The 56,762-nt window shown below is 42.3% G+C and overlaps 2 protein-coding genes across 2 annotated transcripts; both read right to left on the bottom strand.

The window, feature by feature from the left end:
* Positions 1-14,421: 14,421 nt before the first annotated feature.
* Positions 14,422-32,651, bottom strand: LOC106568356 (fructose-1,6-bisphosphatase 1). Its single transcript, XM_014138636.3, has 7 exons — positions 32,348-32,651; positions 30,599-30,761; positions 30,424-30,516; positions 16,274-16,414; positions 15,732-15,869; positions 15,435-15,554; positions 14,422-15,217 (listed from the first exon to the last, which is right to left on the bottom strand). The coding sequence occupies exons 1-7, from the start codon at positions 32,515-32,517 to the stop codon at positions 15,029-15,031; spliced, it is 1,014 nt and encodes a 337-aa protein (XP_013994111.1). The 5' UTR covers positions 32,518-32,651; the 3' UTR covers positions 14,422-15,028.
* A 1,874-nt stretch (positions 32,652-34,525) lies between these two features.
* Positions 34,526-51,254, bottom strand: LOC106568354 (thrombospondin-4-B). Its single transcript, XM_082960517.1, has 22 exons — positions 50,896-51,254; positions 44,969-45,166; positions 44,292-44,539; positions 43,667-43,766; positions 43,292-43,374; positions 43,137-43,188; positions 42,747-42,898; positions 42,497-42,634; positions 41,883-41,960; positions 41,287-41,439; positions 41,014-41,118; positions 40,745-40,852; positions 40,063-40,222; positions 38,768-38,886; positions 38,559-38,611; positions 38,014-38,207; positions 37,129-37,307; positions 36,978-37,026; positions 36,659-36,864; positions 35,841-36,004; positions 35,585-35,724; positions 34,526-35,373 (listed from the first exon to the last, which is right to left on the bottom strand). Exons 1-22 carry the CDS (start codon positions 50,972-50,974, stop codon positions 35,312-35,314), a joined length of 2,820 nt encoding a protein of 939 aa, XP_082816643.1. The 5' UTR covers positions 50,975-51,254; the 3' UTR covers positions 34,526-35,311.
* Positions 51,255-56,762: the final 5,508 nt, after the last annotated feature.

Raw genomic sequence — 56,762 nt, 5'->3', positions numbered from 1 at the left:
AAAGGGTCTGAATACTTATGTAAATGTGATGTTTCAGTTATTTGTTAATAAATGTGCAAAAATGTCAAACAACGGTTTTTGCTTTGTCATTATGGGGTATTGTGTGTAGATTGATGAGAATACACTGTATTTTCTCAGCACATACAATGCATATGCTCTTAACTGAGGTCCATTTCAGGATCTTGATATGTTAAATAAGGTCAATTTCTGATGCTTATTTGAGTTTTGAGGACATGCTCAATAATTTGACAAATATTATATCTAGCAATCACATATTTTCTGCTGTGGAGTTCCAACTGTCATTTCTGAATTTGGGCGTCATAAATGAGTGTAAATGGTGTGTGGTGGAACTGACAAAAGGAGAAACAAAGAATTGAGAAGCTGTTCAGCAAATACCTCAAAGAAGTTGACTCTAAAGCGAGTAGTTAATTTGAGATGTTTTATTTATCTTACTAACTAGAATCAAGAACATTTGCTAATTTGACCTGCAGCAAGTAGGGCTTGCTAGCTAGATAGGCTTGATGTTGGGGTATAAGCTAGCTTGTAGACTTCGCTAGCTAACAAATAACAAAATTCCCTTCCTTTCAGGTTTTTTTTTGTACCCCCTATCAAGCCTCAAGGTGACAGTTAACGTTGGGTCTGGACTGTGAGGAACCGCTGCTGACAACCAAATCTGCATCCATCGTCCATAACAAACAGGGCAGGCAGGGGTGTTGAGGGTGTGCAACTTTTATTTTCTGTTAAATAAATAAAATAATATTTTAGCAAAGAATGGTCTATGTTGCATCTTTACAAAAAATGTGTTGTGACTGGATTTGCTATACTGCAGAAATAGCAAAGATGTGCTTTGGAAATAGCAACTTCGATTAAATAAAATGATGTTTGCCTTTCCACACCTTGTATAGCCTGTGGTGCAAATGTATGCTTAGATACGTCACCTTCATGTGAAGAAGGATAATTTTCTGAGCTTGAAAAGGTAGAATAATTTGGTCCCCGGACAATTCATGAGTAGGATTTAGCCCATTTTTAGACTACATATCATGTAAGGATATCGATTGAAATTATGCATAAAAAAGGATACATAAATTATCAGGTAATGACTACAGACATGTGACACATTTCTGAAAATATGTGGATTCGTTCAAGACTTAGATATGTCATACCTTTTCCGGAGATAGAATATCCTACAACTATGTAAGCGGGTGCACGCGCATCAGGTGTGTGTCCTGAACATTTCTCCCCCCAGATGATCCTGTGTGGCTCAATTGGTAAAGCATGGCACTTGCAAGGCTAGGGTTGTGGGTTCGATTTACATGGGGGTCCAGTATGAAAATAAAGTATGAAAATGCATGCACTCACTGCTGTAAGTCACTATGGATAAGAACGTCTGCTAAAATGTAAAATATCTCCCTGGACTCATATTGTGTCAGGAAGATTTCTGAGGTCTGGATTGGATGCATGTAGAAACTGTCCCATTATGGAGAAGCTCGTAGCTCCTTATATGAAATTAAGGATATGGGGGTGTGTGCATAGTTCCCTCCTGTTCACCCATGACTCCAACATCATCTTTAAGTTTCCCTACGAAACGACGGTGGTAGGCCTGACCGACGACGACGAGACAGCCTATTGGGAGAAGGTCAGAGACCTGGCAGTCTGGTGCCTGGACAACAACCTCTCCCTCAAAGTCAGCAGGTCAAAGGAGCTGTCACGCTCTAACCTAGGAGAGCTGTGTTTTCTCTGTTTAGTTAGGTCAGGGTGTGATAGGTGGGTGGGCATTCTATGTTTTGTTTTCTATGTTTTGGCCGGGTATGGTTTCCAATCAGAGGCAGCTGTCTATAGTTGTCTCTGATTGGAAGCCATACTTAGGCAGCCTGTTTTTCCCTTTGTTTTTGTGGGTAGTTGCTTTCTGTTTAGTTTGTAAACCTGACGGAACTGTTGGCTGTCATTTTGTTATTTTGTCTAGTGTTCGTTTCCATTAAAATATATAACGATGAACACTCTACACGCTGCGCCTTGGTCTTCTCTATACGACGCCCGTAACAGGAGCTGATTGTGGACTACAGGAAACGGAGGGCTGGACACACCCCCATTCACATCGACAAGGGTGTAGTGGAGCGGGTCATTAGCTTATATTTCCTCGGTGTCCACATCACTTCTTCCCCCTCAGGAGGCTAAAAAGATTTGTCATGGGCCCTCAGATCCTCAAAAAGTTATACAACTGCACCATTGAGAGTATCTTGACTGGCTGTATAGCTGCTTGGTATGGCAACTGCTCTGCGTCCGACCGTAAGGTGCTACAGAGGGTAGTACGTACGGCCCAGTACATCACTAGGGTCGAGCTCCCTGCCATATAGAAGCTCTATACCAGACGGTGTCGGAAAAATTGTCAAAGACTTCAGCCACCCAAGTCACAGTCTGTTCTCTCTGCTCCCGCATGGCAAGCAGTACTGGAGAGCCAAGTCTGGGACCAGAATGCTCCTGAACAGCCATAAGACTTCTGATCAGTTAGTTAAACGGCTATCCGGACTTTCTGCTTTTCACCCTCTTAACTGCTACATTCAATCAATCACCTAACCAAACCTACATGCACATGTTACCCCAATCAATTATCCCAACTACCTCGTAACCCAGTACACTAACTCGGTACTGGTACACCTTGTATATAGCCTGTATATAGCCGCGTTATTGTATGGTGTTACAATTTTATTTTTATGTATTTGTAAATGTTCTTACTTTTTAACTCGTAAACTTCTTAAAGCACTGGATAAGAGCGTCTGCTAAATGACGTAAATGTAAATGTAAATGTTAACTGCGTTTTTGGGAAAGGGCTCGTAAGTAAGCATTTCAATTTTTATTTTAATAATAATTGTTGTGCAACAGTGATTGGCAATTAAATGCAAGCCTCACAAAAAAATGCAATGTTAACAATTGCATTTTTTTTGTCAAGCTTGCATTTAATTGCCATTTAATAGCCTGTCAATCTCCGGGTAATAGGTTGTTATGCTCGACCTGCTTCTTTTTCTACCAGAAAACACCAGAAAATTACCAAAATGAGTAGAACCAGTTCACCCGTTTTTACACTATGATTTGACTATTGAGTTAGATGTTCAATAATTTCTTTTGAAATAAATATTTTAAAAGGAATAGTTTCACCATATTAAAATGAGAATTCAGTTCACATAACAGGGTTGACCTTAAAATGAGTGACAGACATTAATGAATCACTAATCATATTGAAATAATTAATAATCTTCAGAAATGACTTTATCAATAACTAGGGCTTTACAATGATGGTGAAACAGGCTTCTAAAATTCAATATTGGTTCACAATTTCTACTTAAATTAAAATATAAACGGGACGCAAAAGGCACCCATTCCGTGGAAGACCCAGCATGACTTGCTATGAAACACGGGCACTCAGGCAGACACAGACATACACTCCAAAAGACAGTGAGAAAGTTGTGAAAACAAAACGACAACTAACTTGCTGAGTTCCATTATAGTTGACAACAGCAAACAGATAAATCAGTTATATAACAGATACTGTATCCTCATAACTGTTTAACTCAGACAGATACTGTATGTGGTTTGTTTTGTATTTATCACATGGTAACTGATAGGATACTGTAACTCTCTGTATAGCTAAAGATACTCTCTGATATAGCTGTTGCTACGTGGGATAAATGCGGTATAAACCAGTGCTTTAAGAAGTTTACTAGAATAAGGTGTATCTGTTCTGATTCATTTTGATAGGTTTGCTATTGTCAGCTGTCGCATTGTTTCAAGTAATGTCAATAGTATTTCCCTAACTGCTTACAAATTATGTTTGCAATGTCAATAGTATAGCTATCTATACAGAACAAAAATATAAACCAAACATGTCATGTTTCATGAGCTGAAATAAAATATCCCAGAAATGTTCCGTATGCACGAAAAGCGTATTTATCCTTTGCCAAGATAATCCATCCACCTGACAGATGTGGCATATCAAGAAGCTGATCAAACAGCATGATCATTACACAGGTCCACCATGTGCTGGGGACAATAAAAGGCTACTCTAAAATGTGCAGTTTTGTCACACAACAAAATGCGACAAATGTCTCAAGTTTTGGGTGAGCGTGCAATTGGCATGCCGACTGCAGGAATGTCCACCAGAGCTGTTGCCAGAGAGTTGAATGTTAATTTCTCTACCATAAGCCGCCTCCAACGTTGTTTTAGAGAATTTGGCAGTACGTCCAATCAGCCTCACAACCACAGACCACGTGTAACTACGCCAGCCCAGGAGCTCTACATCCGGCTTCTTCACCTGTGGGATCGTCTGAGACCAGCCACCCGGACAGCTGATGAAACTGTGGGTTTGCACAATCAAAGAATTTCTGCACAAACGGTCAGAAACCGTCTTAGGGAAACTCATCTGCGTGCTCCTCGTCCTGACCAGGGTCTTGACATGACTGCAGTTCAGTGTCATGCCCTACTTCAGTGTGCAAATGCTCACCTTTGATGGCCCCTGGCACACTAGAGTGTGCTCTTCACGGATGGATCCCGGTTTCAACTGTAAAGGGCAGATGGCAGACAGCGTGTATGGCCTTGTGTGGGCGAGTGGTTTGCTGATGTCAACATTGTGAACAGAGTGCCCCATCGTGGCAGTGGGGTTATGGTATAGGCAGGTATAAGCTATGGAAAACAAACACAATTGCATTTTATTGATGGCAATTTGAATGCACAGAGATACCATGATGAGATCCTGAGACCCATTGTCATGCCATCAACTCGTGTTTCAGCATGATAATGCACGACCCCATGTCGCAAGGATCTGTACACAATTCCTGTAAGCTGAAAATGTCCCAGTTCTTCCATGGCCTGTATACTCACCAGACATGTCACCCAGTGAGCATGTTTGGGATGCTCTGGATCAGCGTGTACGACAGCGTGTTCCAGTTCCCGCCAATATTCAGCAATTTCGCACAGCCATTGAAGAGGAGTGGGACAACATTCACAGGTCACAATCAACAACCTGATAAAGTCTATGCGAAGAAGATGTGTCGTGCTGCATGAGGCAAATGGTGGTCACACCAGATACTGACCGGTTTCTGATCCACGCCCCTATTTTTTTTAAAGGTATCTGTGACCAACAGATGCATATCTGTATTCCCAATCATGTGAAATCCATAGAGTAGGGCAGGGATCATCAACTAGATTCAGCAGTGGGCTGATTTGTTCTTGAGCGGATGGTCGAGAGGCTGAAACATAAGTACAAATCATTTGTAGACTGCAAATTAACCACAAGATGCCAAAACAGATCATTTCAAACCTTGCTTACATTTATATACGATCACGTGTCTCTATTATACGTGGGAATACTTGGGAACAGATTTCTTAAATTAAAATCACTTGGAGCTGATTTCCTGGTGTTTTTACAGTCTTTTATGTCCAACAATGAAAATACAAATAATAAAAAAAGTTGTTTTGTTTTATTGCTCAGAAAACTCTGCAGTGGTTGCTGGCACTGCCAAACTAGCCCACCGGCACTGCTGCAGAAAACCTTTGCTATATGGAACTCCCTAATGTGCGTTTGTGTGCAATATTATACACTATTATTGATTTAATGTGAAATCGATGTCATTATAAACTGAGTGGCCTATTAAATGTATACTTTTTCCACAGATTACCAGAAGGTGCAACAAGTTCCCCCGACGTCCCCAATTACTTGATTAATATTTGTTTAGAAATAATATGCCTCAAGTCATTTTCTCAAGACAAAGGTGATGGCTGGGTATGATTGTGCACATACAGTACGTAAATAAATATGTATGTTATTTTTGTTGTTGTCATTAACCGAACAGAGCTATTTTTGGATCTAGTGTTTTCCATGATGCAGTATAACATTCAGAAATGTCTTGAGACTATGTCTTGAGACATTTTATGTGTGTCTTCAAGACATGTCTCAAGACACTAATGCCATGTCTTAAATACATGCAAAATAATGTGACATTAAGGCTGTCAGACATGCTGTTTAATTATTTATTTAATTTACTGAAATAATTGAAAGTAAATATGCAGTAAAGTGTGTTTAATGTAATGTCTGTGATTCTACATGCAATCACAGAAAGGTCACTTTCTCTAATCAGCTGTCTTTGAATCACATAGGCTCGTTCTATTTTCAGACTGGACATACAATAAAGCTGGGGTCCTACCTGGTGTCAAACGTTTAGTCCTCACGGACGATAGGGCTTTCTGCTTCAGGTGAGCTATTCATAAGTACAAGAAAATAGCATGGTAAATGTGATATTGTTATTGCTGTATTTATGATAGGATACCTAATGGCATTTTATTTCCGAAAAGATTAAGGAGGAGCAGCTCTGAGATCCCCAAACAAGCGATTACTATCTGGCTGTAAAGACTCAAAGATGGGCGTTGTTTGGAGCTCTATACCACCTTTACCACAAGTTATTTTGTTGCATCATTCTAAAATTGTTATTTGGTCAATAAATCTTGATTACTTTGATTTGGTGTGGAGTACAATTTGTGCATGAGAGTTCTAGAGTGAATAAGTAGTATTAATAACTAATAATACAACAATACATTATAAAATGTCTTAAGACAGATGACTCAAGACATTGGTGTGTCTAAGACATGTCTTAAGAGGTCTCAAGACATGATAATGGCTGGGTTATGACATATATATACAAATATACAGTTGATTTGTATATGGTGTCTGTTTAGCCAACATTCCACTACTTGAACTCTGTGTCATTGCAAAACATAATTGAAACATGACACAGAGTACAAGTAGTGGAATGTTAGCTTAACAGACTGGTAGCCAGGCTAGGTGTATGAATGTTTTTGGGGGAAACATATCTCCCCGTGCCCCCTTGGCTGTTGCTGATACTTTAGCATTGGCTCAGTTGTTCTCTTCTGGTGTTACTAGCAGAGATGGAAAAGGAAGTGACACATACAAATGTTTTCTGTTTCAATGGAGGTCAAATGAGCTAAGTAGACCAGACCCAGCTGCTATCGCATTGGTGTCTATGGGAGAGACACCACCTTCAGTAGACCAGAACTGACCACTGACATACTGGCAGCTTATGTAGCGGGAGAAGGCTGCACGGTACGTTGACCAGAGTTTGTTGACCAGAGTGTATACCAGAGGCTGAGGAGAGGTAGCCACAAAGACGCTCAGCATCACTTGTGTGCATCAAACACGCTCAGAATTTGTGTGCATCACTTCTCAATTAATAATCTTGGTCATAAACAGATGTTTAAAGATGGAACAATTAGTCAGTGCATTGGAAACTTACATACGCCATCTCTTCCGGTGACTATGGTGCAAGAACCTATAGAGCCCAGAGTCTTCACTTTCACCCTAGATTGCTGAAGGAGGACACAAATCCAGCGATGGCTTCCTCCTTGTCAGGTCTCTCGTACTGGGCACACAGGGGTTCTGGGATGGCGAACTCACACACCTCCTCCACATACAGATCGGGGGTGACCGCATTGAAGATGAGATCCAGCAGTCTATCTAGCCTGTAATGTTTGTGAAAAAGAAGATTGTAGATTAGCTGGTAGTGAATTGTATTTGCTTTACTGTTCTGAGTTATGATGTTAAAGTATTCTATAGTGTCTTTTCTGGAGATGTTGTGTAGTCTACAGGAAATAGGCATATAAAAAAATCTCTGTTTATTTTTGGAACGTTTGTGTATCTGAATGATGATCAAACACTATAAAATATGACAATTACAGTACTTCCTTGCATCATGCTGCTTCCACCATATTACCTAACATTTATAAACGATTTTCCATCCAAATCATAAAAATACCACAACACATCTCTAGTATCATATAGCTAACATTACCATTTATATGACTCAAAGGAAAATACGTTTTACAGTCTGATTTAGATTGTTTATGCACCGAAAGAGATGCATAGAAATCCAATTGTAAAACGTCTTCTCTTTTGAGTCATAGATTTGACTAAAAGCTAGCTAGCTAAGTTGGCTAACTAGCTCAGTGAAAGCAAGGGTATGGAGGTTCATGTCGGAAATATAACGTTAGTTTATTGACAAATGTATTAGCTAGCTAGCTAATAATCTCTACTATTCTATGTTAGCTACATACATTGTGATTCACGCTTGTTGTTGGGACTATCAGTGGCCACTCAAGTATTGGGAATGCAACGGGCTTCAGTATGAGAAGCTTGACATACCCAATTTTTTTTTGCAGCAGGTTCTCAAAGCACTCTCCTGCAAAATATGCTCTGCAAATGGCACTCCTTGTCATGGCTGTTCAAAGAATCGGACCAAAATGCAGCGTGTTTTCGTAGTTCCACATATTTATTTTGTGAAACTAAATGCAATACACTAAATACTTGAAACACAAAACACAACAAACCGTGACGCAGCGAGGAAAACACACTACTCAAAAGATAATCACCCACAAACACAGGTGGGACAAACAACATAAATATGACCTCCAATTAGAGGTAACGAGGATCAGCTGCCTCCAATTGGAGATCAATCCAAACAACACCAACATAGAAATACAAAACTAGAAACTGAACATAGAAATACAAAAACAGACAAACACCCCCTGTCACGCCCTGACCTATTCTCCCATAGAAAATAACAACTTACTATGGTCAGGATGTGACACTCCTTGTGATCAACTTGGGTGCATCCTGAGTTTGGGAAACGTATGTAACCCACAAGACTTCTTTTTTGGGGAAGATAAATAACTGTAAATTACTTTTACAGACTAAGACACAGTAAAGATGAGCCATTCTCTTGCTTACCAGTATGTAGAGTCTTGCATCAGGTCAGATACCCACGGTTCACTACAGGTGAGCCACAAAAGAACCAGCTGGCGGGTGGAATGAAAACATTCTTTCAACCCGTGGGTCGACTTGTGGTTCAGAACAATTACATTGCGGCTCAGAAACATTTTTAATAAAGATACACTTTTTAAAAAGCCCAGGGGCTTGTTGTGTTGCATTGTGTTGTGTATTCTATTCTGTGAGCGGTGAGGCAGACATAAGGCTACCAGCCACGCACGCATTGAGTCCATTATTTGTGTGGTGCTAAAACGTTCTATTTGTCTATGCGCAGAGTTTATGTTCCCTCTCCCCACATAAAAATACGACACATTGCCAAGTTTATTTTCCCTGCCACGTGAGAATACGACACACTTTCCCTGGATAGCCAAGCTCAAACGAAAATTGCTAACGTAGGCCTAACCGGAGAAATAGATGACGTTGTACCCATAGTAACTATACGGATGTATCCCAACCAAAAACCATAGATTACAGGCAATATCCGTGCTGGGCTAAAGGCTAGAGCTTCCGCTTACAGGGAACAGGACACGGACATGGACACAAACAAGAAAGCCCACTACGACCTCCAATGAGACATCAAACATGCAGACGATAATGGATTACAAAGGGAAACCCGGCTGTGAGATGGGTAGCGACGCATAACTCAAAAACAAGCTAAATGCCTTTTCAACACAAACACATCATAAAGTTTGCTGATGACACGACGTTGGTAGGCCTGATCACCAACTGCGATGAGACAGCCTACAGGGAGGAGGTCAGAGACTTGGGAGTGTTGTGGGACAACAACCTCTCCCTCAACATCGGTAAGATGAAGGAACTGATTTTGGATAAAGAAGGGAGAGCATGCCCACATCTACATTGACAGGGCTGTAGTGGAGCTATACTGTACACTACACTGACACTCACACAAAAAACCCACACACATAAGACACATGCATACCGACACAGCACACACACACACACACACACACACACACACACACACACACACACACACACACACACACACACACACACACACACACACACACACACACACACACACACACACACACACACACACACACACACACACACACACACATCATATGCTGCTGCTACTCTGTTCTTTATTTTTACTCATATTATTATCTATCTTGTTGCCTAGCGACTTTACCCTGCCTTTATGTACATATCTACCTCAAATACCTCATATCCCTGCACATTCATCTGGTGCTGATACTCCCTGTATATACTTTAATGCTTGTGTATCTTATTCCTTGTGTTATTACTTGTATTTTGTATTATGTTTTAACTATCCATCGTTGGGAAGAGCTCATGAGCAAGCATTTTACGGTAAAGTTTACACCTATTGTATTTGGCGAAATAATATATAAATGTTATGATAAGGGCATAGGTTACAGTACCATCGTGGAAACGTGCTGTGCGAGTGAAATCCCCAGTTTGTAACAACAACCATGCTGTAGATGTTTACACAGCCTGCACAAAGTGCAAGCAGGTAGGCCTATTTATTTTAGATAATTCTTATCGGTAAATTATTACCTTAATTCAGGAATTCGTTCATTAGACCATACGCAGGCCATATAAAGTGTAAACTGGTGCGGCTTGTAAAAGTTTGAGTAGCCTACTAAATAAATGTGGCCTATTTTTGCAGCCAATATTATATTCTGGGAATGGTTAATTTAAGTTTTAATTAGGCCTAAACTATTTGATTATCTAAATAATATTGAATGTAAAGGTATTGTTTTGTTATGTACATTATTGTAATTAGGGTCACACAAAGGGGACCAAGGTGCGGCGTGTAAAGTGCTCATATTTTACTTGAATGAAAACACTAAATCAAAACAACAAAAACGACCGGCAACAGTTCCGTCAGGTTACAAGGAACAAAACAGAAAACACCTACCCACAAAAAACAAATGAAAAACAGGCTGCCTAAGTATGACTTCCAATCAGAGACAACGATAGACACCTGCCTCTGATTGGAAACCATACCCCGCCAAAACATAGAACACAAAACATAGAATGCCCACCCACCTATCACACCCTGGCCTAGCTAAACAGAGAAAACACAGCTCTCCTAGGTCAGAGCGTGACAACTATACAGGCTTTCATTAGGTAAGATGGCTAATTAGAAGGCTCTGTTTCTCAAAGTGATTTGAGTGACAGATCGCCGTCCCCTCTGACTTCAAAATGGCCCGAGTTGCTCCCCTCCTCAAGAAACCAACACTCGACTCATCTGACGTCAAAAACTACAGACCTGTGTATCCCTTCTTTCTTTTTATTTCCCAAAACACTTAAGCACGCTGTCTCTGATCAACTTTCTTGTTATCTCTCTCAGAACGATCTTCTTGACCCTAACCAGTCAGGCTTCAAGACGGGTCACTCAACCAAGACTGCTCTTTTCTGTGTCACAGAGGCTCTCCGCACTGCCAAAGCTGATTCTCTCTCCTCTGTTCTCATCCTCCTAGATCTATCTGTTGCCTTTAACACCGTGAACCATCAGATCCTCCTCTCCACCCTCTCAGGGCTGGGCGTCTAAGGCTATGCACACTCTTGGATTGCATCCTACCTGGCAGGCCGCTCCTACCAGGTGACATGGAGAGGATCTGTGTCTGCACCACGTACTCTCACTACCGGTGACCCCCAGGGCTCGGTTCTAGGCCCTATCCTCTTCTCTCTAAACACAAAGTCACTTGGCTCTGTCATATCCTCACGTCTCTCCTATCATTGCCATGCGGATGACACTCAACTACTTTTCTCCTTCCCCCCTTCTGACACCCAGGTGGCGACATGCATCTCTGTGTGCCTTGCAGATATCTCAGCTTGGATGTCAGCCCACCACCTCAAGCTCAACCTCGACAAGACGGAACTACTCTTCCTCCCGGGAAAGGCCTGCCACCTCAAAGCCCTCTCCATCCCGGTTGACAACTCCACAGTGTCACCCTCCCAAAGTGCAAAGAACCTTGGCGTGACCCTGGACAACACCCTGTCGTTCTCTGCAAACATCAAAGCAGTGACCCGCTACTGCAGGTTCATGCTCTACAACATCCATAGAGTACGACCCTACCTCACACAGGAAGTGGCGCAGGTCCTAATCCATAAAAAAAAAAAAACATTTAAAAGGACAAATCTGAGGGGGTACGTGCCCCTGTGCCCCCTATGGGCATGAAGCCTCTCTTACTCACTACATGAGCTTGTGTGACTTTGCAAACACAATCAACAGTATGTTAATTAAGAGACCATCCTTGTCCATCAGCGTTCAGTTTATTTGAAGCATTACTTAATGAGGTCAAGATCAACAAGACTACATTCTCTGTCACATAAGAAGTCAGTTTGTGCTTACGGTTTGTTTATTTGTTTACAACACTGTTATAGACACATGATACCCATGAGGTAGTCTATTTTTAAACGGAGCCTTATGTGTGAAGCTGAGACCAACAGCCACTGAGAGTGATAAGACATTGAGGAAGACTAGAACTCGAAAACATGAGGTAGAGAAAAAGGGTTTCCTCTGTACTATTCTTTATCTGCAGCTAGTGTTTGTTGAGTAAAGGTGCTGTACGGTCATGCTGGGACAAGAGCCTTCCAATCTAGAGACTGTTATGCCTCATGGTTGTGGGAGGAATTGTAGGACATTCTGTTTTACGACACATTCTCGCTCTCTTGTTTAACTAATCTTGTGGGGACACACAATTAATTCCCATTCCAAATCCTAATTTCCCTAAGCCCTAACTCTAAATCTAACCCTAAACCTAACCTTTAACCCTCATTCTTACCTTAACCACAAACCCCCTAGAAATAGCCTTTTTCCCTGTGGGGACTAACAAAATGTCCCCAGTTGGTCAAATTTGTGTTTGTTTACTATTCTTGTGGGAACCTTTGGTCCCCACAAGTATAGTTAAACACGTCCATACACACACACACACACATTTATAATGTTGAGAAAGTCACAAATGTGTAGAAAGGATAATTGAACACTTCATTTTATTCATTTTTTAATTTGGCTCCAGTACATTATGGATCTAGGGCATTACAGCTAAGAGCCAGAGCAACAGCCTTTGATTAATAACCTGTTTTCTATGCAGGACACTGATACTTATGCGGCCTCTTGTCATACTCACAACGTAAGCAGCAACCACTCCCCCACGGTCAACTTTGTTACTCAAACAGCTCACCATTCAAGAAGCACCCACAATGTTTCCCATTCAATGTATTCTGGAGCTCCATGGGGACAACACTACATTCATATGAATGAGAGATTATGCTCTACTATATTTCAACTGAATACATTTAAGAACAAAATAAAGAGTGAGAGAAACTTAAGACTGTAATTCAATCTGTACGGTTTGTTTGGATGTATTTGTAATAACAAAACAGAACTGGTATTTTGTGGTTTTCGTGATGTTGTGCGATTGACTGACAACGTCTTGTCTAGGGGAAATGAGTAAGGGGAAAAGGCTATGCTACTCTAGGTGTTTTTCTCTTTTTACCCAGTACCAATACACTCTCACTCCTTCATCCTCACCATTTACAGACCTTCTTATGCTAGTCTTGCTTGCCAGAGAATGGCACTTGATAAATACTAGCCTTACCTTTGCAACACAAAGAACAAACATGTATTGTAATGTTGTACATGAAAGCACCTGAGAGTAGATAGGATTAGATATTATCGTCAAGTAGGGTACTAACTCATAAACCTAAATTGTATAGCAAGATCAACAACACCTTGGTAACAGGACCCCTATTTGAATACTTTTCCCCTATCATCACACATTCATAGGCTGATAATAGGCTTCGATGACTACGATAGGCATTGTCCAGACAGGCCTACTTTCTGCCAGTCTGGCTTTTCAGCAGCGTTGTGATGATTGCTTGTCACAGGGTATTGTTTCTGCTTGTTCAGCTACATGACTAATCACACTAAAAAGAACACAAGAGAGCACATGCTGCCTTACTGAATGCTGTCTTCCCGCTCTTCTACTGTGTCATAGTTCCTCTTACTTGATTAGAAAAAGATTTCCTCTTTTACCTTCCCAGATGCGGGGCTGTATGACCACAACCCCCATCACCTAGGCCCCAGGATGACGCGGCTTGGCTTTGATCAGCTGATGGAGCGTGTAGCATAGTAGAGTGATGTGTGTGTTATATTGGGTAATACAGAATCACGTGCTAAGCCTTGTCAAGACAAGAAACATCCACTTTTAGTCATCAGTTTCACTTCTTTAAAAATATATATTTTTGGTTTAACTTTCCTGAACAAATTGCTGTAAATGTACAACATAAAACAATTAAACAAATGTACATGATTGACAACATACACAGCTGTGGTATAATTGTTATTACCTGAGTAGGCCTACTTTACATTTTTGGTTCTTTGTAACCTACTGTTTCCTTTTGCAACCACCACAAATTAGTATAGTCTGAGAATGTTTTTGGATTGACAACTGAGCAAAGAATTACCACTACACCACCTGGTGTTGATAATATTAGAAACAGGATTCTCATGGTTTGACACACTGTATGCTGTATGCCTATGAAGGAGTACTACGTCCCCCTGCTAGTGGGTCAGCAACACAACATGGACAAGTGGAGAGATTTTAACATAGGGTTTTATTCAAAAACATATTTTAGGTCCACCAGTGCAAATGACACAACAACTCTACAATACACTACATAATAAGGCTGAGGTAGGCCTAATATTTGTCCATGAGGGGTCTTAGTTCAGGGATCCAAACAGTAAGACGCCGAAGGGTTGCATCATCAATCATCTAAATTGGATTCCTCTCCTCTCTCCCCTATCCTGTCTTGCTAGATCAGCACAGTTGTAGAAGGACAATTGAATAGGGAAAGAAACTTTAAACTATTAAGATGTAGGCCCAGGTCATTGAAAGACTCCTCCCTACTCTCTCCCCCTGAAGTATCTCTGGTCCCAGGTCTGGTTGGTCAGATGGTGGAGGTAAAATACTACTCGGCTTGTTCAAAAGGATCAGCCGGAGAAAAGCACTGCCCCAATTATCTGATCAACAAATCACCTCAACTTCTAAACAACTGGGCATGATATATATATATATATTCCATGATATATACTGTATATCCACAGCTCCATTCATATGATACAAAGATTACTAGCTCAGGTCAAAGGTCAACCCTTGTGGAGAAGCAGGTCATGGTGGGTCCAGAGAAGGCTCCAGCGCAGCCTCACATGCGTGTCTTCTTGTAGATGGCGACGTACTCCTGGACGTCTTCAGGGGAGCCCAGGACCACAGGAACTCGCTGGTGGATGTTCTCTGGCTTGATGTCCAGGACATTCATCTCCCCCGTGGTGGCCATGCCTCCAGCCTGCTCGATGATGAAAGACATGGGGTTGCACTCGTACAGTAGCCTCAGCTACACAGGACGGAGTGGAAGAGAGACGATGGTTAGTCACTTCAATATATATATATATATCGAGAAATGGTCTAGTTCATTCTACCTTTTATCATTGATTGTTTGAGCACAGCCAGCACTCTACTTCTGGTTATTTGTATGTAACCTATAGTTTTTTTTGTTTTTTTTCAAAGTAGATATAACATTTATATGACCTGAAGAGCTCTGTCTCACTCACCTTGCCCTTGGGGCTCTTGACATTGGCAGGGTATAAGAAGATTCCTCCGTACACCAAAGTCCTGTGCACATCAGCCACCATGGAGCCAACATAACGCCCACCATAGGGGGCACTCCCATCCTGGAAACAAAAAGCAATGTATCCAGTGCGACTTACAATAGGTGCATTTAAAAGTAAGTAAGACAACCACGAGGCATATTTCATTAACTGCATTGGTCACTTCATAGTACCTAAAGAGTTAGTTAGTGGTGCAGAATTACAGTTTAAGCCCTTTCAGGTGTATAGTTACTAAATTACCTCTGGATATTTCTTCTTCTTCAGGTATTCTGTGATGTCTGGGTAGAAGTGCTGAGCATAGCCTTCGTTCAGACTGTAGATCTTCCCCCTCTTCTTGATCTTCACGTCCTTATCTGTCAGGATAAACTCCCCGATAGACTAAAAACATACAGAACAGGGACGTGACTCAGCAACTTCATTGACTTTTTCCCCTACTAAATGTGAGTCTTGATTACTTCTGGAAGTTTGTTTGCACAAAGGCTTCGTTTACCATCCAGCATTAACTTATTTTTGGTTCTATAGTAATTCATCGCATGACCAAAGAGCACCTCATGGATTAAATATAAATCAATGAAGGGCACCTCTCCTGTCTCTTCATTGACTATTGGATTTAGACGTGTTTATATGTTCTTATACTGCCGTTTCTTATTTGTTTATCTATTCCATTTTATAGTTTTACTGTAGTGTGTTGCTATTTTACATTTTTAAAGTTTGATTTGGATTTTACAGGGTTGAACATGAAGCAGTTCACCCCTAGGTTTGATTTGATTTAAAAAACTTACAGGGTCGAGCATGAAGCAGTTGACCCCTTGACCTGTGGAGAGCACCATCATGGTGGCGCTGCCGTAGAGGGCATAACCGGCAGCAACGATGTGGCGTCCAGACTGCAGTGCGTCCTTCTCATTGGGCTCATCATCTGTTGTCTGGGAGATAAACACGTGGATAGGTGTTACCAAAAATAACAGAAGAACAGTGAAACAGTAACTAACTACAGTAGAAACTGGCACACTAATCTGACATACTGAAACAAAGTGTCTAAAAACGAAGAATGTGTGGAACTGTTACGGAACGTCTGAGAATATAGAATGCCTTCAGAAAGTATTCAAACCATAACTTTTTCCACATTTTGTAACATCACAGCCTTATTCTAAATGGATTAAATTAATAACAAAAATCCTCCGCAATCTACAAAGAATAGCCCATAATGACAAAGTGAAAACAGGTTTTTAGACATTTTTGCAAACTTGGAGTCCACCTGTGGAAAATTCAATTGTTTGGACATGATTTGGAAAGGTACACACGTCTTTATAAAAGGTCCCACAGTTGACAGTGCATGTCAGAGCAAAAACCAAGCCATGAGGTCGAAGGAATTGTCCGTAAAGCTCAGAGACAGGATTCTGTGGAGGTACAGATCGGGCGAAGGGTAGCGAAAACATTCTGCAGCATTGAAGGTCCCCAAGAACACAGTGACCTCCATCAATCTTTAATGGAAGAAGTTTGGAACCACCAAGACTCTTCCTAGAGCTGGCCACCCTGCCAAATTGAGCAATCGGGGGAGAAGGGCCTTGGTCAGGGAGGTCACCAAGAACCCGATGGTCATTCTGACAGAGGTCCATAGTTCCTCTGTGGAGATGGGATAAACTCTAGAAGGACAACCATCTCTGCAGCACTCCACCAATGATGCCTTTATGGTAGGAGTGTCCAGACAGAAGCCTCTCCTCAGTAAAAAGACACATGACAGCCCGCTTGGAGTTTGCCAAAAGGCACCTAAAGACTCTCAGACCATGAGAAACAAGATTCTCTCGTCCGATGAAACCAAGATTGAACCGTTTGGCCTGAATGCCAAGCGTCACGTCTGGAAGAAACCATGCACCATCCCTACGGTGAAGCATGGTGGTGACAGTATCATGCTGTGGGGATGTTTTTCAGTGGCAGGGACTGGGAGACTAGTCAGGATCGAGGCAAAGATGAATGGAGCAAAGTACTGAGAGATCCTAAATGAAATCTTGCTCCAGAGTGCTCAGGACCTCAGACTGGGGCGAAGGTTCACCTTCCAACAGGACAACGTCCCTAAGCACACAGCCAAGACAACGCAGGAGTGGCTTCAGGACAAGTTTCTGAATGTCCTTGAGTGGCCCAGCCAGAGCCGGATGGAACATCTCTGGAGAGACCTGAAAATAGCTGTGCAGCAAAGCTCCCCATCCAATCTGACAGAGCTTGAGAGGATCTGCAGAGAAGAAATGGGAGAAACTCCCCAAATACAGATGTGCCAAGCTTGTAGCATCATACCTAAGACTCAAAGCTGTAATCACTGCCAATATGCTTCAACAAAGTACTGAGTAAAGGGTCTGAATACTTATGTAAATGTGATATTTCAGTATTATACCATTTTTTTTTAAATACATTTGCAAACATTTCTAAAAACCTGTCTTTACTTTGTCATTATGGGGTATTGTGTGTAGATTGATGAGGGAACAGAAACAATTTCATCAATTTTAGAATAAAGCTGTTACGTAACAACATTTGGAAATAGTCAAGGGGTCTGAATACTTTCCGAAGGCACTGCATGTTATGGGCACGGAGGACTACGGAAGCCCAAGGCAATTTCTTTTTTAAATAATGTGACTCTTGGAATTCTTGTTTGAACGACTTAGTAAAAAAAATTTGTTCAAACAAGATAAGTCATTCAAACGAGAGTAATTGTTATTTTGTCTAATTAGGCCTCATTTGTTATACAGATTGTCAGACCGTGTAATGGTTGTTGCAGCCATTCATTCACTGATTCCATCCATTGATAGGATTGTTCATTGACAGTTCTTTGATAGCCTAAAATAGGGCTGTTTGAGTGCCAGAGCATGTACGTGGAGCTTTATACAAAATACATTATCGAAACATTCATACAAATGTTGTTGTCAGTATTGCAAACATAAGCACAACACAGACAGGCAGTCTATCGATTTCATGTTCTTCTTAACTGTTGAGTTATATGCAGCTATTTCCTCTCCTCACAATATCAGCATATATGGTATCAGGCTATGTAAAATTAACTTGCCCATTGTCAGACTCTTTTTATTGGTCTGGATACATGAACGTTCGGCTGCCCAGAGGTGGAATGCAGCAAGACACAGACACGCAGTCTAATTAGTGATTGAATGTTATTTTTTCATCTTAATTACAAACATTGGCTAAGCTGCACAGGAGACAGACAGGCAGTCAAGTTGTGTTATTTTATCGGGAACTAAGATATTGCAGCAACTATAAATATTAGCCTACATCATCACACAAAATGTTCCCAAAGTGTAGGGACTGCATCCTGCTTGTGCAAGTGCAATAGACGTTACAGAGAGAGAAGGTTGTAGCCTTCAGAAGATATAGTGCCCTCAGAAGGTTTTCATATGCTTTGACTTATTCCACATACTGTTGTGTTACGGCCTGAATAAAAAATTGATTAAATTGACAAAATGTACACAATAAACCCCCTCCCCCCGACAAATCTTCTTCAGGATCGGTGTCCCATCCGCAGGACGGTTCAGCTAATGTAGGCTAATGTGATTAGCATGAGGTTGTAAGAAACAAAACAAAATCCCAGGACATAGACAAATCTGATATGGGCAGAAAGCTTAAATTCTTGTTAATCTAACTGCACTGTCCATTTTACAGTAGCTATTACAGTGAAATAATACCATGCTATTGTTTGAGGAGAGTGCACAATTATGAACAAACCAATTAGGCACATTTGGTTAGTCTTGATACAACATTTTAAATAGATATGTAAGAGTTCACTGGATCACTCTAAAACTTTCCACATACAGTGCTGCCATCTAGTGACCAAAGTATAAATTGCGCCTGGGCAAGAATAATTCATTATGCCCTTTCTCTTGCATTTCAAAGACGATGGTACAAAAAAAAAAAAAAAAAAAAAAATGGTTCTCTTTGTATTATCTTTTACCAGATCTAATGTGTTATATTCTCCTACATTCCTTTCACATTTCCACAAACTTCAAAGTGTTTCCTTTCAAATGGTATCAAGAATATGCATATCCTTGCTTCAGGGCCTGAGCTATAGGCAGTTAGATTTGGGTGTGTCATTTTAGGCAGAAATTGAAAAAAAAAAGGGGTGGATCCTTAAGAGGCAAAAGTGAAAACATGTTTTTAGAAATGTGCTCAAATGTATTGAAATTTAAATACAGAAAAATACATTTACATAAGTATTCACACTCCTGAGGCAATACATGTTGTACAATATTTTCACATTATTCTTTTAAATGCTTCATGCTCTTTCAAGTTGGTTGTTGATCATTGCTACACAGCCATTTTCAAGTCTTGCCATAGATTTAAGCCAATTTAAGTCTAATGTAACTAGGCCACTCAGGAACATTCAATGTCATCTTGGGGCCTTGTGTTTTAGGTTATTGTGCTGCTGAAAGGTGAGAGTTTGTCTCCCAGTGTCTGTTAGAAAGCAGACTGAACCAGGTTTTCCTCTAGGATTTTGCATGTGCTTAGCTCCATTCCGTTTCTCTCTCTCTCTATATATATATATATATATATATATATATATATATACTTACCGATGACAAGCATACCTGTAACATGATGCAGCCACCACCATGCTTGAAAATATAAAGTGGTACTCAGTGATGTGTCTGCCCCAAACCTAATGCGTTGTATTCAGGATATAAATAATTTCTTAGCCACATTTTTGGAGTTTTACTTTCTGACTGGGTGTATTGATACACCATCCAAAGTGTAATTCATAACTTCACCACGCTCAAAGGGATATTTAATGTTTGCTTTTTCTCAACTTTTTAAATTTTTTTTTATCTACCACCAATAGGTGCCCTTGTTTGCAAGGCATTGGAAAACCTCTCTGGTCTTTGTTGTTGAATCTGTGTTTAAAATTCACTTCGACTGAGGGACCTTATAGGTAATTGTATGTGTGGGGTACAGTGATGGGGTAGCATTCAAAAATAATGTTGACACTATTATTGCACACAGAGTCCATGCAACATAGTATGTTACTTGCTATGCACATTTTTAATCCTGAACTTATTTAGGCTTGCCATAACAAAGGAATTGAATACTAATTGACTCAAGACATGTCAGCGTTTCAATTTTAATTAATTTGTACAATTTTACAATCATAATTCCACTTTGACATAAATGGGGCATTGTGTGTAGGTCCGTGACACAAAATCTCAATGTAATACATTTTAAATTCAGACTAACACAACATGTGGAAAAAGGCAAGGAGTGTGAATACTTTCTGAATGTTCATTCAAATCGAGGCAGGGTTTTATTTCAGCTGTTCAGAAATATGGAGGCAGAGACATACGCTGCCTCACAGTTCAGAATGGGGTGAGTAAAGAGCAAAACATGAAGGGAGCGGGAATGTGAGCAGCAATAACATTAGAAAAACGAATGTATGCATAAAATAACCCATGCGTAGAACATGATCCGGATCCTTAGCTTTAAGAAAAAGGTTAATGGAGGGGTGGGCTGGGGTGTATTAATTAGCCCTAGTCGGTTGTAATTATTTAGCCTACCCCACCCAGAGTAGCCTTTATCTACACAAAAATAAACAAAACATGTAAAGTATTGGTCCCATGAGCTGAAATAATAGATCCCAGAAATTTTCCATATGCACAAAAATCTTATAAAATGTTGTGCGCAAATTTGGTTTACATCCCTGTTAGTGAGCATTTCTCCCTTGCCAAGATAATCCATCCACCTGACAGGTGTGGAATATCAAGAAGCTGATTAAACAGCATGATCATTGCATTGGTGCACCTTGTGCTGGGGACAATAAAAGGCCACCAAAAATGTGCAGTTGTATCACACAACACAATGCCACAGATGTCTCAAGTTGAGGGAGCGTGCAATTTGCATGCTGACTGCAGGAATGTCCACCAGAGCCGTTTCCAGAGAATTTAACATTAATTTCTCTACCGTAAGCCACCTCGTGTCGTTTTAGAAAATTTGGCAGTATGTCCAACCGGCCTCACAACCGCAGAATGGCATTGTGTGGGAGAGCGGTTTGCTGATGTCAACGTTGTGAACAGAGTGCCCCATGGTGGGTTTATAGTATGGGCAGGCATAAGCAACAGACAACGAACACAATTGCATTTTATCAATGGCAATTTGAATGCACAGAGATACCGTGACGCGATCATGAGGTCCATTTTCATGCCATTCATCTGCCGCCATCACCATGTTTCAGCATGATAATGCACTGCCCCATGTCACAAGGATCTGTACACAATTCCTGGAAGCTGAAACATGACCCAGTTCTTCCATGGCCTGCATACGAATCAAGCCATGGCTGTCACCCATTGAGCACGCTTGGGATGCTCTGCATCAACAGTGTGTTCCAGTTCTCGCCAATATCCAGCAGCGTCGCACAGACATTGAAGAGTGGGACAGCATGGCACAATCAACAACCTGATTAACTCTATGCAAAGGAGATATGTTGCGCTGCATAAGGCAAATGGTGGTCACACCAGAGACTGACTGGTTTTCGGATCTGTGACCAACAGATGCATATCTGTATTCCCAGTCATGTAAAATCAATAGATTAGGGCCTAATTAATTTATTTCAATTGACTGATTTCCTTATAGGAACTGTAACTTAGTAAAATCTTTGAAATTGTTGCATGTGTTTATATTCTACTTTCTAACATCAGGATATGCCGTTTATTTTGAAGGACTTAATGTATTAACGGATGTTTTAGGTAAGCAATACATAGGCTACTGTAAAATGCATTTTATTTTAATAGAAACATAATATAAATCAATTTAACAAAACTATAATAAATAAATGTTAAATAATAAAGGCCAGTATCAGCTTCTTTTCATAAATAAAAGGGAATAAATCATCTCAAACTGCAGCGGTCAAATGATTGGTGCACAGAAGCAGGCACCAACAAGTTTCACATGTGTATTGAGCGTGGGAAATGCACTGCACAAATTAAATACCGTTTACAGAAAATATAGAAATACATATATAGGAGCAAATCAGACTGACTATCAAGTCACCAAAAGTACAAACATGTTGTATGCACGGAAAGGGTACACCCTCTGGTGGTCGTCGTAATGTAATCCATTTATTATCCATCCACATTTAATGACATTACCTTGAATGCATCCATCAATCTAACTTGCACTTGTTTCCAATGGGCACAATAGTTATGTTTACCGCGCCTGTATGCTTGTTATTTCCGCAATTTTCGCACAGTGAAGTACGACCCAAACCAGATCAAACCAGACAGATGTATCTGGTTTCAAGTGGCCAAGTCACGTCATGTGATCTAGTGGACGAACTCGAAATCAGACAAGATCATATTACATCCGTGAAAAGGTTACGACTTCAGCTTTTTCCTCATATGTACGTCTATTATTCCTGTAAGACAAAAAAAATGTAGTCATGGAACATTGCACAAGCCCTGCGCTTTTAAAATGGCTGTGTTACTATGGGAATTTAACCATGCTTAGAGCGCCACCATTACGTAAAAGATATGCCCCCCCAAAAATTCCCTACAACAAAGAATATGATTATTTTTGGAATGGCAATTGGTGACATATGCAGAGTTATTCCAAGAAGGAAAGAAAGGAAGGCTCCCAACCACTTGTGTATCTTACATAGTTATTTTCTAATTTTGCTCTTTTGTAGCTTTGGCAACTATGTGTGTTTTCTATCCCTGCTCGCTCCGCTCCCTGTAGGCTTTACAGACACTCCCCACCCCTTGACTGCAACCCCTTCTAATTTAGTGTAGCATGTATGCACAACCCATGTGGAATTCTTGTTCTTCAGCAGCGTTTGGAACTGCTGATCTGTGGTCAAGAACCCAGAGTTCATCTCAGCCTATGCTGCCCTTAAGTCCCTTAACTTCTGGCTCTGACATGGATCACCCCAGAGAACACTGCTCCTCCAGCTGCTCTTCACCTGACTATGTTCTCTCATAGTCAGAGCATCTGTTCGTTGCCGTGGTGGCACAGTGCTGCTGATTTCTCCTAAATGGAGATTCTCTTCACTCCCTCACCTGTCCGTCTCCTTATTTGAATTCCATGCGGTCACTGTCACTTGTCCACTCAAGCTTAACATTGTCGTCATCTATCACCCACCAGGTTCCCTTGGAGAGTTCATCAATAAGCTTCACACCTTGAAAAGCTGACGTTGGCGCACCGCTCTTCATACTGTGCAACTTCAACCTCCCGACGTCTGCCTTCAATTAATTTCTTTCCATTTCTTTCCCTCCTTGCCTCTTTTGACCTCACCCTTTCCACTCACAAGGCAGGCAATACGCATGACCTCATCTTTACGTGAGGCTGTTCGCCTACTAATCTCATGCGCAGTCGCAATCTTCTCTCCTATCATCTCTCCCTTTTGCTAAATCCCTCCCTTCTGGTTCTGCCTCTTCAAGCCTACCATCCTCCCTTTCCACAGCCTATAACTCGCACTGCCCCCTTTCCTTCCAGCCGGCCCTCCCCTCCGTGACTCATTGTAACCTTAAAGAACAGGGCTGCAGTCAGCTGAGGAAAACTAAACTTCGGAAGACCTATCAGCCTTCACTCCCTCTGAGTGTATCTAAATTTCAAGCTTCTGCCTCTAACCCTAGGAAACTCTTCACCACCTTCTCCTCCCTCCTTAATCATACACCCCCCTCCCGCTCTGCGGACAACTTTGTCAACCACTTTGAAAAGGTTGATGACATCCGCTCTTTATTCACTCAGCCTACTGAATCAACTGGTCCCACTCACACATAACTACCCTACGCCTTGACCTTTTTCCTCCCCTCTCATGCCAGATAATTTTACGACTAGTGAGGTCCGGCTGCCCGACAACCTGCACGCTCGACCAACCCCTCCTTCAGACCATCTCTGGAGACCTTCCATTCCGCACGTCCCTCATCAACTCATCCCTGACTACTGGCTGCATCCCCTCTGACTTCAAAATTGCCTGAGTCACTCCCCTCCTCAAGAAACAAACACTCAACCCCTCTGATGTCAAACCCCCACACAAAAAATTATTTTGTGAACCAACACTCGCACTTGACTCTTTTCCCTCTTTCTAGCTCTGACTTCGCTGATAGTGCATTCATCTCAATGAAGTAACTATTTATTAAGATGAATGCACTAACTAAGTCACTCTGGATAAGAGCGTCTGATAAATGACTCCAATGTAAATGCATTTGATATTTTAGCTTAATTATTAATTTATTTATATTATGGTGATTCTATTCCAAGGAAAACTCAAATACATTTAACAGTAGCCTATGTAGTGCCTACCAAAAACATCTGTTTATATATTTGAAGTCCTTCAAAATAGAAACTACATATCCTAATGTTAGAAAGTAGAGTATACCGTGCCTTGAGCCCTTGACTTTTTCCAAATTTAAAATTACATTACAGCCTTATTGTAAAATAATAAAATTTATTAAAACTCCGCAATCTACACACACTACCCCATAATGACAAAGCGACATTTTTTTATAAAAACAGAAATTATTTACATAACTATTCAGACCCTTTGCTATGAGACAAAAAAAAAAAAAAAAAAAAGAAGCTCGGGTGCATCCTGTTTCCATTGATCATCCTTGAGATGTTTCTACAACTTGGGAGTCCACCTGTGGTAAATTCAATTGATTGGACATGATTTGAAAAGGCACACACACACACACACACACACCTCAAATCAAATCAAATCTTATTTATATAGCCCTTCGTACATCAGCTGATATCTCAAAGTGCTGTACAGAAACCCAGCCTAAAACCCCAAACAGCAAGCAATGCATGTGAAAGAAGCACAGTGGCTAGGAAAAACTCCCTAGAAAGGCCAAAAACCTAGGAAGAAACCTAGAGAGGAACCAGGCTATGAGGGGTGGCCAGTCCTCTTCTGGCTGTGCAGGGTGGATATTATAACAGAACATGGTCAAGATGTTAAAATGTTCATAAATGACCAGCATGGTCAAATAATAATAATCATAGTAGTTGTCGAGGGTGCAACAAGCACGTCCGGTGAACAGGTCAGGGTTCCATAGAACAGGCAGAACAGTTGAAACTGGAGCAGCAGCACGGCCAGGTGGACTGGGGACAGCAAGGAGTCATCATGCCAGGTAGTCCTGAGGCATGGTCCTAGGGCTCAGGTCCTCCGAGTTAGAAGGCATCATGTTAATGTTACTTAGCTTCGGCTGTTTGAAGTCCTGACGAACCATGTCCAGATAAAACCTCCGGGGTGAAAAAGTTGAGTGAGGGAAAAAGTAAAAATATACGGTAATGAAAAAGTAAAAACCGTCAGGTAGCAAAGTAAGATCGGCAACAAAACGCACAGCAGCGTAAACAAGTCTGCAAGTTGTGACCGGAAACAGGAAACAGTGCGTTCGGGAAAGTGCACACCTGTCTATATAAAAAGGTCCCACAGTTGACAGTGCATGTAAGAGCAAAAACCAAGCCATGAGGTCAAAGGAATTGTCCGTCATTCTTAAATGGATGAGGTTTGGAACCACCAAGACCCTTCATAGAGCTGGCCGCCCGGCCAAACTGAGCAATCGGGGGAGAAGGGACTTGGTCAGGGAGGTGACCAGGAACCCACTGGTCACTGACAGGGCTCTCGAGTTCCTCTGTGGAGATGGGAGAACCTTCCAAAAGGACAACCATCTGAGGCACTCCACCAATCAGGCCTTTATGGTAGAGTGGCCAGACGGAAGCCACTCCTCAGTAAAAAAGGTACATGACAGCCCGCTTGGAATTTGCCAAAAGGCAGCTAAAGACTATCAGACAATTAGAAACAAGATTCTCTCGTCCGATGAAACTCTTTTGACTGAATGCCAAGCATCACATCTGGAGGAAACCTGGCACCATCCCTACGGTGAAGCATGGTGGTGGCAGAATCATGCTGTGGGGATGTTTGTCAGTGGCAGGGACTGGGAGACTAGTCAGGATCGAGGCAAAGATGAACAGAGCAAAATACAGAGAGATCCTTGATGAAAACTTGCTCCAGAGTGCTCAGGACCTCAGACTGGGCCGAAGGTTCACCTTCCAACAGGACAACGACCCTAAGCACACAGCCAAGACAAGCTTAAGAGGATCTGCAGAGAAGAATGGGAGAAGCTCCCCAAATACAGGTGTGCCAAGCTTGCAGCATCATACCCAAGACACATTGCTGTAATTGCTGCCAAAGGTGCTTCAAAGTACTGAGTAAAGGGTCTGAATACTTATGTAGTTTCAGTTTTTTTTATTTTTTATAAATTAGCAAACATTTCTAAAAACCTGTTTTGCTTTGTCATTGTGTAGATTGCGGAAAATAATTTAAGACATTTTAGAATAAGGCCGTAAAGTAACAAAATGTGGAAAAAGTCAAGGGGTCTGATTTACCTTCCGAAGGCACTGTAAACCAGTGGTGGAAAAAGTACCCAATTGTCATACTTGAGTAAATGTAACGATACCTTAATAGAAAATGACTCAAGTAAAAGTCACCCAGCAAAATCTTACTTGAGTAAAAGTCTACGTATTTGATTTTAAATATACTTAAGTATTGAAAGTAAAAGTATAACATTTCAAATTCCTTATATTAAGCAAACCAGACGGCATCATTTTCTTGTATTTTTTACATTTATTTACGGATAGCCAGGGGCATGCTCCAACACACAATTTACAAACGAAGCATGTCTTTAGTGAGTCCGCCAGATCAGATGCAGTAGGAATGACCAGGGATGTTCTCTTGATAAGTGTGTGAATTAGACAATTTTCCTGTCCTGCTAAGCATTCAAAATGTAACGAGTAAATGTATCAAAATATAAATAGGAAAGTAAAGTACAGATACCCCCAAAAACTACTTTAGTACTTTACACCACTGCTGTAAACTAGATATAGGCTACTGTGGATAGGGTCCCAGTAAGAAGTGAAAAAGGAAACAAAAAACACTAGGCAGAACATGCCCAGACCTTGTGGCTGAGCAGTACCAGAGCAAAATTGGAGCAGGATAGGGATCTGCTCAAATTAGGCTCTGCTCCTCACTTAAAAGTTATGGCATTCAGAAGCAGCCCTGCTTTAGGTTATCAAAGAACAGTCAATGAATAATCATGGAATCAGTGATGTGTTGTGAAATCTGTTGTGAATGTATTATGTTTTCAAAGTTGTAGAACTGCTAATGGGGCATCCATAATAAATACAAATGAATGGCTGCAGCAACCATTACACGGTCTGACAAGCTGCATAACAAGTTATGCTTAGAGAAAAGACCAATTAAATCTAAGTTTATTTGTCACGTGCGCCGAATACAACAGGTCTAGACCTTACAGTGAAATGCTTACTTACAGGCTCTAACCAACAGTGCAAAAAAAGGTATTATGTGAACAATAGGTAAGTAAAGAAATAAAAACAGTTAAAAAGACAGTGAAAAATAACAGTAGCGAGGCTATAACAGTAGCGAGGCTGCATACAGGCACCGGTTAGTCGGGCTGATTGAGGTAGCATGTACATATGGTTAAAGTGACTATGCATATATGATAAACAGAGTAGCAGCAGCGTAAAAGAGGGGTTGGGGGGGGGCACACAATGTAAATAGTCCGGGTAGCCATTTGATTACCTGTTCAGGAGTCTTATGGCTTGGGGGTAAAAACTGTTGAGAAGCCTTTTTGTCCTAGGCTTAGCACTCCGGTACAGCTTGCCATGCGATAGTAGAGAGAACAGTCTATGACTGGGGTGGCTGGGGTCTTTGACAATTTTTAGGGCCTTCTGACACCGCTTGGTGTAGAGGTCCTGGATGGCAGGCAGCTTAGCCCCAGTGATGTACTGGGCCGTTCGCACTACCCTCTGTAGTGCCTTGCGGTTGGAGGCCGAGCAATTGCCGTACCAGGCAGTGATGCAACCAGTCAGGATGCTCTCGATGTTGCAGCTGTAGAACTTTTTGAAGATCTGAGGACCCATTCCAAATCTTTTTAGTTCCCTGAGGGGGAAATAGGCTTTGTCGTGCTCGCTTCACGACTGTCTTGGTGTGTTTGGACCATTCTAATTTGTTGGTGATGTGGACACCAAGGAACTTGAAGCTCTCAACCTGCTCCACTATAGCCCCGTCGACGAGAATGGGGCGTGCTCGGTTCTCCTTTTCCTGTAGTCCACAATCATCTCCTTAGTCTTGGTTACGTTGAGGGATAGGTTGTTATTCTGGCACCACCCGGCCAGGTCTCTGACCTCCTCCATATAGGCTGTCTCGTCATTGTCGGTGATCAGGCCTACCACTGTTGTGTCATCTGAAAACTTGGTGTTGGAGTCGTGCCTAGCCATGCAGTTGTGGGTGAACAGGAGAGGACTGAGCATGCACCCCTGGGGGGCTCCAGTGTTGAGGATCAGCATGGCAGATGTGTTGCTACCTACCCTCACCACCTGGGAGCGGCCCGTCAGGAAATCCAGGATCCAGTTGCAGAGGGATGTGTTTAGTCCCAGGACCCTTAGCTTAGTGATGAGCTTTGAGGGCACTATGGTGTTGAACGCTGAGCTGTAGTCAATGAATAGCATTCTCACATAGGTGTTCCTTCTGTCCAGGTGGGAAAGGGCAGTGTGGAGTGCAATAGAGATTGCATCATCTGTAGATCTGGTTGGGCGGTATGCAAATTGGGCTGTGTCTAGGGTTTCTGGGATAATGGTGTTGATGTGAGCCATTACCAGCCTTTCAAAGCACTTCATGGCTATGGATGTGAGTGCTACAGGCCTGTAGTCATTTAGGCAGGTTGCCTTTGTGTTCTTGGGCACAGGGACTATGGTGGTCTGCTTGAAAACATGTTGGTATTACAGACTCAATCAGGGACATGTTGAAAATGTCAGTGAAGACACCTGCCAGTTGGTCAGCACATGCCCGGAGCACACATCTTGGTAATCCATCTGGCCCCGCAGCCTTGTGAATGTTGACCTGTTTAAAGGTCGTACTCACGTTGGCTACGGAGAGCGTGATCACTGTCGTCCGGAACAGCTGATGCTCTTATGCATGCCTCAGTGTTGCTTGCCTCGAAGCAAGCATAGAAGTGATTTAGCTCGTCTGGTAGGCTCGTGTCACTGGGCAGCTCGCGGCTGTGCTTCCCTTTGTAGTCTAATAGTTTGCAAGCCCTGCCACACAAGACGAGCGTCGGAGCCAGTGTAGTACGATTCAATCTTAGCCCTGTATTGATGCTTTGCCTGTTTGATGGTTCGTCACAGGGCATAGCAGGATTTGTTATAAGCTTCTGGGTTAGAGTCCCGCACCTTGAAAGCGGCGGCTCTACCCTTTAGCGCAGTGCGAATGTTGCCTGTAATCAATGGCTTCTGTTTGGGGTATGTACGTAGAGTCACTGTGGGTACGACGTCCTCAATGCACTTATTGATAAAGCCAGTGACTGATGTGGTGTACTCCTCAATGCCATTGGAAGAATCTAGAAACGTGTTCCAGTCTGATAGCAAAGCAGTCCTGTAGTTTAGCATCGGCTTCATCTGACCACTTTATAGACCAAGTCACTGGTGCTTCCTGCTTTAATTTTTGCTTGCAAGCAGGAATCAGGAGGATAGAGTTGTGGTCGGATTTACCAAATGGAGGGCGAGGGAGAGCTTTGTATGCGTCTCTGTGTGTGGAGTACAGGTGATCTAGAATTTTTTCCCCCTCTGGTTGCACATTAAACATGTTGATGGAAATTAGGTAGAACTGATTTAAGTTTCCCTGCATTAAAGTCTCTGGCCACTAGGAGCGCCGCCTCTGGGTGAGTGGTTTCCTGTTTGCTTATTTCCTTATACAGCTGAGTTGTTCAAACAAGATCACCTGTTCAAACGACTTAGTAACTTGTTCGAACAACAATATCTCATTTGAACAACTTAGTATTTTTTTTTTTTTTAAGTATTTACATTTTTTTTGCCTAGGGCCACAGGGCTTCCGTAGAGGAATAATAAAACACCAGCAACAAAAAGAGTCACCAACCTTTCTGTAGATGGCAAAAATGGTTCCAATTGATACAAGACAGTCAATGTTTGACGAGCCATCCAGTGGGTCGAAGCACACAATATATTTTCCCTGTGAAAAAAAAGGACATTGTCGCATTGATGTTACAAGACATACCTCAACTTCAATCTGGACCACACACACACACACCTACCTGTTTCTCTGGCTCCACAATGAGGGCCCTCTCGTTCTCCTCTGACACCAGGACACAGGAGGTGAAAGAGGACTTGATCATGTTGATGACCAAGTCATTGGACAGAACATCCAGCTTCTTCACCTGGTCACCGGTCACATTGGTGCTCCCAGCAATGCCATAGCTGGAGGGGAGGGAGAGAGAAAGAAGGAAGGGAGAGAGAGATGGGCAGGGGGCAGACATGTGAGTAGTAATATCACCACAGTAGGCCTATTTCTGTCACAATTGCAAGGAGGGAGTGACAAGGGTAAAGGGTTTCTATGATGGCTCTGTGACAGTGGGCGTGCAGTCTGGATCAACTCACAGGGCACAGAGAGTGATACCATCTTTTGGCCTTCATTGACTGTCAGTCATCAAGGAAATTCCTGACAATGGAGGACTATAAAGAAATTCCTGATAAATAGGTAATAGGCCTATACTTCCTCCTAATGAAGACAATGGACATGTCTCAAGAGGAAATAAATGAATGATTTGTGAGTAGCCTATTGCATTACAATAGCTCTGGCTTGCATTTATGAAAACAACATCGAGTCCAAAGAAAGAAACTTATGGACATTGACCCAAGTCGAAGTTGACAACAGTATTACCTCATTAGCTGGACTGTCAGACTCATGCATAATATCCGACTAGGTAAATATTTGATTTAGTCTCCCTACCCGGCATATGGTTGGACGGTCCCTGCTATTGATATAATCATTCACTTATTGCCAGTGCTTTGTGATTACCATATAGCACAGAGGGGATAAGAATCCACAACTCACATTTTCTGCAGCATCACTTTGTTGATCAGACGATCAGTATCGTTTTACTGCGCTCAGTTAATAAATGTGACACATGGTGCGAGAAATTATCAATGACTGACCATATCACTAGCTAATTTTCCATCCAATTTGTGACAGATTTTTATGCGAATATTCAAAAATCGGAGGTGTTATTTCCATTAAATCAGACTGTTTAAAATGCTGTGCGTGATGAAGTAATGCACATACAAATAACTTTACCTTTAAATTCCCATGTACTAAATGAAAAATACAAGTTAAAACGGATGTCCATCACATTTTAAATTCTACTGATGGTTGTAAAAAAAAAAACTGTTGCATTATATAGAAAACGTACCCACTCTGGTCTTGGCCCATGTGCTTTAACCAACAGCTCGCTGATACAGTGCTGGTAGGCTACCTATATTATGAGATTATTATAGATAAGAGCAATATTAATTTTATTTGTCAAACGGCAGCCAAGCACTGACCATCATGCCACCAGAATAAGACCCTGTATTTATTGGAAAGGAGCATGAAGCTCATCCCCTTGTACATTCACCACCCTGTGAAGTTGAATAAACTGCATGCTTTCCCGAGTTGTAGTGGGAGGACCACAACATAGCATGTGACTGCAAATGTATTTAGATATAATAACCATCCTATCAATATTTGCACATTAAGGAGTTTACCACTATTTTTGGGTAGCCTACATGGCAATTCAATCGCAATATGTATTTTATGTGCACTACGTTATCACGCACAGCCTTTTATCCGCAACAAGTCAATTTGATTGAAACACATTTCTGGTGGAAAAAAATAATAATAATCATGTGGCTTTTTAAATATTCTCATGTAAATCTGTCGACATTTTACATTGTCATTAAACGTACATAGATGTTCCTACTTTTCCCTGTGGGGACCGAACCAACAACCACGCACAGAAACTTACAGGTTGGCAATCCCAGCTTTTCTGACAGCGGTGGAGATAGCTTTAACGGCTGTGCAGATAGAGTTGAGGAGGGTGGTCAGTTCTCCCGTTCCCTTCGCCTTCCTTCCCTCCTCCTGCACGAATCTCGTAAGAGTAACGACATTAGTATCGAACGTGCCTCGTTCGGACATGGTGACGAACTGTACTGGTTCTTTGAGCTTGTTTGCCCCGCGACGTATTCCTGCTGATTGGGGGACCGGGACATGTGAGTTCCTCAAAGCCTCACCCTAAAGTTAAAATAGAACTAAAGAGTCGAGAGGGTGTTTGAACCAATCACAGTTGGCCTTTCACCGGGAGGGGCGTGGTTGAGCACTGACTGAGAGGTATAAACAGGTTAGCAAAAATGTTGACCTGGTTCCAAACTGTCCATTTACTCCACCTCTCCTCTCTCTAACCTGTTTGGGGGATTTCACATCTGAAAGGACTGGTAAGAAATATGTTGATGGCTGCACCTGGCCAATGGCCATTCAATATTGTTGCTTTCACCTATCCACATTTGTCATTTGACATTTGGCTTTCAGATTAGTAAACAATTAAGTAGTAAAGGGATGATGCTATCTGAAATGGAACGAGACTTGTCAGCATGATATATATAGGCCATAAATAGATAAAATGGAGAATGCAGATAGTATGCAGTTAGATTCATTTTGAATGAGAGAACTCGTTTTAGTGCAAGCCATGAATTATATTTACGTGGGATTATGTACTGTAGGCCTAGCCTACAATGCAATGGGAGGCTATGAATCCAATACTTGTACGAGTGTTATGAGAGAAACCATTCTGTAGCTGGTTTCAGATATTCAGTGTCTCTGGTGTCTGGTGGGTTCTTAGATGTAATTTAGTGTTGGGAAACCAGTCTGACAAGTGATGAAAGGTACCAGAGACACTCCACAGAAACCGGGTGCAAAATCTGTCATGATGAAATTACGTACAGGTCAGCACATTGGTATAATAGCCTAGATTATCATAAATCATTCATTATTGAAAATATAAATCAATCATTTTCCATACAACTATTTTATGAGCTGCTGGCTATCAGCCCTGTAAGGTAAGCATGCATTCTGTGCATGCTCCTGAGAAAAGCTGAGTCTAAAGTACAGGTCATAGGTCAATCCAATGTGTTCTTTTTAAAGATGTTTATCCTTGTGTGTGTGAAATGGTACCCTAATCCCTACATAGTGCTCTACTTTTGAACCATATGGGCCATGATCAAAAGTAGTGCACTATATAGGGAATAGGTTGCCATTTCATTCAGACACAAACCCTGTGTGTGAAAAGCAATAATGAAAGCTAATGACTAACACAGTCAGGTAAGATCAGTTCATTCGGGTAGGGTTACATGGTTTTATTACGCAAGTTTGGACAAAATATCTGAGAGGGGCTTTCGCAACAAGAGTTTGATTTGAACTTTGTGATGGAGCCGCAGGTGACAGCTGAGAGCCAATAGCGTGCAAGGATCAAAGACCAGATTCTAGGTGAGTATCTGAACTGTTTTGAAACCTCCTTTGTGTTGCTTTTTCTGTTGTTGACAGAGCCTTCAGAAGAAATATATTCTCGTGTAGTTTTGAGTCTCATGAAAAGGGTTGTACAGCAAGAGCAAGAATGTAAGAGCTGCAATGCTGGGGTGAAACGTTTTTTTCAATGATAGAAAGTGAATCTATTAAATAAACCTTAAAAATACAATCTTAAATCCATTTGAAACTCTTTCCTGAATAGTCTTTTTAGGATCTTAAGTGACACATTTGGTGAAGGCCTGTCAAACTACGTTCCCACATTAGGCCACATAATGTCACTCAGGACTTTGTTATCACTAAAGTTCTAGAGCCTAATAACTTGCCATACGTCCCAAACCACCACCTCGTCCCTACCAACTCGCTCGGAGGCATGACCAAAATATGAGGGTGACTATGGAATGAGATCAGATTTGTTTTTTAAAATATATTAGCATACCTTATGGATGCCCGTACCACACGGTCACCGGCAATAATAATAATACTAGGTTAACAGGTCAATATTCTTGTTTCCTCACTGCTCTTTATTCTTTCGGCCACATGAACTGAGAGACTGGCCGATGAAAATCTGGAGAAACACATTCAATAAGGTTGATAAATAAGACCAAAAAAAACACAATGCTATAACTCTTATCAAATTTTTTATTTGAAATTCTCTTGTCGATTGCATTACACTTATAAAAGAATCAACATGAATTTCAAACTTACAAACACCTAAGTCTAAGACTTAAACCAGGCAGAGGAGTGGAGTTTATTTGGGAATCATTTTCAAATCGCTCTCCATTGGTCTCTAGAGAGTTGTGTTAAGGAGCCGTGATATTCACTGATAACAAAACTCTTGGTCAAGACTAGGCCTCCGGGGAGGATTGAGGTCACAGGGCCAAGACAGTTGGCCTGGCCCCAGATTTGTTTGTGTTGTCTTTCCAACAGGACAAGACAGCACAAACAGATCTGGTACCAGGGTATAAGACAATGGAATATGCACAGGCATGACCAAGTCCCCATGGTCTGATTCCTCTCCTGTGTTTGCTCTCATGTCCATATTGTGTGATGACATTGTGTGGGGTGGTATCACACTGGGAATCAAAGCTCTGAGAGAGAGAGAAGGAAGCTTATATCAATGGCTGATGATTCTGTTTGTGGATGTTATTGCAAAATGAGTTCAAATAATGAAATCTTAAGTTTGAAATGTGGATTTTATTTGACTCTAGTAGTCCTAATTTAGACCACTGAGGACACTGATTATAACACTCATGAAGACAAGTTGATTAGATTTTTGGTGGGGAAGTGGGTAGACATGGAAACAGACCACATACATACAGTATTTCCACTGTGTACAAACGCACACACCACATACAGTACATTCCAAACACATCTGGAGAAACTGTCTCTCTTTCAGTTTTTCTCTGTATGCTTAGAGACCGTCGACAACGCCGTGCTGCATGCTGAACTCCTGGAAGTCCCCAGGGATGGTATCTGTGTAGGTTAGAGGTCAGCGGTTAAGGGTCAAAGTCAAGTACTACCCAGAGTCAGTTAAATTAAGGATGCCACTTTGGTTGATGAATTTGACTAATTTGAGTTCAAAACAATTGTTACATTTTTTTTTTTTTATCCAGCACTGAGATGCAGTGCCTAATTCCGCTGCGACACTCAGGAGCAAATAGCTCGAATAAAGCATGCTGCTTACCATTGCAGCGGTACTTTAGGTTGGACCAGATTATGTTTTCCTGAGAGAAACAGAACACGCCCAGTCGGCCTCCTCTCATGGTGGTGTCGATGGTCACACCAGAGTCAGCCACCAGCTCTGTACCCTCATAGAAACGGGCCCTGTCCAAACACCCAACAGACATTAGCCATTGTTGTACACCATTGTGTATTAGATGTAGCGATGACATCACACACACTCTCTCTCTATATATATATTTTTCTCTCAGCTGTCTCACCTGATGTAGCCGACCTGGGGTCGGTGCTGCAGGTACCAACGGTAGGAAACCTTGTCCTTCCAGCCCACGTTCCTGGGGTCCTTCCACAGCAGACGCACCTGGTCGTTGGTGTCCCCTGTGTGCCACAGGGAGTTCCTCAGGTGCTCCCCTGGACCTGACTTAGACTTCACAGCCTGGGGACAGGGAGGGAGAGAGAGATGGAGAAAGGAGATAGCGAGGGAGAGAAGGTAATTAAGAAGTAAGTACAAAGAGACAAAGACAGATTTGCCTTAGGGTGGCTCTCCATCAGTGGAGGCTGCTGAGGGGAGGACGGCTCATAATAATGGCAGGAATGGAGCAAATTGAATGGCATGAAACACATGGATGTCATGATACCATTCCACCCATTCCGCTCCAGCCATTACTACAAGCCCGTCCTCCCCAATTAAGGTGCCACCAACCTCCTGTGCTCTCCATAGCACACGTGTGTGTTGAATTGTACAGAGCCACCCTAAATACAATCTATCTTTATTTTTTCGTACTTACTTCAAAAACACATACTCACACACAATCATACACACACACCTTGAGCTGGACGCCAGGCTCGGCCACTGCTCTGAAGGGTGTGGCCTGCCAGTAGTCTGCTCAAGACAGATTGTGTTTTGGGTGGCTCTCCATAGTACACGTGTGTGTGTGTGTGAATTGTACAATCAAGAGACACCCTAAACCAAATCTATCTTTGTCTTTTTGTACTTACTTCACACACACACACACACACACACACACACACCACACACACACACACACACACCCACACCCACACACACACACACACACACACACACACCCTTGAGCTGGATGCCAGGCTCAGCCACTGCTCTAAAGGGTGTGGCCTGCCAGTAGGTCTGCTCAGTCTGTTTCCACATGACCACGTAGAAGGAGGAGGAGTCCTGGTAGCCAAAGATGAAGCCTGCGTAGTCATCGTCAGTCACCGTGTTAACATGGAATGTCCCCTCAAAGTCCACCCCACTGAACGCAGTGTAACCTAGGGAGCAATACGCAACAAAAATGTTGCGATAAAATAGGATACGACTTGATACAATACCATATGAGATAACATGGTTCGATACTTGATAACGATTTGGAAGTCTTTCTTACCGACAGCAAGTCCAGGGTCACTGTTCATGGTCTGAACAATCTCCATTCCCTGTTTGAGAGGTTAAATGTCAGTCATGTTGACAAAGTCAAAGCATTTCTGCCATGTTGAACTTATTGTGTTGTAAGTCCATCCAGTAAATGACCATCTGACCTGATTAAGTACCACCCAGTTGGGGTCAATCTGGGCATCGCCCTCCGGGTCCAGCACCACCGTCTGATAGGCTCTGAAGTCTGTCAGAGTGACCTCAGCGTTCTCTGGACAGTTGTCTATCCTGTCTATCACCTTGTCCTGGTCAAAGTCTGACTCACACACATCTCCAACACCATCATCTGGGAGGAGAGAACACAAAGGCTTAGAAATGATCCCCAGTAAGGTTCTAAGCATAGACAATACACTGGTAGAGTGGAGAGTTACACTCTTATCCAGAGACAACATACAGGAGCTATTAGGGTTAAGTACCTTGCTCAAGGGCACATCGTCAGATTATTCACATAGTTGGCTCAGAGATTTGAACCAGCAACCTTTCGATTACTGGCCCAACACTCGTAACCACTAGGCTACCTGCCACAAATTGGTTGAATATCAATGGTCAATGGTGATGAATGATACAGTAGTAGACCAATTAAGCTAGAGTTCTTTTTTGCAGATGTCATTGTGAAGTAAGCATTTCACTGTTAGTCTACACCTGTTGTTTTACGAAGCATGTGACCAATAAAATGTCATTTGATAGAGAACCTTGTTAGTGCATAGGTGCTCACTTTCTTGTGTTTTACTTTCACTTAAAATGTAGTCTGATCCCATACTGTTGGTGTAGTCAACTCTTCTACAGTTGTCACACCTTTTACTGTCTGTTTGGCAGGACACAAACTAACACAGAGAGGTGTTGGCCAAAGCACAAACAGACTGGATCACCAGGCAATAGGTTTTAGGTGATGACTCAAGAATTCAGATTCAGAAAAGTGTTATTGTCCTGTTGCTAGGCAATTTGTTTGAAGCAGTAAAGTAAATTATTTGAAAGAAATATTAAAGACTGACTGTTCTCATCCAGCTGGTCGGGGTTGGGCACCAGTCTGCAGTTGTCGGGTCCCGGTGGCAGGAAGTCAGGGATGTTGTCGTTGTCATCGTCATCATCACACTCATCCCCCAGGCCGTCTTTGTCTGTGTCCAGCTGGGAGCTGTTGATCACGTTGGGACAGTTGTCCTTGGTGTCCTGGTGACCGTCGCCATCACTACAGACCAGGGGGTGACACACAGTTAGGAGGGACAGAAAAGATAGGGTCAGGTCATCACATGAATGGATTTAGCCTGAGTGTTGTCGACAGCAATGGAGTTGACATCATAAACAGATCTGGGACTCAGGCTAGTAGGGAATGGCTGGCAGTTAAGTAACATTGGACTGGCAACCTACTTTATCCACTGTACACTAAAATATACAGTAAAATAGGAATATTTGTCAAAATAAAGGGATATATTGACTACTGCAATCATGAATTGACTAAATCAATTCAATCATGAAGTGGATATTTTAAGAGCATACTTTTTCTCAAGTCAGATACTTTTAAAATATGTTTTTCTTGTACCTGTCTTGATTTGTGTCACAAGAATCCCCAACCAGGTCATGGTCAATGTCGGACTAAAATCAGAGCACAGATTTGTTAAAACACTTTTTGACCACTCAGTATAATATTTATCACAGGGTAGGACAGTTCAGTTGCTCCATATCCCATTTTATATCTGTAAACTGAACAGGTCTCAGAGCCCTAAAGGAGGCCTGTGGAAGCAGTCTGACCTGGTTAGGATTAGGGATATCAGGGCAGCTGTCACAGGCATCTCCCACTCCGTCTCCATCCCGGTCCAACTGGTCCCGGTTCACCACCCGCTGGCAGTTATCAAGGAAGTTCTTCAAGCCTGGAGACCAATTCAATTACAAAGTTTGAGTTTGTAAAGTTATCTGACCAATAGTATCCCACCACTCCGCAGAAATGTTGGTGAAATACATGAGTGCTTCAGCTTCAAGTGGACTCCTTTAGGAGCACTGCTTTGTGACATATGAACACCAGCGATGGCTGTTCTAGCCATTTCACATTTAGAACATGTGTGAATCTCTGTTGGATACATGCAAAAAGTGAACTTTAAGTGTGGCCCATGAGAAAATCATAAAACATGATTTGTATGATTTGAAGGCTTAACCACTGACGTTGAATCAATGCATTGGGATTTAAAAGCAAACTGCATGTGGTTGATTCTATTTCCATTGATATGCTGTTTCTAATAGTTCACTAGTTGTGCCACAAGGAGGCACTGTTGCATTTGGCATCTGAGTGAACCGTTGAAATATGGTAAGCCATGTGTGTGTCATTTCTCATTTATCTCCGGAAAGCAACAGTACTGTGGTTGTAGCATAAAGGTCAAGCCGTCTGTAGACAGGGTCTATAAAAAGAAACCCAGACAGTCATCTACATTATTAAAGAGTGAGGATGATAAAGGCATACTGTATGTTTCTGTTAACTTGAGAGGTGATTTTAGTAATGGGATCAGGGCAATTATGTATATAAACCCTGGATTGCTGATGCTATTCTATGTACTGGCCAGTGAGAGGCTTTGAAGCCACAGATCGGGCATATTGACACCCCGCAGAAGAAGCAATCCTCCATAGGAATGAATGGAACTCTACAGTATTTCAATTAAATGTGTCAAGGACAAAATTAATCTTTTAGTGGGGACAATAACATTAGAATTGTTGAATTTTTTTTAATAGATATTTTTCATGTTTAGCTCACATTATATAATTTAAAAGTATGCATTAAGGTGTCTGTAATATAATTAACGTAGAAATGAATGAATTCATTTCTATAGCTTCCAAAATAGCTTCCTTTTTTTACGCTAGTGGGGGAATGCCAAGATGGAGGTGCGGTGGCTTCAAAACAGCGCCCCCTGTCAATCATCTAGTACATAAATCATTGGGTCAGGGTAGTGTTGGTGCTTGGTGGTACTGTATGTTCAAGGATTCTAGACAAGCAGCTGTTGGAACATACTACTGTGACGGACTGTAGCTACGTGGTAGTGATATGTCGCTGTACGTACCATCTCCATCCATGTCATCATCGCAGGCGTCTCCTTTCCCATCACTGTCAGTGTCCCTCTGATCAGGGTTCTCCACTGTGCGACAGTTGTCACAGGCATCACCATGGCTGTCCTTGTCACTGTTCCTCTGGTCTACGTTAGGCTTCAGCCAGCAGTTATCCTGCACGGGAGAGGGGCGCAGAGGGAATAGGGTCAGTCTGTCCTATCTGGTGAAATCTCCTGTCTTAACCGGTGTCCTGTGTGAACTTAAGTATGCTTTTTTAAATTCTCCTCTCTCTCTCTTCTCTGCTCTCTTTCTCTTTCTGGCCTGTTGCACCCTCTACAACCACTGTGATGATTATTTTACCCTGCTGGTCATCTATGAATGTTTGAACATCTTGTAGAACGATCTGGCCTTAATGGCCATGTACTCTTATAATCTCCACCCAGCACAGTCAGAAGAGGACTGGCCACCCCTCAGAGCCTGCTTCCTCTCTAGGTTTCTTCCTAGGTTCCTGCCTTTCTAGGGAGTTTTTCCTAGCCACCGTGGTTCTACATCTGCATTGTGTGCTGTTTGGAGTTTTAGGCTGGGGTTCTAAATAAGCAGTTTGTGACATCTGCTGATGTAAAAAGGTCTTTATAAATACATTTTGTGTGTGTGTGTGTGTGTGTGTGTGTGTGTGTGTAAAGGTATACAGTCTACCTGTTCATTCAGAATACCGTCACCATCAGCGTCGGTGTCACAAGCGTCTCCTTGTCCGTCCTTGTCAGCATCCTCTTGGCCAGAGTTGGGAACGCGCATGCAGTTATCCTGAAAACAGACAGATTTATTTATTGACCGATTTATGGTTATCACTTTAACAGACACACCATAAAAAGAAGATGGAGGGAGGGGCAAAGGAACAGTTGAGAGAGCGATTACATGTGCTGTTTATCCCAGGATAGTTGTATTTGTTGTGTTGTCATGGTTACCTTTTTACAGAGCATATCCTTGCACTTGAGTTTCTCATCAGGGTATCCATCAATGTCTGTATCCTTTCCACATAGGTAGCCATTACCAGCCCAGCCAATCCCACACTGACAGGAGAAAGAAGAGAGAACACTTAAGAGGCAGTGCATGCGTGTGTGTTTTTGAGTGTGTGTGTTTGCGTGTGCGTTTTTGCGTGCGTGTATGTGTGCGTGTGTTTATGTGTGTGAGAGAGAGTTTTGTCAATGGAGGCCAGTTTGTGATCCATAGGACCCCACCTGACAGGTGATGGAGCCGTCTCTTTCTTGGAAACACTGGGCGTTGACGTCACAGGGGTTGGTCAAACTGTTACCACAGCTCCTCTCTGGCTTACAGCCCTTCACCTGGTCCCCTGTGTAGCCTGTCTTACAGCCCCCACAGACGTATGAACCCTACAGGGATAATGTAGGGTAATAGGCAATGAGAGACATAGGAATACATGTAGTACTTGTACCAGGCAGTAAGATATTTGGAAACCAGTTAACATTGTTCCCTCCTTGCATTATTGTTTAAATTGAACGATATTCCGTTTTTTATTCCAGGCTATCAGATACTAGCCTGGTGCCAGATCTGTTTGTACTTCAAGCAATTTCTGTTGTATGAAAATGAAGGTCAGGAGTTGGCTGAAGCGACAAACCGATCTAGTCGACCACCAGGCTATAAGACAGACAGACACTCAGGCCTTACCGCAGATTTATGACAGAGTAACACACTCAGGCCTTACCGCAGAGTTGTGACAGAGTAACACACTCAGGCCTTACCGCAGAGTTGTGACAGAGTAACACACTCAGGCCTTACCGCAGAGTTGTGACAGAGTAACACACTCAGGCCTTACCGCAGAGTTGTGACAGAGAGAGTTGGCGGTGCACTGTCCATTGTTGGGTTCTTTGCACTCGTCGATGTCATCACAGACCTAAGAGACCGTATAAAGTAGAAAACCGGAGATGATTATTATGATACATATCTTGAAAAGGTGTTCCATGATTAGTTATCCTAATAACAATGTCACCGGATGGGTAGGAGTACATTTCATTTAAATCAATCTTCTGGAATTGTCCATTGACTGAATTGAAACGTTCCTGTCGAAACGTTGGTGAATAAATTATTACAGCATACCTACTAGAGTGTGCAGCTTTTTCTTTTACCCAATTAAAATAGAGACCTTGACTGTATTTGGTGTTGTTGACTGACCTGGAGACCTTGACTGTATTTGGTGAGGCTGAATGACCTGGTGACCTTGACTGTATTTGGTGATGCTGAATGACCTGGTGACCTTGACTGTATTTAGTGATGTTGGTGATGCTGAATGACCTGGTGACCTTGACTGTATTTAGTGATGTTGGTGATGCTGAATGACCTGGTGACCTTGACTGTATTTAGTGATGTTGGTGATGCTGACTGACCTGGTGACCTTGACTGTATTTGGTGATGTTGGTTATGTTGACTGACCTGTTTGTTTGTCTGTGCGTAGACCACTCCCACCCCTTCAACAGCCAGACCAGAGTAGCCCAGAGGACAGGCGTCACAGCGAAACCCTGGAGCTGTGTTCACACACTTCACCCCGGGGAAGCATGGGTTAAATTGACACTGGAGAGAGAGAGACGGAAGAAGACGCTTGGTTAGTGTTTCAGAATTATTACAACCATATAAATACATACTGTAAACACACATGCACCTGAGCATAACATACACACCCTACCTCATCCACATCATCACAGCTGAAGCCGTCCCCTGTGTATCCATCAGGGCAGGGTCCACACTCAACCCCGTCCTCCGTCTCAATACACATGTCGCCGCGGAAACAAACGCCAGGGGCACACTTCTGCTTCATGACTTCGCTTCCACCCAGTCCTTCAAAGACACCCAGAGGAAATATATTTTTATGACACTCGTTTCCACAATACCAGTGGTTTCTCATGTATTAGTAATGAATGTGTTATAAGCGAACATACTTCAAACTAGTTTTATTACTAGGGCCCAGTGATTTTCCTCATGGTCAGGAAAAAGCTATTGGCCCAATCTATAAACAACATATAACAGAACTTTAATACATCATTTGTAATATAATGGTGATGGTGGATGTTCTTACCACAAGCCTGGCACTCAGAGATGGTGTTTCTGAGAAAAGATGTCTCTTTGACCTTTAGAAAGCAACATATACATGTTTTGAGTTTTTATGGACTCAGTGGGTCAGGAGGTACAGTTTATTAATAGCTCCCAGATGAGCTTGAGCACTTTAGTTACCTGCTGAATGAGGACATCCTTCAGCTCATTTATCACCTTGGTGAGATCAAGCATTTGATTGGACAGCTGCTTTGTGTTGACCCCTGCACGGGAGAGCAGCAAAGAACATTGGTCATACCAACAGACTTGAGGGGGTTCTTGTTTAACCTCAATCTACAGTAACTGTTGTTTTTGTGTGAATTGGAAAGTAGAGACAGAATATATATATAAGCATTCTATCACAATTTATTTGCTTCTTGAAAAACAGTTGGGCGATGTTCAAGAAAAAGCCTTTCCTCAAAATGTTTTTGTCTGTGTAAACTAGACAGTACTAGGGAACACACAGGAATAGGAGTTGGTTTATTTTTTGGTTTATTTTTTGTCATAAACTCTTACCCAGAGTCTGCACTGAGTCTCCTTGTTGGTGGCAGTTTTGAAGAGAAGCTACGTTCTCAAACGTGTCTCCCACCACTAGTTTCAGCTCCTCCAGCTCTTCCTGTTTATGTAGAAGTCCAACAACAGGGATGCATTAGTTGGAATCAGTGCTGAATGCTGATGGATGGTTTTGATTAGATTAGGACAAGGTGGTTACCACATTTGTTTCCTGGTTTACAGATTTTTACCTGCTGTAGCCAACTCAAATTTTGGATGGACAAGGATTTGGCCAAAGCAGAAACAGACTATCTGGCACCCAGGCTAGGGGGTTAGGGTTATTTGAATTTGGAAGGAGGCTCTAGGAGTAAATAAGTGACATCACTCATAGTTTCCCTGAGTACAAAGTCAACAAAAGCAATGGTTTGGGGAGTGTCTGGGTAGCTCTGGTCAAATGGCTTAAACGGAAACAGACTGACAACCAATCCTCGGTTGAAGGTTCTGTGATTTTTGTCTGGATCTATGAGTAAATAATAACTCTATTCCATATGATGCACTACATTTGAACTGCACCCAATTTGACAATGGTCTAAATAAGTGCCCTATAAAAGCAATAGGTTGCCATTTGAAACAAATCTAATAACATCACCTCTGCTTTGCCCTGCATGCTCTTCAGCTCCACCACACCGTAGCCTGCAGGCAGACCCTGAAACACGGAGGGGAGGTCCCGGACCGTCTCCACCAGCCTGCAGTCCAGGTGTAGCTCCACCCCCCCGGGTCCCTGCTGCATGCCCTTCAGGTGGAAAAGGAGGCGGTGGCGCTGACCGTCTGCCAGCTGGATGTTGTTGAAGGTCACGGAGCTCATCCTCCGATCACTCCTCAGGTAACGCAGCACGGCTGGGAGGGAGAGAGGGAGAGAGGGAGAGAGAGAGGGACAGCAAATGCGTCAATGAAATGAATACATGAATAATGTAGAAGCAGAGAGTGAAAATAATGATTTTTAAACACAAATTAAATTAAGAGAGAGAACTAAGACTCTTTTAACTGTTAGTCTACACCTGTTGTTTACGAAGCGTGACAATTAAAATGTTATTTAATTTGACATAGTACAGAAAAGTGCATTCAGCAAGACCAATGTATTATGCATCCCTCTCCCCTGAGGTGTTGTGCACCTCATTTCTTTGAGGGGCAATGGTGGCCAGAAATCGATATCTTTGAATTAATAATGAGTAAAAGAAACAATATATTCTATATTTTCAGTGTACAAGTGGATAAACCATCGGTTTCAATGGGCATGACGCCCTGCCTCACCTTCCTACCCCTTACCTCTGTTGAGTTTCCCCAGCACGGTGAACTCAAAGTACTTGCTGTTGTCCCGGGGGTTGTACAGGCCGAACACTGTGGTGCCAGTCTTGGGCTGCAGCTTGAAGGTGGTGAGGATGAAAGCCTCATTCACGCCCTGCTCCACTAAGCCGCCCTGCAGCAGGTCTGGCAGACAGTCCGGGGAATTGAGGAGATCATACACTACAGAGGAAAAAATTAAGTAAAATAACTGTAAAGGGAAATGTAAAGTAAAATAACTGTAAAGGGAAACATAAAGTAAAAATAAATGTAAAGGGAAACATAAAGTATAGTAAAATTACTATAAAAGGAAACATAAAGTAAAGTGAAATAGCTGTGAAGGGAAACATAAAATAGAGTAAAATAACTGTAAAAGGAAACATAAACGAAGTAAAATAAAGTAATCTTTGAGGGGAAATAAAGTAAAGTAACAAAGTAAAGTTCTGCTGCTCAGTACAGCGAGAATAAAGACACCTGAGTAGATGAATAGGATGGTCATTGAGCAAGGTGTTTTGGATGTATTGGGGGGAAAGCGTACATCAATACTTTATAGACTAAACTGGGCTGGAACATCACAGTGAGTTTGGCTAGCTGGGGAGAAATGTTACATTGCCTGCCCTGCAGTATCCACTTGACCACATTGACCTGAATGGTGAGGATTGCTGAGCTAGAGGTTTTAAAGTGCTGAGAAGATGCTGGTCGTCACGAGAGAGTAGGCTAGTTGTTGATGAGGCAGAATATGAGTTTGGGGTAAAACATTTTCCCTTTTATCAGAATGTATGGTATTTTGATCATTCTTGAGCTAGTAGTTTTGATGTCCCGAAACAATACTTTACGTCAGTAGACTAGGATGGGCTGGAAGATCAAGATCAGAATGAGTTTGTCTCGGTGCAAATAACGTAGTGGGTCTTTTGCTTGACCACTTTTACCGCACAAATATGGATAGACTGTACTGAGTGCTCAGGGAGTGGAATGTAGAAGCCACTGAAGAGTTTTGGTATTTGGTATTTTATTTGGATCCCCATTAGCTGTTGCAAAATCCGCAGCTACTCTTCCCGGGGTCCACACAAAACATGAAACATGACATAATACAAAACATTAATAGGCAAGAACACCTCAAGGACAGAACTACATCAATACAAATAAAAAATAAAAAAGGCACAGGTTGCCTATATATCAATACCAATACACACACACAAACTATCTAGGTCAAATAGTGGCGCAGCGGTCTAAGGCACTGCATCTCAGTGTAAGAGCCGTCACTACAGTCCCTCGTTAGAATCCAGGCTGTATCACATCTGGCCGTGAATGGGAGTCCCACAGGGCGGCGCACAATTGGCCCAGCATCGCCCGGGTTTGGCCGGTGTAGGCCGTCATTGTAAATAAGAATTTGTTCTTAACTGACTTGTCTAGTTAAATAAAGGTTAAATAAAATTAAATAAAAAAATAGGGGAGTGGCGTTGTGCCGTGAGGTGTTGCTTTATCTGTTTTTTGAAACCAGGTTTGCTGTTCATTTGAGCAAAATGAGATGGAATGGAGTTCCATGCAATAATGGCTCTATGTAATACTGTACGCTTTTTTGAATTTGTTCTGGATTTGGGGACTGTGAAAAGACCCCTGGTGGCATGTCTGGTAGGTGTGTGTGTCAGAGCTGTGTGTAAGTTGACTATGCAAAGAAATTGGGATTTTCAACACATTGTTTCTTATGAAAAGAAGAAGTGATGCAGTCAGTCTCTCCTCAACTCTTCGCCAAGAGAGACTACCATGCATAGTATTGGTATCAGCCCTCTGATTACAATGAAGAGTAAGACATGCCACTCTGTTCTGGGCCAGCTGCAGCTTAACTTGGTCTTTCCTTGCAGCACTCGACCACAGGACTGGACAATAATTAAGATAAGACAAAACTATAGCCTGCAGGACTTGCTTTTTGGAATGTGATGTCACAAAAGCAGAGCATCTCTTTATTACGGACAGACCTCTCCTCATCTTTACAACCATTGAATCTATATGTTTTGACCATGACAGTTTACAATCTAAGGTAACGCCAAGTAATTTATTATCCTCAACTTGTTCAACAGCAACACCATTCATTACCAGATTCAGCTGAGGTCTACTATTTCTACCAAATACAATGCTCTTAGTTTTAGAGTTTATTACTGGCCACCCATTACAAAACAGACTGCAACTCTTTGTTAAGGGTTTCATTGACTTCATTAGCTGTGGTTGCTGATGCGTGTGGTTGAATAATCAGCATACACGGACACACATGCTTTGTTTAATGCCAGTGGACGGTCATTGGTAAAAAAAAGAGTAGAGGGCCTAGATAGCTGCCCTGCGGTACACCACACTTTACATGTTTGACATTAGAGAAGCTTTGTGTCAGTGCAGTACATGTTGAGTGTCCTTTTCTATAAGCATGCTATTTCCAGAGAAATAGCGTTGTATTTGGTCAAACACAATTCTTTCCAACAGTTTGCTAAGAGCTGGCAGCAAGTTTATAGGTCTGCTGTTAGAACCAGTAAAGGCCGCTTTACCACTCTTGGGTAGCGGAATTGCTTTGGCTTCCCTCCACGCCTGATGACAAATACATTCCTCTAGGTTCAGATTAAATATATGACAGATAGGATTGGCTGGAGTGTCAGCTACCATCCTCAATAGCTTTCTATCTAAGTTGTCAATACCAGGAGGTTTGTCATTATTGATCGTTAACAATGATTTTTCTACCTCTCCCACACTAACTTTACAAAATTCAAACTTGCAATGCTTTTCTTTCAATATTAGTTTTTTATGCATGAATACGATGGCTCATTGTTCGTTGTTGGCATTTCCTTCCTAAGTTTGCCCCACTTTGCCAATGAAGTAATCATTAAAATAATTTGCAACATCAAATGGTTTTGTGATGAATAAGCTGAATTTGATAAAATATGGAGTTGAATTTGTCTTTCTGCCCATAATTTAATGTACTCAAGTTTTTTTCCATCATTCTTTATATCATTGATCTTGGCTTCATAATACAGTTTCTTATTTTTTGTTGTTGAGTTTAGTTTCATAATTTTTCAATTTGTAGTAAGTCAGCCAGTCAGATGTGCAGCCAGACTTAATAGCCACTCCTTTCGCCTCATCTCTTTCAACCATACAGTTGTTCATTTCCTCATTAATCCATGGAGCCTCAACAGTTCTAACAGTCAGTTTCATAACAGGTGCATGTTTGTCAATAATTGAAAGAAGCAATTTCATAAATTCATCAAGTGCAGAATCTGGATGCTCCTTATTAATCACATCAGACCAACAAATATTTTTTAACATCATCCACATAAGAGTCACAGCAAAATATTTTGTATGATCTCTTATACACTATTTTTGGCCCAGCTTTTGGAACTTTGGCCTTCCTGGGCATAGCCACAATATTGTGATCACTGCATCCAATGGGTACAGATACAACTTTAGAACAAAGTTCTACACTATTAGTTAAAAAGTGATCGATACATGTGGATAATCTTGTCCCTGTAGTGTTTGTAAACAACCTGGTAGGTTGATTAATAACCTGAACCAGATTACAGTCACTGGTTACATTGAGAAGCTTTCTCTTGAGTGGACAGTTAAGCTCAAGGTTACAATTATATTCCAATAAAGTCCCTCCGGGACACAGCAGGCCTCGGGAGGATGTGCCTTGAATCCCTCCCCGCCAGTCTGAGACCGTACATGAATACACAAGTGCCCTAGCAGCCGTCTACAAGGCACACTGTCATGAGGGCATTCACCAAATTGCTCCCAAATGCTTCCAGAAAATTGCTCTCATCTTCTCTCGTGTGTGTGTGTGTGTGTGTTTCCATCTGTGTCTGTCAGCTTCAGACATCTTTCTTATTTTCTCCTGCCTCTAGTCTTTCCTACCGTTCCCCCTGCCTGGCCTCAATCTGTTCCAGCTCACCAGGGAGCAGCACGGGTACTTTTAAAGGTGTGTGGTTAAACGTGACTGGAGCCTCCTTTTCATGCTGTTTCCTGCACTCAATCTCACCTTTACAAACACACTGAGGCCTGGTTTGTGAAAGGCTTCAGCATCACTATTGTCCCCGTCACCTGAGGAGGGAGGTTAGGCAAACACTAACAGATAGATCTCTGTATGGTTCAACGTGACTTGATCTGCAAACTGGGACTGGGGGTGCACCAATAAAACAGTCTAAACAAACCAACTCTTTTTCTATTCTCATCTGTCTGTTAAGACACACTATACACACTCTCTCTCTTCCATCTGTGTTTCAGACTCAGGGCCATGTGTGTGTCAGAATCTCCTCACAAAGTGCCATGAGAAAGGGTTAGATTTCACCCCCAGAGCCACCGCTTGTCCTCTCATGGTCCGTTAAGCTACACAAAACCAAATCCACCTCAAATTCACCTGAACAGCTCACATACAGTATGACACACGTGACATGATCTACCACATAAAGTCACATGAAGTCATAAAGTGACAATAAAATCACCTAGATGCAGTAGATAATAAACAACTGCATTATTGTTGTCTGATATGTATATTGTGCCTTAATGGGTAAATAATCCATTTAATTCCTGTATGGCTCAGTTGGTAGAGCGTGGTGCCAGGGTTGTGGGTTCGATTCCATACATGACTGTAAGTTGCTTTGGATAAAAGTGTCTGCAAAATGGTATATATTGTATTATTATAAGTCATAACAAAGTTTTACTGTAAACACAAGGCATATGATTGACAATTTACTCAATAAATTCAAACTTTTGTTTGTTTATAGTGAAACCTCATGCAATAATTGCCAATCATTTATATTTGTATGAACTGCTAGTGAGTCAAATGTTTACTATTTATCAACGGCAGCATCTGTGTGCAGTACAGCTGTGAATATATTTTGTAAAATAATATCTCTCACACTCAGTGACAGTTATGGCCTGTACCTCAGTGTAGATGTCATTTTAAAGGCCTGTGTGTTGTGGTGCTTTGTGTGTGTGTGTGTGTGTGTGTGTGTGTGTGTGTGTGTGTTTTCAGACTCCAATATTGCATGCAGACCATTAGTGATTATTCCCATGTGTGTGCTATAGCTGGTACTTTAAATCAGATCCAGATCCAGATCCCCCCCCCCCCCCCCCCCCCCCCCCCCCCTCTGAGTCACAGAGATACCAGTGAACCAAGTCAGCCAGTTCGGGCAGTACACTAAAAACACACACACACACACACACACACACACACACACACACACACACACACACACACACACACACACACACAATGAATACAGCGGTCACATCTCAGTCATCACCTCTTATTCTTCCTCAGTCTAAAGTCAGTACACAACATTCTTATGAAGCATGTCTTTTCAATCTTCTCAAAACACAGGACACAGAGGACTATTTATCAGAACATTTATTCTTACCCAACAGAGTATCAAATGTCATGTCTAGCCCTCTGTGTATATTGGCTTGAGTGTGAATGAATATGATATTCTCGTTTTACAAAGTAAAAAAACAACTGTACAATGGTGATTGCAATCTAAATAAGAGCAATATAGATTTTTGTGTTGACTGATTTTGTTATGTATGTGATATTCTCAAACACAGTGTCTGTTAGATCAATCATTACCTCAGAGCTTCATGGTTCTCGATTGTAATCCTCTGAGGTAGAGTGCTGAGAGCTTTAGTAGACTGATAAAAGGCATCTGAAGATGACATCACAGTCGGTCGGTATGTCAACTTAAACTGTATGTCTTTGGCTAAGATCAAATTGTTGAATTTTTTCTTTTAGCGGTTGTGTCCTGTGATTACAAAGCAATACCTTAAAAGTACTTTGTGGTGCAATTGCATGGTTTCAATAGACTTCAATGACCACATCAAGATCATATTGGCATCACATTCAGTAATAATTTAAGAAAGTCATTGTCAGCTACACTCACCTGAGCCCTGGGCTCCCACTTCAGAACACAGGTTCAAGATCAGCTGCGAAGCCACGATCAGCGTCGTCCACAGCCCCATTCTGTCCTCTCACTGTTCCCAGACCTGTTTCTCTGGAGTGACTGATCCTTATCAGGCAGAGTGGTGCTCTTGGTCCTCCTGTACTGTTTGTTGCCTGGGATGTGTGTGGTGTGTGTGTAGTGTGTGTGGCTCACAGTAGAGACAGAGGTGAGGCTAGGCTGTCCTAGTGAGGCACGGAACAGCTGCTGTCTGTGTGTGTGTGTGGCTGACTGGGAGAGGACAGGAGGCTGACTGAGGGAGGAGTAGGGCCGGAGATGGTTTAAGCTTTCTTCAGACAGCCACATGCAGAGGAGTGACCAAAACATTCTCCACCGTATTGGCTCCCATCTGTGTGTGTGTGTGTGTGTGTGTGTGTGTGTGTGTGTGTGTGTGTGCATGCAGGGGTACTTCCATGGTTCACGACCTCGTTATGGGCAGTGAACATTCCGTACTTACAGTAAGCCAGACTAAACAATGTGCAACTTTTTGATCTGTGCCACTCTTCAGACTTCAGAGAAAAAAACGTGTTAATAGTACAGCAGTAAAGTCAGACTCCTGGCAGTCAGGAGGCATTTTATTGGCACACACCTCCTCCTACCAAACACTGTTAGGGATTCTTTCAGGTTTTCAGGGGTTCAGATGTAACACCTTTCCCCTGCATCCCGGCTTCCTTTTAATCTACAGGCTTTTGACAGGAAATGAGCGATCTGAAACCCAAATCTGAAATCCGAAATTCATTTTTTCAGGAAAAAGGCAGCCCCGCCACTTGGTTTTGCTATAAAGCTCAGGAATGTGACTGTAGAAATGTAATGAGCTGCAGTACCAGTGAAAAGTTTGGACACACCTACTCATTCAAGGGTTTTTCGTCATTTTTACTATTTTCTACATTGTAGAATAAAAGTGAAGACATCCAAACTATGATATTACACATATGGAATCATGTAGTAACCAAAAAAGTGTTAAACGAATCAAAATATGTTATATTTAAGATTCTTAAAAGTAGACACCCTTTGCCTTGATGACAGCTTTGCACACTCTTGGCAGTGATTTCAAGTCTATGTAAATAGGCAGCAGTCTCTGTGTGCTAGTGATGGATATTTAATAGTCTGATGGCCTTGAGATAGAAGCTGTTTTTCAGTCTCTCGGTCCCAGCTTTGATGCACCTGTACTGACCTCGCCTTCTGGATGATAGTGGGGTGAAAAGGCAGTAGCTCGGGTGGTTGTTGTCCTTGATGATCTTTTTGGCCTTCCTGTGACATCGGGTGTTGTAGGTGGGCAGGTAGTTTGCCCCTGGTGATGCGTTGGGCAGACCGCACCACCCTCTGGAGAGCCTTGCAGTTTCGAGCGGTGCAGTTGCCGTACCAAGAGGTTATACAGCCCGACAGGATGCTCTCAATTGTGCATCTGTAAAGGTTTGTGAGGGTTTTAGGTGGCAAGCCAATGTTCTTCAGCCTCCTGAGGTTGAAGAGGCGCTGTTGCGCCTTCTTCACCACACTGTCTATGTGGACCATTTCAGTTTGTCAGTGATGTGTACGCTGAGGAACTTGAAGCTTTCAACCTTCTCCACTACGGTCCCACCGTTTCCTGAAGTCCACAATCATCTCCTTTGTTTTGTTGACGTTGAGTGAGAGGTTATTTTCCTGGCACCACACTCTCAGAGCCCTCACCTCCTCCCTGTAGGCTGTCTCGTCATTGTTGGTAATCAAGCCTACTACTGTTGTGTCGTCTGCAAACTTGATGATTGAATTGGAGGCGTGCTTGGCCACGCAGTCATGGGTGAACAGGGAGTACAGGAGGGGGCTGAGCACGCAGCCTTGTGGGGCCCCAGTGTTGAGGATCAGCGAAGTGAAGTTGTTGTTTCCAACCTTCACCACCTGGAGGCGGCCCGTCAGGATGTCCAGGATCCAGTTGCTTAGGGCGAGTTAGGGCGAGCTTAGGGCGAGTTTCAGACCCAGGTTGATGATGAGCTTGGACGGTACTATGGTGTTGAATGCTGAGGGCGAGCTTAGGGCGAGTTTCAGACCCAGGTTGATGATGAGCTTGGACGGTACTATGGTGTTGAATGCTGAGCTATAGTCAATGAACATCATTCTTACATAGGTATTCCTCTCATCCAGATGGGATAGGGCAGTGTGCAGTGTGATGGTGATTGCATCGTCTGTGGATCTATTGGGGAGGTAAGCAAATTGAAGTGGGTCTAGGGTGACAGGTAAGATATGATCATTGACTAGTCTCAAAGCACTTCATGATGACAGAAGTGAGTGCTACAGGGCGATAGTCATTTAGTTCAGTTACCTTTGCTTTCTTGGGTACAGGAACATGGTGGCCATCTTGAAGCATGTGGGGACAGCTGACTGGGATAGGGACTGATTGAATATGTCTGTAAACATCTGTGCATGCTCTGAGGATGCGTCTAGGGATGCCGCCTGGGCCGGCAGCCTTGCGATGTTTAACACCCTTAAATGTCTTACTCAAGTTGGCCACGGAGAAGGAGAGCCCACAGTCCTCAGAGCGGGCAAAGAAGGTATTTAGCTTGTCCGGAAGCAAGACGTCGGTGTCCACGACGTGACTGGTATTCCTTTTGTAGTTCATGATTGTCTGTAGACCCTGCCACATATGTCTTGTGTATGAGCCGTTGAGTTGCGTCTCCACTTTGTCTCTATACTGACATTTTGCCTGTTTGATTGCCTTGCGGAGGGAATAACTACACTGTTTGTATTCTGCCATATTCCCAGTCACCTTGCCATGGATAAATGCGGTGGTTCGTGCTTTCAGTTTTGCGTGAATAGTGTCATCTATCCACGGTTCCTGGTTAGGGTATGTTTTAATAGTCATAGTGGGTACATAATCTCCTATACAGTTTCTGATAAACTCATTCACCGTATCAGTGTATTCGTCAATATTATTCTCTGAAGCTACCCGGAACGTATCCCAGTCCACGTGATCAAAACAAACTTGAAGCGTGGATTCCGATTGGTCAGACCAGCATTGAATAGTCCGTATCACGGGTACATCCTGTTTGAGTTTCTGCCGATAGAAAGGCAGGAGCAAAATGGAGTCGTGGTCAGATTTGCCGAAAGGAGGGTGGGAGAAGGCCTTGTAGGCATCACGGAAGTTGGAGTAACAGTGGTTGAGTGTATTAGCAGCGCGAGTACTACAGTCGATATGTTGATAGAACTTCGGCAGCCTTTTCCTCAAATTTGCTAGAAAGATGTCGGCATCGAGTAATTGTCTCTGGCCCCCTCCCAGTTAGGGGGAGTGATGAGCTCTACAGCAGAGTCTCACAACTCAATCGCTGGTTGAAAACTGTTTTCTGCCCCTATCAAAAGATAGAATTTGTAGATAATTGGCCCTCTTTCTGGGACTCACCCACAAACAGGACCAAGCCTGGCCTGTTGAGGAGTGACGGACTCCATCCTAGCTAGAGGGGTGCTCTCATCTTATCTACGAACATAGACAGGGCTCTAACTCCCCTAGCTCCACAATGAAATAGGGTGCAGGCCAGGCAGCAAGCTGTTAGCCAGCCTGCCAGCTTAGTGGAGTCTGCCACTACCACAGTCAGTGTAGTCAGCTCAGCTATCCCCATTGAGACCATGTCTGTGCCTCGACCTAGGTTGGGCAAAACTAAAGTTGGCGGTGTTCGCCTTAGCAATCTCACTGGAATAAAGACCTCCTCCATTCCTGCCATTATTGAAAGAGATTGTGATACCTCACATCTCAAAATAGGGCTACTTAATGTTAGATCCCTCACTTCCAAGGCAGTTATAGTCAATGAACTAATCACTGATCATAATCTTGATGTGATTGGCCTGACTGAAACATGGCTTAAGCCTGATGAATTTACTGTGTTAAATGAGGCCTCACTTCCTGGTTACACTAGTGACCATAGGTGTTGCTAACATTTACGATAGCAAATTTCAATTTACAAAAAAAGAAAAGACTGTGTTTTTCGTCTTTTGAGCTTCTAGTCATGAAATATATGCAGCCTACTCAATCACTTTTTATAGCTACTGTTTACAGGCCTCCTGGGCCACATACAGTGTTCCTCACTGAGTTCCCTGAATTCCTATCGGACCTTGTAGTCATAGCAGATAATATCACAACAATATCACAACAAATAATCTGCTCAGACCCCAACCAAGGATCATCAAAAGTCGTGTTATAAATTCTCAGACAACCCAAAGATTCCTTGATGCCCTTCCAGACTCCCTCTGCCTACCCAAGGACATCAGAGGACAAAAATCAGTTAACCACCTGAGGAACTCAATTTAACCTTGCGCAATACCCTAGATGCAGTCGCACCCCTAAAAAACAAACATTTGTCATAAGAAACTAGCTCCCTAGTATACAGAAAATACCCGAGCTCTGAAGCAAGCTTCCAGAAAATTGGAACAGAAATGGCGCCACACCAAACTGGAAGTCTTCCGACTAGCTTGGAAAGACAGTACCGTGCAGTATCAAAGAGCCCTCACTGCTGCTCGATCATCCTATTTTTCCAACTTAATTGAGGAAAATAAGAACAAACCTCAATTTATTTTTGATTCTGTCGCAAAGCTAACTAAAAAGCAGCATTCCCCAAGAGAGGATGGCTTTCACTTCAGCAGTAATACATTCATGAACTTCTTTGAGGAAAAGATGATGATCATTAGAAAGCAAATTACGGACTCCTCTTTAAATCTGCGTATTCCTCCAAAGCTCAGTTGTCCTGAGTCTGCACAACTCTGCCAGGACCTAGGATCAAGGGAGACACTCAAGTGTTTTAGTACTATATGTCTTGACACAATGATGAAAATAATCATGGCCTCTAAACCTTCAAGCTGCATACTGGACCCTATTCCAACTAAACTACTGAAAGAGCTGCTTCCTGTGCTTGGCCCTCCTATGTTGAACATAATAAATGGCTCTCTATCCACCGGATGTGTACCAAACTCACTAAAAGTGTCAGTAATAAAGCCTCTCTTGAAAAAGCCAAACCTTGACCCAGTAAATATAAAAAACTATAGGCCTATATCGAATCTCCCATTCCTCTCAATTTTTTTTGATAAAGCTCTTGCGCAGCAACTCACTGCCTTCCTGAAGACAAACAATGTGTACGAAATGCTTCAGTCTGGTTTTAGACCCCATCATAGCACTGAGACTGCAGTTGTGAAGGTGGTAAATGACCTTTTAACCTCTTAGGGCTAGGGGGCAGTATTTACACCGCCGGATAAAAAACGTACCCGATTTAATCTGGTTACTACTCCTACCCAGTAACTAGAATATGCATATACTTCTTTGATATGGATAGAAAACACCCTAAAGTTTCTAAAACTGTTTGAATGGTGTCTGTGAGTATAACAGAACTCATATGACAGGCAAAAACCTGAGAGATTCCTTTACAGGAAGTGGCCTGTCTGACCATTTATTGGCTTTCTTTGACATCTCTTTCCAAAACAAAGGATCTCTGCGGTAACGTGACACTTCCCACGGCTCCCATAGGCTCTCAGAGCCCGGGAAAAAGCTGAATGTCGTCATTCCAGCCCCAGGCTGAAACACATTATCGCCTTTGTCAAGTGGCCGATCAGTGGACAGTGGGCTTAGGCGCGTGCACTGGTCGCCCCCGTCTTTCTTTTTTTCCCTCTATTTACCGAAACGCAGATTCCCGGTCGGAATATTATCGCTTTTTTACGAGATAAATTGCATAAAAAATTATTTTAAACAGCGGTTGACATGCTACGAAGTACGGTAATGGAATATTTAGAATTTTTTTGTCACGAAATGCGCCATGCTCGTAACCCTGATTTACCATTTCGGATAGTGTCTAGAACGC

Source organism: Salmo salar, chromosome 13 (genome assembly GCF_965601325.2).
Source record: "Salmo salar chromosome 13, fSalSal1, whole genome shotgun sequence".
Lineage (NCBI taxonomy): Eukaryota > Metazoa > Chordata > Actinopteri > Salmoniformes > Salmonidae > Salmo > Salmo salar.
Note: the sequence above shows the minus strand (reverse complement) of the source record. Positions and strands in the feature narration are given on the sequence as shown.

Excerpts from the sequence above, each read along its gene's own strand:
- LOC106568356 (XM_014138636.3), bottom strand. The coding sequence starts at position 32,517 with ATGTCCGAACGAGGCACGTTCGATACTAATGTCGTTACTCTTACGAGA. Across the intron at positions 30,517-30,598 it reads TTGTGGAGCCAGAGAAACAG|GGAAAATATATTGTGTGCTT; the intron begins GTAGGTGTGTGT and ends TTTTTTTCACAG. Across the intron at positions 16,415-30,423 it reads TTTTTGCCATCTACAGAAAG|ACAACAGATGATGAGCCCAA; the intron begins GTTGGTGACTCT and ends TTTATCTCCCAG.
- LOC106568354 (XM_082960517.1), bottom strand. The coding sequence starts at position 50,974 with ATGGGGCTGTGGACGACGCTGATCGTGGCTTCGCAGCTGATCTTGAAC. Across the intron at positions 43,375-43,666 it reads AGACTCAGTGCAGACTCTGG|GGGTCAACACAAAGCAGCTG; the intron begins GTAAGAGTTTAT and ends TCTCCCGTGCAG. Across the intron at positions 41,961-42,496 it reads ACGCACAGACAAACAAACAG|GTCTGTGATGACATCGACGA; the intron begins GTCAGTCAACAT and ends ACGGTCTCTTAG.